Genomic DNA, 72,089 nt, shown 5'->3' on the forward strand with positions numbered 1-72,089 from the left:
TTCAAGTCGGACTAAGCAGGACTTCATTGAAGGCCTAGGTGTGAAATGCACGGACCGCCACTGACGCAAACACGTTCCCAGTTGGCGAATTAAGACTTTTCATGTCCTCTCTTTTTCTCAACAGGTGTGAGTGACGATAGATAGCTCAAATCCCCATTACCAAAACCTTTACTTTTGGTAATGAGTGATGGCTGCAACATCATTCCCCAAGAAGATTTGTGCCCACCAAGAAATGCAGATTCACTAACCACTATCATTTACTAACTAACAACTAACAATGATTTAGAGAGAATGCATTGCAGAGCCTTAAAGGACAACCGGCGTCACTTTTTTGTTATTAACTGACATCAGAAAAACATTTTATAGCATCTAAAATACCCAAAACACGCAGTATGATATTTTTATTCAAATGCAAAACACCAATAAAAATGACTTAAAGTGTCCAAAATCTGCAAAAAAAATGAGCTGCCAATTGGGCATTTTCAGAAAGTCCCGCCCCCAGTTCGTGACGTCACGCCAATACGTCTTGCATTGCTGGAGAATCAAAACAATGGCTTCAGATTCGGAGAATATGCTTTCTTGTTACACATCCAGTTATGAATATGATTCAAATCGTTCTGAAGAGGAAAGCATACATGTTTGCAATCGATTAAAGACTTTATTCCGTGTCATTTTGAGGCATCTGGACTGCAATGTAGGGTCCCTGAAAAGAGGCAGAAAAAATGGCGACCAGCTCCTGTGAGGTATAAATCAGCCCGTTTCCACAGGCTGATAAATTCCTTCCATGGAGCTTGAACGCCCTCTTCTGGCGGCTTTTGGGTGCAACACGAGGTTTTCAGACCAAACAAGTACAGCGAAATACATTGACGTGATGGATGCTACAATGTGTCTTTTTTTCTGTCAGGGGCGTTTTTAGTGACGTCACGTATGGACTCGTCGCCAACTCAAAAACAAGACTTCCTGAATATTAAGTGCGAGTCTTAAAACGTAAAATATAGCTATATGCGGTGTAATCTTATTAAAATACGCTCAGTAGAAGTCATTTGAAGCCATTTTACAAATTATGGACACAACTTGTCCGGAGACGTCGGTTGTCCTTTAACGATGAGACAGACTTGGATAGGGAAAGAAACACCCAGAAAATTTGTTGTGTAGAATGAAACCATCCTGTCGACATGGGACCTGGCACAAGTCTCCTTTTGGTTTCTTATATGGCGCTTGGCTGCCCTCTTTTGGCGGCTTTTGTTTAATGCAGTTCGGCGCAGGATCGGATATATCGATAGTCCCGGTTATATCGATATTTTTTCGGACTCCCTTGGGTATCGATATAACGAGACTTTACTGTATATATATATATATATATATATACTATATATATATATATATATATATATATATATATATATATATATATATATATATATATATATACAGTAAAGTCTCAGTAAACTGTATATATATACATATATATATATATATATATATATATATATATATATATATATATATATATATATATACAGTAAAGTCTCGTTATATCGATATTCTCGGGAGTTAGAAAAAAAAAAAATATATATATATATATATATAAATATAATATATATATATATATATATATATATATATATATATATATATATATATATCAGTGGTGGGCCGTCAGGGCCAGCAAGGCCTTCTCTGCTGGCCTAACATAATCAGACATCATTATGATAATTATAATAAAAGTCAATTTCATTAAAGTATTTTTTCTAAATATATATATAATTATTCTACATACTGTTTTCTTGATGTTATATTATATCCATTTGGTTATGCTCCTTTCAGTGTTGTAGTTTTAGGTCAGAGTTTTTAATCCAATCAGAATTCATCTAGTTTGTGTCGCCAGGCTGTATGAAATCTGACCGACGCCTTCAGAATCAACAGTGAGGGCGTCTATGCGCTGTACATGAACGGGCACATGTAGTTGATATACAGTTGCGATAGCCAATCAGATGACGAGTTGGCACAGTAAGGCCAGCTAGAGGGCCTCGCGTTGAACATGACGTACGTGTCCTGTGATTGGATACTCACTTTACCTCAGCCCGGAAACCCGGAAACTTTAGCAGAAAAACCAAGTATATCTACTCGCTTTTTTAACCCACAATGGCTGAAGCAGAGGACAACTCGCTGTCGCATGTAGGTAAGCCTATTCTCAAGAACAAATGAAAAAGATTTGTTTACTTTTATTTTCAACAAATAGTTCGTTTTGTGAACGTCTTGTTGTTTTTCTTATATTAAACTGACATTTTGTAATTTAGCGTAACATCTTGTTAAAGATTGCATATTCTTGGTGGACTTCATAAAACTTTGTGGACAAATGATTTGAAATTTCCTTTTATTTTTAAGTGTTTGCAGTATCACGTATAGTGACACGTTTTAATTGCTGATGCAGATTTATTGATGTGTAATTGCTCCGGAAAATAGCCTGTTGTAGACGATTAAGGTGATGCCACGCCCAGTACTGCGTGCGTGTGCTTTTGTAAATGATACCACCCACTTAGCCACTTAGCAGTTTTTTTTGACGACGATACTAGTGCAGCGTGTTCTACCGGAAACAAATTCCTTGTGTGCTCTACATACTTGGCAATAAAGATGATTCTGATTCTGATATCTCCAGCCGTTGTGTCATAAATTATGGTATTACGAGGGATATTTGTTCAAGTCGGACTAAGCAGGACTTCATTGAAGGCCTAGGTGTGAAATGCACGGACCGCCACTGACGCAAACACGTTCCCAGTTGGCGAATTAAGACTTTTCATGTCCTCTCTTTTTCTCAACAGGTGTGAGTGACGATAGATAGCTCAAATCCCCATTACCAAAACTTTTACTTTTGGTAATGAGTGATGGCTGCAACATCATTCCCCAAGAAGGTTTGTGCCCACCAAGAAATGCAGATTCACTAACCACTATCATTTACTAACTAACAACTAACAATGATTTAGAGAGAATGCATTGCAGAGCCTTAAAGGACAACCGGCGTCACTTTTTTGTTATTAACTGACATCAGAAAAACATTTTATAGCATCTAAAATACCCAAAACACGCAGTATGATATTTTTATTCAAATGCAAAACACCAATAAAAATGACTTAAAGTGTCCAAAATCTGCAAAAAAAATGAGCTGCCAATTGGGCATTTTCAGAAAGTCCCGCCCCCAGTTCGTGACGTCACGCCAATACGTCTTGCATTGCTGGAAAATCAAAACAATGGCTTCAGATTCGGAGAATATGCTTTCTTGTTACACATCCAGTTATGAATATGATTCAAATCGTTCTGAAGAGGAAAGCATACATGTTTGCAATCGATTAAAGACTTTATTCCGTGTCATTTTGAGGCATCTGGACTGCAATGTAGGGTCCCTGAAAAGAGGCAGAAAAAATGGCGACCAGCTCCTGTGAGGTATAAATCAGCCCGTTTCCACAGGCTGATAAATTCCTTCCATGGAGCTTGAACGCCCTCTTCTGGCGGCTTTTGGGTGCAACACGAGGTTTTCAGACCAAACAAGTACAGCGAAATACATTGACGTGATGGATGCTACAATGTGTCTTTTTTTCTGTCAGGGGCGTTTTTAGTGACGTCACGTATGGACTCGTCGCCAACTCAAAAACAAGACTTCCTGAATATTAAGTGCGAGTCTTAAAACGTAAAATATAGCTATATGCGGTGTAATCTTATTAAAATACGCTCAGTAGAAGTCATTTGAAGCCATTTTACAAATTATGGACACAACTTGTCCGGAGACGTCGGTTGTCCTTTAACGATGAGACAGACTTGGATAGGGAAAGAAACACCCAGAAAATTTGTTGTGTAGAATGAAACCATCCTGTCGACATGGGACCTGGCACAAGTCTCCTTTTGTTCTCCACAGGATGGAGCTGCGGTCTGAAGAGAATGACGTGGGCCACACCAACGTGGGATGGACCGGTTGCGGAGCTGCAGCCGTCTCAGCAGCAACAAGCTTCATGTGGAATCGCAAGGACATCGTTTGTCAAGGAGATTCCCGATGCACGTCACTGGAGCCGCGTCGACAGATCACACCCTTTTCCCAGTCATCTGCTCATCCATATCACACCTAGGGCCCTGCTCGCGATAAATGCTACAATTTAGTTCCCTCTCGTCGTCCTGGTGGTCACCATCCAGGATGCCATGAAGATTTGACTGTTGTAGCGAATGACATGACTTTAATTCGAGATTGTTTCCATTGTGATTGTTCTATTTTGTGATTTTCTTTTCTTTTTTCTTTCTTCTTTCTATTCACCTCCACCGATGTTAGATATGTTCATCAGGGGGGATATGTTGGGGTAATTCGCTATATGAACATTTTTACACATCTCTTTGCATCGTTTGTTTACGTTTTGGACTTCCTGATACTCATATCCTGTCTTCCTTTACATGATGTCACATCCTATTACGTCACATCCTATTATGTCCACCTTATAAATGCTCTTTTCTTTCTGTCCCTTCTCGGTCGGCCCCACGATGCCCCTGCTGTCTACAAGATTAAACTAACTTATTCTGTTCAACACCTGGCTTCCTGCTGATTTAACCATCCTCTGCTATCAACACCCTGAGAAGCCATGAACCAGGAACGATTGATCACTTTCAACCCATTAGTAATATTCTCACCTAACAGTGTGTACCCCTCAAGATCCAAAAAAAGTCAAAATGGCATCCCATTAAAATGACAAGCAAAACAAAACAAAAAAAGTGTACAATGGAGTTTGAAACTGCATTTTTTATAGCAGGGCTACACTAATCAATTCCATTGATGTTTTCTGTCATTTTAATGGAAGTTATTGAATGTCATGTGGTTATATTGCACCTCGATTGTCCAAGTTTTTGCATTTGCACCCCATTTCTCATCGAATTGGACAAAACAACAGTTTGTTGTATTTGTCAGTTTATTAAAACGATCCACAGTAGTTCTGTTCGGCACCAACCATTACAAAAAAAAAAAAACCCCAAAGTGTACGACCCTGAAATAACATTGAACAAAATGCCTGAATAAAAAAGGGATAAATAAAAAAAAAACAATGAAAAGCAAACAATTGAGAAATGAACATACATTTCAGCTCAAAATAACGGTGACATTGTCAAACGAAAAAAATTAACCTTTTCCTTTTTGGTTAGTCACCTTTGTGTTTTAAAGGACAACCGACGTCACGTTTTTTTTTTTTAACTGACACCAGAAAAACGTTTTATAGCATCTAAAATACCCAAAACATGCAGTATGATATTTTTAGTCAAATGCAAAACACCAATAAAAATGACTTAAAGTGTCCAAAATCTGCAAAAAAATTGAGCTGCGAATTGGGCATTTTCATAAAGTCCCGCCCCCTTTCGTGACGTCACGCCAAGACGTCTTGCATTGCTGGGGAAGCAATGGCTTCAGAATATGCTTTCTTGTTACACATCCAGTTATGAATATGATTCAAATAGTCCTGATGAGCAAAGCATACATGTTTGCAATCGATTAAAGAATTTATTTGGGCCATTTTGAGGCAAACGGGCGGGGGATGTCTCAAAAAGAGGCAGAAAAATGGCGACCTGCTCCGGTGAGGACTGAATCAGCTGTTTCCACAGCTCTGATACATTCTTTCCATGGAGTTTGCCTCCCTCTGCTGGCGGCTTTTGGATGTAGGACATGGTTTAAAAAAAACAGTACAGCAAAATACATTGACGTGATGGAAAGACGCTACAATGCGACTTTTTTACGGTGAGGAGGCTGTCCTTTTCTGACGTCACGTACGCGCTCGTCACCAACTCAAAAGCAAGACTTCCTGAATGTTCAGCGCGAGTCTTTAAATGTAAAATATAGATATATGCGGTGGAATCTTATTAAAATACTCCCAGTAGAAGTCATGTGAAGCCATTTTACAAATTATGGACACAACTTGTCCGGAGACGTCGGTTGTCCTTTAACTCGGCTTTGGAGGAAAATTGGAGGACATTCCGATCTCCTTCTTTACCAAGTTAACGGAGTGTTGTGGAAAACACAAAGGGAGACAAGCTAAACGTTGCGCCTTTAGGACTCAACGGAACGTTTTGGTGACGTGAAGCTATGAATACAAATATAGGAGAAAAAGACCTGGTTCAACAATACTGTGTCATCGTTCAATGCATTTTATCTACGTTTGTAAAATTGTGTGTCAAAAAGGATTCCAATGCAATAAAAAATGTCTTCTGTGACTGAAGAACCAGGATGAAAAAAAGTCATCTGGATCTTTTTAGAGAAAAAGAATAAAAATAAAATAGGCACCAAGGTTTGCTGGAAATCGTCTGAAGGCGCTAATGTGGTGAAGGCACGGTTGTGATAGAAACATCTTCTTTGAGCGATGAGAGGAAGATGTCCTTCTCAAAATGGTCACCGCGTTGAAGGGCGTCGAATTTCTTCATTTTGACATTCGCTACTTTGAGGGGCTTTGGGCATCTGCGAGCAGTTCGGGACTCAAACATTCGACTGGACACTGGATGTTCTGGAAAAGGAGAAGACATTTTTAAATGGAGAAATGTTATAAACACGTCACAAAAAAGTAACATGACCAAAACAATGTTATGTCCTCCATTTTGTCTAGCTAAAGTGCCATCGCCTCAAAAGTGAACTGCCATTGACAAATTCATTCGGGAATTGAAAACTCTGTGTCTTTGTGTTGTCATATTGTCTTTGTTTTGTCATATTATTTGTTATTTAGTTTCTATGTTCTTTTGACTTCAAGACGGCACCTTGTGCCTTTCCAGCAGCTCATATTTTGTTTTTCTACATTCATTCCTTTCATCACTTTGCTGCTGTGAAATGTAAATTTCACAGCAGCGAGACTAATACAGGCAAATCCAAATCCAAATCCAAAATATGACGTAAAGCACATTACAATTTTGTTCGGGTTTTGTTTTTGCATGCTTGGGTGCCGATAAAGGGCAGTCCATGCCCTCTGGCAATGGCTTTTTGGCAGCATTTCCCTTTTTTCCATGTTAGCGCTTTGTTCCAGCTTCAGCTGTTGTTAAAGCGCTATATAAACCAATGTTTTGTATTCAATATTGTATTGTATTTTGGACCCCTGCCCTCATTTCAAGCTCATATAACTTCAGATATATATAATTAGATCCATGTAATTTAGGAATTAACTTTTTTTCTGATGAAATAAAAGAGTCTAAGGTTTCTAACGAATGTTGAATGTTTATGTAGTCCTGAAACTCGATATTCTGTGGTTCCTGGAATTTAAGTGACAATGACAAAAACCCTGGCACTGGAGTGGACACCTTTTTGTACGTCTGGCAGTGAATTAGTAAAAAAAACTTCAGTGGTTTGAGTAGGCTTTTCCTGACATTTATTTGCTTAAAATAATAATAATAATAATAATAATAATAATACATTACATTATAAAATAATATAATAGTATAATAATAATACATTTGATTCGATAGCACCTTTCGAAACACTCAAAGTCTCTTTACAGTCACAGGGTGAAGTTTTTCTGTGGGTGAGCAGCGGCAGCCACACGCTATCTATTAGCTATTTATTAGCTATCTAGCTATCTAGCTGTTAGCTGTCTAGCTGGATGGCTGTTAGCTATCTGGCTATATATTACCTATTTATTAGCTATCTATGAGCTAGCTAGCTTTCGATCTATTTGAGTTACTTGAGGTTATAATGATGATCGTATTTTAATTCCGACCAGTTTGCGTCGAGCGTTTTCTCTGTAGCGATCGAAGACGTTGGAGTGGACGGGCTGGAGCAGGTCAGCGTCCACGTGGGTCTGCACCCCTGGCCTCCTGCAGTTTTCGCAACGCCAGCCCTGCGATCGAAAACGTGAAAAAGTCGACAATCATGCGGAGAATACGCATTTCATTTCAGTCTTATATGAAACTTGATCAAATGAGAAGCTTTTGTAGCCGCTCTCCCCCGACAGGGGTGAATTAGCCCCTCGGAAACCCACCTGTTGACCGCCGTAGCAGGTGCAGGTGCAAATGGCTCCCAGGTATTCTTTCTGCCACTGGTTTCCGACACGATACATTTTGCCGTCATCGTAACACGTGGAATCGTCTGCTTGTTAAAAAAAAGTTTTGGGTTTAATACAATTTCCAAAAACAAACATTGAGCTCGTATTCTGAGTTGACGCCTTCTGTGTACACACTCACGGGGTTCGCATTTAAATTCTCCTTTGCCGTTGCCAAGGCAGGTGCAGCTCATCATGTGACCGTTGTCGGAGTGGCGATCCCATTTTTCGCCGATGCGGTAATTGTTGCCGCTGTCGTGGCACCACTCTGAAGGAGAGAGAGAGCATGCGGCGAGGGGGAATAAAAATAAATAAGGACACAATTGGAGCTGTGTGATTTAAAAATATATATATAATAAATGCAGACATGAATTTTCAATGTGGGGAATACGGTGACAGGTTTTGCTGGTTTCAGTTGGTTTGAGGATATCATTCTAGCTGTTTGGATAATACAGACAACTGAAGCTAGGTTGTGGCTGCGTTAGCCTAGCATAGCCTCGCCTAAACTAGATTTGCTGTCTGCTCTCTTTTGTATAAAAATATCATTTTTACACACAGAGTCAGTGCAGATGTCAACATGGGCAGACAGACGTAATTGTGAAAATATTTCAATTCGGGGGGAGTCAAGTTTGAAGCCCCCCACTGCTTCAATTGTGTATGATTTGTCCACTGATATTGCCCATGCTAAGAGCTCAAACCCGCAGCACATAGAATTGCGGAATTTTATGGCTTTGTTGAAAGACAGCTTTTTATGAATTTATAAGACACGCTTGGAAAATTCTCTCCTCTGAAGATTTTGTCTGACGGAACAAAGAACGTGATCCTCAGGGAAAGATCAATGAGAATAAATAAATTGGATCACATTTTTTTCCTTATAAATTCCTCATCAATTAAATCACATAGAATTTTTTAATTCCATGGCGTGCTTCCTGTTAGCAAAGCACGCAAGGCTAAGTGTTAATAAGCCACTCACTGGATGAATCACACCTAAAATGGCCGCTGCCCAGGCCTAAACAGCGACACCACAGCTTGAAGCCCGTCTCGGACATGCGTTCCCATTCCGAGCCCACCTCGTGGTAGGTGTGCGTGAATGTGTCGTAGCACACGTCGCGGTGGTTGGAAACGGGGATGTCACCTGGAACTAAGAGGAAACCATGAACCACACATGACATGTACTTCATGGACTCCTGTGGAATCATCCGTCAAGGGGAAATTCAATGGCCGAAGAGATATCTGGACTGTACCTGCGTTGCCTACGGTCACAACTTCCTCCAGAACCTTCTCTTTAGCCCCGCCCCTCATGGCTTTCACAACCACATTATAGGAAGCTCTAGAGGTCAGTCCAATCAGAGTGGCACTGTTGGAGGTGCCGGGAAGACGCATCTAATGGGGAAGGTGCAATCAGTCAACCCTGCCTCATAGACCATCTCTTTCACTCACTGATTCCCTCTTTATCCCTGTCTCTCTCACATATTCTCTCTGACATTCTCTCCCTTTCCCTCCAACATTCTCGCTCTCTCTCACATTCTCTCGCTCCCTCCCTCCACCTCTCTCATTCTCTCTCTCCACTTCTCCCCCTCAGTCTCTCCCCTTCTCTCTCTCCCTCTCTGTCTCTGTCACATTTTCTCTCTGACATTCTCTCCCTTTCCCTCTCTATGTCCCTCGCAATCTCTTTCTTTGTCTCTCTCTCTCTCTCTCTCTCTCTCTCTCTCTCTCTCTCTCTCTCTCTCTCTCTCTCTCTCTCTCTCTCTCTCTCTCTCTCTCTCTCTCTCTCTCATTCTCTTTCTCTGTGTCTCTCACATTCTCTCTCTGTCTCTCTCATTCATTCTCTCTCTCACTTTCTCTTATTCTCTCTGTGTCTCACACATTCTCTGTCTCTCTCGCATTGGCTCTCTCTCTCCCTCTCCCTGGCTGTCTCTCGCACATCCTCTCTCACACTCACTCTCTCTCTCACAGTCTCTCATTTTCTCTGTCTCCCTCACAGTCTCTCTCTGTCTTGCTCACACATTCTCTCTCTCGCATTGGCTCTCTCTCTCCCCCTGTCTCTCTCTCTCACATCCTCTCTCACACGCAATCGCTCTCTCACATTCTCTCTCATTCTTTCTGTCTCTCTTACATTCTAGCTCGCTCTCACATTCTCTCTCTCTCCCACATTCTATCTCTCTCTCTGTCTCTCTCACATTTGTAGAAATGTTCAGAACTGATCAGAACTTTAGAGAAAGAAAATGGCAAAGGCTGACGAGCTAACTCAAAACTACAACAGAATTTGGTTGAGTTTTGTGTTTTGCTACCAGATTCGGCCCCAAAGTTAAGAGTTTTTTTCTCATTTCCTTGACCAGTTTTTTGACTCACACTTCTCACTTCAATCGTTCAACCCGGATGGGCCGACTTTGTTTACCAGTTTCCTGGATTGGATACCTGAAAGCCTCTTTCCTCCATGTGTGTAATTGGATTACACGACACCTCATACTCTGAGGTGTGCGGAATGGGCTGCCAGGAGATGGTGGTGACGGTCTGCGCTTCTTGGGGCAATTCAGTCTCATTGTCGGGGAAACCAAACCCAAAACCCGGCAGAGGTGTTTCATTCACCTGCCCGATGAAAGGAAAACGGCGATTGAGGTCACAGGTTGTGGACTCCAGAACGAAACATAGCTGTTTTGCCGTGTGAATAACACACCTTGACCAAGGGCACTCGGTTTCCATCGGGGCCCGCCACGGGAATGTAGACAAGAGGTTCTCTGAGAATCTGTCTCTGGCCTTCTTTGGGTCCTTCTCGGGGGCCGTGAAGTCCATTGTTGGGACCAAGGTTCTGATACTCTGTGTAGATGTGCTGGCCCTGCTGTCCTGGTCTGCTCTGGCCACTTGTTCCAGCCAAGTGAACATGGTTGGAGTCAAAGCTGAATGCATTAAAAAAGGGGGCGGTGCTTAAGAAAGCAGAGGAGCAGCTTGTTATTCGACGATGTTGTGTGTGATTCTCAGTGTTCGTACATCTTGTCACTGAAGGCCTCTGGAACATCCAATATATCAGTGGTGGGTCGGTGAGAAACAGGAAGCTGAGGCAGCTCAGGGACCAGGATTGAATGTCTCAAAGCTGGCTCTGGTTGAGCAAAAGAAAAGAAAAGAAATCAAGTCAACAGAACAAACAAAAATATAAATCGTGAATCCAACTCAGTTGTATTGCAGGCAGGGTTTGCGCAATTGTCCGAGCCAAACAGTGGGAAAAATAACACGGCGACCGGCAGACATCAACAACATATTTTGTCATCTTTTGAGGCAGGAACCTGTTAATGGAAATTCTTTGCTTCTAGTTGCATACTTTCATACGAAACTAAAAACAATGTGAAATGATGTGGTAGTAGTGCCGCGGGTTAGCCTTGTATGTTTAATGTTGCGGCGGTATTAAGAGTTTGCGTCCTTCGTGGCAGAGTACTTACGCGTTCTGGCTTTGCCAATGAGAGGTACGCTTCTCAAAGTATTTTGCAGGGCGACGATCTTAATGACATATTCCGTTTCTGGTTTCAGACCTGCGAGCAGACGTTTGCGATCATATTCATCCTCCATCCTAGAATCTTTTGTGTGGAGTCCCTCTCCAACCCTGACTCACCGTTGATGACGGCGTCGGTCTGGCTGGAGTGAGGCCTGGGGATGACTTCTTGCGGTAAACCACTGGCCTGCTCATAGGTGACGAAATAGCCGCTAAGGCCCGGGCTGCGGGATCGCTCCCACGAGAAGGAAATGCTGGTGGGTTTGAGCGAAGTGAACTGGATATTGGAGGGAGGGCTGACCACCGGTTTGGCTGCAGAAGATCATGAACAAGCCATCTCACTCGCACTTTATTTTCAAGTTACAGAAAATAGCAGTGAAGCTACAGAATGAGGAGTGCTGCTTACCCGTGGACGCGGTGAGCGTAAGAGGCGCACTGCGGCCATTTCCTTTCAGCGTGTAGATGTTAATCTTATAAGTGGTACCAGGCTCCAGCCCTGTAGGGTGGAGATCACCGTATGAAGAACCCATTTGTGTACTTATAAAAGCGACACGGTGGATCAGAGGTCAGGATTACTCTCCGATGCTCTACACACACATCTAACAACCGACATCAGCGCACCTGTGATGGTATATGAGCGTGACTCGCCGCCGATGGTCCTCTGAATGGGCGTGAAGGTCGTCGAGGTAGTTGGAGTGGCCTCGACCAGGAAGCCAGATATAGAATCCGTCTTGGAGCGCCAAGTCAGCGTAATGGTGGAGTCGTTGACATCTGTGATGCGCACGCGACGAGGGGGGCTGATGTCTTGAATGCCAGGGAAGAAATACGTTCAGAGGGATCAACACAAGAATGTGTTTGAGGTTTTGAAAAGTGTGTTTTGGATAAGGTTTGGATAAAACTCACTCTCCAGTGTGGTAACCACTCCTTGGATAGGCCGACTGGTCAGGGAGTTTTTCAAAGCGTACACATGAACATCATAAGTGGTTGCAACCTTGGAGGAACGAGAAGTCGTGACAATAAAGTCAGATTTGACACTGTCATGAATGGAATGTCACTACAGCTTTGAACGTTAGCGCATGTGCAAAGTTAACTTGACCTCTACTTTTGACATAGTTAAAACCGTTTTTCTATCAAGGGGATGATAACAATCCTTAGTCGGTATTAACAGCCTGAGACATTTATTCAATGAAAGTTCTCCATTCCCAATGTGTTCCTTTGAGTAGACATTTACCATGAGTCCAGTGACGTGGGCCTTTGCCGTGTCCGGGGCGAGATTCATCTCCTTGGTGGGTCCACTTTTGTTTTTAGGGTTCACAACAACGCGGTAGCCCGTGAGGCTTGTCTGGCCCGTTACTCTGTTTTCTTGACCTGGGGCGGCCCAGTGCATGGTGAAAGATGTGGGGCCAACCTGGGAGAACTTGAGGTTGGTGGGGGGTGTGAGCCCTGTGTCGAAAGAGTGGCAAAATTGTGTCAGCTAGAGAGACGCCGAAGACTGTTTCGGTGTGAATCATGGTAGGTGGTATTAAATTTCATTCTAATACGGCTCAACAAAACAACTGAACCACCACCCTCCCTCTCAAAAGGGACACGGCGGACCAGAAGTTTCACACGCATACTTGAAACCGAAACCCCTCTGTATATTTAACCTCTAAACACATTCCATTGCTTCCGAATGCAAACAATGAAAGTCTCCCAACCTGTAGCTTGCGTTCCAACTAATGCTGTGCTGGCTGTGTCGTCGTGCAGGGCGATAACCTTGACGGTGTATTCAGTGCCAGGTTGCAGGCCATAGATGACTGCGGACTCGGCGTCTCCTCGAGGGGAGGGGCGCAGCTCTCTTTCACCTTCCTCAGAACTGGAATACAAGACTTGGTATGCCGTAACAATTCCATCGGGACTGTCCCAGCTAATCCGTAAAGACGTGGAGTCGATGTCTGAGAAGGTCAAGTCCTTGGGACGGTCTACATCTAAAAATGAGGCGAGGGGAGGAAAGTGTTCAAATACTGACACATGCTGGAAAATAGCCAAAAAATAGCAATTCTTTGGTGGCCTTACTTGTGAGAGCATTCACCACGAGTGGAGAACTTTCTCCATCTTGTCCCAGAGCATAAACACTAAACGTGTACTCCACTGTTGGCATCAGGCCAGAGAAAGTCATTTCCGTTTGGTCTGGATGAGCAAAAGCCGAACGGAAACGGCAACATTATGCAAAGCGAGTCGACTTGACCACAAAACTCAAAAAAGGAAGGTGCCATTACCCGGAGCCACGACTTCCGTGAACGATGAACCCTGTCCGTTTCTAGGGACTCCGGTTACCCTGTAGCCTCTGATCGGGCCCTGAGCGGGGCTCCACCTCACGGTGACACTGTTGTCATTCACATCCATCACCTTCATGTCGGAAGGGGAGTCGACTCCTGAAACGACGACGAAGGTAAGTGTGATGACCCCTTAGTTAGTTGGTACCAGCAACCTAGAACTGTACAAATCTGCGTGCCTGTACCTGTCCTGTGTGTGACATATATGGGAGTGCTGGATGCAGGGCTGTCTCCTCGGCCGGTGACGGCATACACGGTGATCGTGTAGTCCGTACCAGGTTGCAAGTTAGAGATTGTTGTCGTGGACTGAGAACCCGAAACGGTGAACTCCTTTGGATTACCGTGGCCTCCTGAATACGTTGACAGAAATAGAGATGAAAAGATCCGACATGATTTTCATTGTTGATCATTTTCATATATCTCCGTTCGGTTTATAAAGCCAGTGTCAATTGACCTGTCTCGCCATGAGTGATCCTGTAGTAGCGCACGGTGACGGGAGGGGAATCCCATCGGATGGTGATGCTGGTGGGAGTGGAGTCGAGAACTTCCAGGTCTGTTGGAGCATCGGAAACTGGAGAGGAAAAAACAGCTCGAGTCAAATGATCAAATACAATCTCGGTGCTACATGATGAGAACGACAAAATTACATACGGGTCTTCTGAGTGCCACTAAGCGGCAGGCTCTCCTGCGTCCCGCTGACGGCGTAAACGTTAACCAGGTAATCGGTATCGGGCGCCAGTCCTGTCAGGGTAAAGTGGTTTCTGGAAGGAGGTAGCCTCTCGTCTTTGGTTCTTCCGCCGCTAGTCATATGGTAACGAATGCGGTAGCCTGTGATTTTGCTCTGCGGGCCAAGCCAGTGAATGGTGAAGGAGGTGGTGAAGATCTCAGAGAAGCGCAGAGCAACCGGTGAATCCAGAGCTGAGGAATGTTGGGGAGACAAAAGACGGTGTTACCGCTTCATTTCCAAGAACTTGTTTGTCAGTGTGAAGCGGTGTTATGACAGAATGAAACAAAAACTCACTGGTTTTATGGGTACCGACAAGGGGTGAGCTCTCTCTCTGCTCATAAACACACACCACGCTGACCAGATACTCTGTGTTTGGTAGCAAATCTGTCCATAGAGGAAAACAATGTTGAAGGAAAAAAATACTTTCCATTGTTTGGTTTCCAGATGCTTGATTCATAATTATTGCTTTGACTCCAACGTACTTCTCAAGACAACATTGTTCATTGTGCCCTCGACACTGGTTTCTGTCAGCTCTTCATCGTTGTCAATGGGATGGTACCTACAGGCAAGAGAGAAGACCATCAATGACATGTTGAGGACATACTGGGACAATGTGAAGTGTATTTAATGTTCAAACCTAATGAGAAAGTTGTTGATGTCAGCCCTATCTGGGACACGCGGTGATACCCATGTGACCTCCATAATGTCCGGTCCTACCTGACCAAAGCCCAGATCAGTGGGAGCTGGCACAGCTACGGAAAACGGAAACAAAGCAGATCTTGTATTGGTTCTCATTAAATTGACTGAAAGCCATAAAAGTGTTCTGGATGCTCTTGCTTACAAGTCTGCTGTGTGACCATGGTGGGTTCGCTCTCTCCGTTAGCTGTCACGGTAATCACGCTAATGTCATAGTCGATACCGGGTTCCAAGCCGTAAACCGTATAATGGCCGGCCATCGGCATAACTGTATCTTGGAAGATGGGCAGGCTTTCGCCCGCCGCCGTCACCGTAATTCTGTAACCAGTGATGGCTGTGGTGTTGAGTGGCGACCAGCGGAGACTGATCGTGGTGTCGCTAACGTCGTCAAAGCTGAGGTCCGTTAACTGTGGGACCTCTGTGATCGGATGGTTGAAGGTGCAGGGGACGAGGGATGGGACGATAACAATAAACCACAAAGAGAACACCAGACAAACAGAAGATAGAGTTCAGAAAAGAGGAAATGGTTAATCATGAGGGCCAGAAAGTGGGTGAGTCAAAGAATGAAAAGACAAAAAGAGGCGGTGGTCAAGGAGAGAGCCAAGAACGATCAACTTCCAGTATAGCTAGATATGTATTCACCATATTGCACCAATGCAAGGTATTTATTACTGCTCTTTGAATAATATGAAGTGCTTCAATTTATTAAACCACCTTAAATATCAAATAGACATAGGCCGGTATCCGATTCTGCTTGAAGAGGCGTTGAGCAAAAATACTGCCATTTCACGGTACTGCCCCAACCCCTCGAAATGTTTTATCTTGAAACCCCGCCAAAATAATAGCACTCTATAGTATATATATATATATATATATATATATATATATATATATATATATATATATAGTATAAATAAATACACCAAAAATACACAAATACATAAATAAACAGATACATAGGTAGACTTATTTATAAATAAACAAATACATAAATACACTAGTAAACACAAATAAATACATAAATGAATAAATAAATAAATCAATCAATCAAAGTTCTGCCCGCTTCTGCTTTGGGAAGTGGAAAGGAACTGATGTTAGCCATGCTCTTTAGCTTGTGAGCTAGTTATCCGTTTCTGTCATTGATTGTAAACATGAACTTCAAGATAGTTGTTTTAATGTTAGCTTGCATCTGTCACAGAGCAATGGGAGGTCTTCTTGTGGATCAGATATTCTGTTTCTAATATTTCTCCTTGAAACCACCACTTGTCATGTGCCTATTTTGCCATACTGTATGTTTCCTTGACCAAGCTAAGGAACACCCAAGTCACAAAACCTATAATTTTTAAAATTGTCGTACACCTTGAAACCTGTAGCCTATGCCTAATTAAGACTATCTGGCTTCATGTCGTTTTTAAGTCAAATTATTTAAATTTCTGCGCATAGAATCATTAAAACCCAGTGGTTGGTTGTTGAATAAATTTCTGAATCAGTCACTTGTCCACAGGAAATCCTTCATTCACCATGAGGATTTGTGTCACAGTTGGCGGCGCGTGAACACCCAGCGGCTCCCCTCTCCCGCCAAATTGGTGTTTTCATGTTTATTATGTTTGTTAAAGTCATTATAAGTGCCTTGCATGCTGGGTCCGAGAGGACAGTAATTTCATCTGTGCTGTATGTCATGCATATTAGCATATTTGACAATAAAGCTGACTTTGACTTGACTTTGAGTTGAGTTAGTTTAGAATAGCATTATAGCTATATATGTTAATTATTGAAATGTAATACCAAACGTATTACCTTTCAATTTCATTCTATAAAAGCTTTGCTCGACACAATGAGATTAATATGAGGACCCATGATTCGCAATGAAAACATGTACAAACCAAAGTTGTGCTTCACCAGACCTCCACGTTGAATGCTAGTCTCCATTGCGACTATGACTCACCGGGAGTGATGGTTGTTGATATTGGAACACTCTCCATGTTGTCCTTCACGGTAAAGACGCTGATGTTGTACTCCACTCCTGGACTGAGGTTCTCAAGGGTGCAGGAGTTCTCACCGGCCTTTACAAACTCCTCCACGCTGTTGCCTTGCTGCCCTTTGGTGGGGGTGCATGTGACTCGATAGCCAGTGATGTCTTGGAGTTGAGAAAGAGGGAGTGGTTGAATACAATTTTTTTTGAAGGTTAATTATTTTTTATTCACGCCCCAATTTTTGTACCTGGTGTATTTGCTCCATTCCACTGCACTGTAATATCTCCGGTGCCAGAGTTGGAGTCCAGGTGCAGCTCAGTGGGAGGCGACAGAGCTGTTTAGAAAAGTTCCATCCATCATAAAGTAAAGAAAGAACGGAAAATGCAATATTCAGTGACTTCCACTCACGTGTGGTAACACGCCGCATAATGGGACTTCCTTGTTCTTGGCCGTTAAACACTGGTTGCACACTGTAGGTGTATTCCACTCCGGGAGTCAAACCGGATACGTAAATACTCCCTGAATCGGAGGTCACGTCTCGAGGGGCTTCTCCGCCCTGACTGGGGTGAACTGTCAACTGAGATATATGAACGTACGGTCAGCGCGGCAGAGAAAAACCACAGACGTTGCGTTGGTGGACAGGAGGCAAAGGTCAGAGGCCAATGTTTTCCCAAGAATACGGGACGGACTGCAGAGCATTTCTCATCACTTGTGTGACATATTTGGACCAATCTGATCATTCCCAGAGGTCTGAATTTCCAGTGTCACTAAAGGGACATCTTGCTCCAACAGACTTCTACTTAGCCGCCATCGGCAATGTGATTTCTGCAGGTTTCTGCGCGAAATGAGGCTAATATGCATACCTTGTAGCTGACGCGTGGCATGGGAGTCCAAGAGATAATAATAGAGGTGTCGGTAACATCGGTGCTGAAGTGGGGAGCGTTACCCATCGGTGGGTCTACAAAGACAAAAAGCACACATGGGAGTCATTCTCCCATTCACTCACACATTTTGACCTAAGAAATGCACTTTGGGATCGTAATCAAAGTACTCACTAGTGGTAAAGACGGCCCTTTCCCCTTCACTCAGTGTGTTGTCTTGTTCAGAGTGTAGTGTAGCCGTGTAGACCGTATCTGGTTTCAGATTGAGGAGGGCGTACTGGGTGAGCCGGGCCGGCAGGCGTAGCTGCTTAGGGTTGGAGCCCTCGACATTGAGGAAGAGACGGTATCCACTAATTTTGGCTTGCGGGGCGAACCACAGAATCATAGCACTGTCCTCGGTCACGTTGGCGAAATGGATATCTGTCGGAGCATCTGGTTCTGCAAGGAGGGGTGTAAAGGCCCTTAAGGTTTTGAGGATTATTCTTTAGATTTGTCAACTGAGATCCGAAGCTACTTAGATGCCTTAGTTCCTTTCTCCCGTCGTCTGAACAAGACATTTTGGACAATTATATCATTCAAGGTTCTGTTTTCAACAGACCCTAGTGCCCAAAAGTGGGTCCAAAAAGATTTGATTGGATCTATGTGGAAGTAGTTAAATACCACATTTGCTTTTCCGGCTTTCTGCTGGAACGCCTCCTTGTCCCAATACCTACGTCCATCCAGTGTTTCAAAAGTGTTCTTTGAGCAAAAAGTGTCCTACTCACTTGTGGTGTGTTCCCCAATAAGTGGGATGCTCTCCTCTCCGTCGTGAATCGTGTACACGTTAAAGCGGTACAGGGTTCCGGGCTGGAGGTGGGTCACTTCCATGTAAGAGTTTTGGTTGACAGGTAGAGTCATTTCTCTCTGAGGAGATCCAGACTTGTCCATTGGGACAACGGTGACCCGGTAACCTGAGACGTTGCCGGGTGGCCCGGACCAGGTCAGAACAATTTTCTTATCTGATACCTCGTAAAACTGCAAGTCTGTTGGGGATGCGACTTCCTCTGGGGACAAGGAAAAGACACATGGTGTTAGGTTTGCAGTCTTTAGGAAGACAGAATCAAAAGGAACCTTATAAAATGAACCTAATATTCTTCACTGTTGAAATCAAATTAGATGAAGGCAAAGGATTGGCTCTAAACAATCAACAAATGTAACAAAAATGGCATCACCAATTTTCCACTATGCCTTCGAGCATCTGTAATAACAAATTGAGATCCTAAACATAGCGCAGCACACGCAACTAGGTCCAAATATTTTTTATTCCATCGCACAGGTTATGCAAACACACTCGCCCATATGCATTTCTAGCATCTGCTCGACCGGGCCAACCACATGTTGGATTTGGCGTTGTGGAAATTCGGTCATACTTCTTGTCAATCGGAAAAAAGTCCACTGGCTGCGATGTCACTTTTCCATAGCAAAAAAAAAAAAGCTTTCAAATGTACGCTAGGTCAAGGAAACATAAATAATAAAGGTGCCTGAAAGCTTTCCAAACTCAGACATAAATAGGTCACACGATCCACTGGTGTGCTGGATTATTTGAAGTCTGGCCAAAACAGACTTCAACTCTGACTTTATAAGGCTTTAAAATCACCAAGCCAAAAGCTGATTGTACACCACGGCACCCGTTCAGTTACCTGATAGTGGATCTCCAGCAGTGTTGACCTGTACAAAAATGGGCTCGCTCTCCAAGCTGTCCTCCACTGCGTAGATGCTAATATTGTACAACTTCCCTGGCCGCAGGTCACTCAGAGTCACGGAGGTTGCAGTATCTGGGAGGGTCAGCTCAGTGCTTTCGCCTTCTATGGATGGCGTGTAGACGACTCTATAGCCTGCGTCAAAGGAGAAATTGGGACATGTGTGGGTGTCGTCCAAAGACGGAGATCGTGCACAATGGATCGCTCGCGACTACCAATCGCGTCAGTTACCATACCGGTGATGGGAGCGAGTGGTTTATCCCAGCTAATCACAATTGCGGTTTCTTTAATATCCTCTACTTTATGCTCAGCGGGGGCATCAGGAACTGGAAGAAATGTTGCATAAGATGTTTTCTTTGGCTTTCAGGAACCTTCAATACCGCAATTACTCCAAAAAGACGCCTCAGAGGAGGTCACATTTCCGAGGACTGTCGGTTACAGTATGCGCTCACCAGTGGTTTGCGAAGTGGAAAGAATGAGGTTGTCTTCTCCAGCATCGGTCACCTCGTAGACGTTGACCGTGTACTTCCTTCCAGGTAGCAGCTCATTAATATTGACCGATGTAGCCGTGCGTGGGAGCTCTATGCGCAATGGTCCGAAACACGTTACTTCAAAGTCTACCAGTCGTCAATCGTTTTAAGACCTTTGGTGTCATCGACTTACCTAGAACCACTGGCTCGGTAGTGCTCTGTCCCTGCTCGTTAAGTTCATACTCGACTCTAAAACCAGAGATTGTGTCGGAGGCAGAGACCCAAGAGATGACAAAGCTACTGGAGGTGATTTCCGTGACCGACTCGGAGGTGTCCACCACGGGTGGGGGTTGTGTGGTCTCGCCTTGCGATGTAGCCACTGAGAGAGGGACATGTGAATAACGGTCTTATGGCGATTTTGGTTGATCTCACACGGTGACCTAGACTCTCTCAACTCACGTGATCCATAATGTGTGGTAAAGTCAAAGCGTGTGATCTCCTCCCGTCCAAAGCGCAACACGCTGATGAGCTGGCCTTCGTAGGTGATGCCCGGTTTCAGTCCGGAGATGGTGTAGGAGTTAAGATGACCGGGGATCATCACCTCCATCCATCCACTGTTACTATTTTTCTTTCCAAAGGAAAAAAACAAAGAAGTCCTCCTAATGTTTGCACCACGGCGGTCACGTTAGAGATCCTATCCGAATGTCAGACTAACCACTCTCCATTTCAGGATGTACTGTATGATGTGAGCGGAGGGTGGGGCGTTCCATTGAATGGGGTGGGAGTTAGGTTGGTTGCCAGATTCTGTTATGATCACCTGGACAGGACGCTGACCGCCTGGCGGGAACACAAACGTACAGGAAAACGAGCCTTGTCATCATTTGATAGATAACGTGACAGAAATTCAAAGGGTGAGAGATTGGATTAGATTGGATTTGCCTAAATTCGTCTCGCAGTGGAGAAATTTACACATTTATTTTTTAAGATCGGACAGTCAAATATCCAATTACTTGTTAACTGAACTCATGTGCAATAAGGTATGCAGTGAGAATTTCTTGCAGGGAAAAAATATAAAAATAAATCTCATCTCATTTTCCGTACCGCTTATTCCTCATTAGGGTTGTGGGGGTTACTGGAGCCTATCTCAGCTGTCTTCGGGCACAAGGCGGGGGACACCCTGAATTGGTTGCCAGCCAATCGCAGGGCACACAAAGACATACAACAGTCACTCTCACACTCACACCTAGGTACAATTTGGAGTGGTCAATCTGTCTGCCATGCATGCTTTTGGAGTGTGGGAGGAAACCGGAGGACCCGGAGAAAACCCACGCGGGTCCGGGGAGAACATGCAAACTCCACATAGGGAGGCCGGACCGGGACGCGAACCGGCGACCTCTGCACTGTGAAGCCGGTGTGCTAACCACTCGACTACCAGGCCGCCCTATAAAAATAAATAAATAAATAAAATGGCACAGAAGTGTCAGATTCCAACCTGGACCTCAGCGGCCATAGTGGAGATACCTCAACAGTCTTGCTCTGCTATTTACGCACTTCTAACGTCGACTCAATGACCAGGAATAGAAAAAAAAAATGCTGCAGTAAAATCTACTGATTTTTTTTACCTCTCAGTGGCAATTCAAATTAACTTATTCACTTCCAGATAAGTACAAAAAATGTGTCCACTATCGTGCCCGGGTTTTTGTCATTGTCACTCGAATTCTAGGACCCACAGAATATTGAGTTTTAGGACTACATAAACAGTCAATGCAGCGTAAGAAACCTTGGATAAAATAGTTAATTCCTATATTATATAGATCTGGAGTTGTCTGAGCTTGAAATGCGTTGCATTGGTCAAATTAGACTAAAAACGGTCCAAACAGCGGCTGAGAATGAATTCCACATTATAATGGCCACGAGCAAATAAGTATTTATCTCTTGGTTGTTGAAAAGGGCACGCCCATCACAAGTATGTCAAAGTGCACCGACACCAAACACTTTCAACCCCTCTGAGGTTAGCTGAAAAAAAAACATTCCGCATCTGCCCCCCATCTGTGCAAACATTTTTCCCGATTGCCTTGGAAAACCTTAAAGTATGATCGTTTTCTCGGTGGCTGACGGCAGTTCCGATTTTGAAAGGCTATTATGTCATCGGTGTCAAAGATGCATTCGTGATTTACTGTACTGTTCAAAAAGCAGAAGTCGTCATGGAAGAAGCCTAACAAGATTCCTGTTTTGGGGAAACTCAAAGAAGAAAAGTTAGCGACTCATCTTACAACATAAACCATGTGGCGCGCAGACCCGACATAAGCTCCGTTGATCTCAACGTGTCGCTTCTAGAAAGAACTTTTACAAAACGGACGACCTGTAATCAAGGTTTTCTCAATAAGTGGCTCGGTTAACCAGACATTGCTAGCAGATACCTCAAAAACAATCTGGGACCAATGAAATGCTATATCGCTCAGTCGCACGCCAAAATGACGAGGACAGGAGGGCGGATTCCCAAACATCACGTTAGTCAACGCGCTTTGCAATCGGATGTCATGTTGATACGATACAGACGCTCCCCAACTTACGAACATTCGAGTTGTGAATAATGGTACATACGAACGAACATTTGTGCCCCAACTTACGAACAAAATATGTTCCGAAGGGCCGTTCTTAAGGTGAATTAGTTCGTAAATTGTTCCAGTGCTATATTATGCATGGAATGGTATGTTGTTTCTATCCTTTCACCCCCCCCCCGCCACACATCATCCCCTTTCAAATTGCTGCTGTGGACTGCAAATTTCCACGTTGTGGGACAAATAAAGTTTTTCTGATTCTGAATGTATGTTTAAGGTTGATTTAAGTATGTTTAAAGGACAACCGACACATTTTTTTTGTTTCCTAACTGACATCATAAAAATGTTTTATAGCATCTAAAATACCCAAAAACGCAGGCTGATATTTTTAGTAAAATGAAAAACACCCATAAAAATGACTTAAAGTGTGCCAAAACTGCCACAAATGAGCTAGAAACTGGTGAGATTCAGAAAGTCCTGCCCCCGTGTTCGTGACGTCACGTCAGGATACTCCTTCACAAACTGCCTTGCTCCAGAATCAAAACAATGGCTTCAGAGATTTCAGATTCTGAGAAGATGCTTTCTTGTTACTCATCCAGTTATGAATATGATTCAAATAGTTCTGAAGAGGAAAGCATAAATGTTTGCAATCGATTAAAGAAGTCCTTCCGGATCAATTCGAGCCGTCTGCAAGCGATGAAACCGGTGAAGATCTGGACCCCGATGTAGTGCCCAGAAAACGCACAAGATGGTGCACAAGATGGTGCTCAAGCTGCGTTTCGTCCAGTATATAAAGGCACTTATCAGAGCCGTAAAGCCGCCCATGATTGGTTAAAATCCGCGGTAGAAGATACACACACAAAGGAGACCGCCATACGAACATCAGATGTTGAGATGAGAAAGAGCGCCTCTTTCGACAGCGCTCCAGAGTAAAACATGACACGGTGGAAAGTGGATGTTTGTCCAATTGCTTTGCACCACTAATATGGCGATTGCTCTCTTTCACCATGTGAGCTCACAGTTAGCATGCAGTGTGACTAAATGAGTAAACATGCATCAAACTTCCGCTATCCAAGCGCTGAATCGCTAATTCTGGTTAGCTTCCTCGTTCACCTCCGCTGGTGCCCGACTGCTCTGCTCCGTTGGAAATGGGCTGATTTGTCCGCTGGAAATTTATGTAAACGTACACCTTCTTTAAGCGTGTTACCGCAATTGGCTGCGACACAACAATTCACCATTGCATTATTTACATAGTTGTCCTTCTAATTTTGCCATCAACACTGTGTTTTCAGATGAATAAACACCCAAAAGGCATTGTGTGTCGCTTTCTCGGTCAGGGGGGTTCCGAATGTGACGTCACTTTGGGCATCGTCATCAACTCGAAAACAAGACTTCATGAATATTCAGCGCGAGTCTGAAAACGTAAAATATAGCTATATGCGGTGGAATCTTTGTAAAATGCGCTCAGTAGAAGTCATTTGAGGTGATTTTACACATTATGGACGCAATTTGTTCGGAGGTGTCGGTTGTCCTTTAAGGCTTGTATAAGTAACCTGTGTAGGTTTGTACTGATAAATAAACATTTAATAAAATATATGCTATATAAAGATATATACATCTACAACTGGAGAGAATACTACACATGACAACAAAAACGTTCATATGAACCGTTGTTCCTAACTTGAATGTTTATAAGTAGGGGAGCGTCTGTACAGTATGTCGAAAAAACTTCGGACAGAGATGTTTTAAGTTAGATTTTGTATTATGCATCTTTTTCTAGCCGAGCTCGCTTGCGATTAGCTTCGCGCACACAGACACATCTGAGGTTTCAAGGGCTGGATGTTTCCGCGACGGAAGGTTGACCAATCAGCGCCCCGGCTACGCTGAAGTGTTGCCAATGAGTTCAGGCCCCGAACTGCCGAGCTCGCTTACGATTGGCTGTGTAGAGTATGTGGGCGGGGAGGAAATCCCTCTTCCCAGTTGACGTGCCAGGAAGATGCGATGCATAACCAAAAGTAATGGCTGTTCGCACGTAATTACTGAATTAGAATAATAGCTTACTGAAGACCCAAGGATATACAGTAAAGTCTCGTTATATCGATATTCTCGGGAGTCGGAAAAAATATCGATATAACCGGACTATCGATATATCCGATCCTGCGGCATGTACATTTTCTCCTTGCGTTCATAGAAATAGTATCGTAATAAGCAGTACTATCGATATAACCGATACCGATATAACGAGACTTTACTGTACTATGTCGTCATACTAAAATAGGTGTGAATTTATTTTACGATTGTTAGAGCGTCTGTGTTTTATACTTTCCCGTTCAGTGTTTGACTAAAACATATATTCCATACAAAATATAGCACTGAAGCTGAACTTACGAACAAATTCACCTTACAAATATCTAGTTCATCAGGTGTACACGCAAATAGCACATATGTAATTGCACCTGTATGCTTCATCTTTTTTTTGTAGTCCAGCAAGGATATTTCATTTATGTATAATAAGATATTTAATGAGCTAGTAAAAAAAAACCCAAAGAGTGAGTTCCATTCCAGTTAAGGGCGCAACTGAAGCAAAACAACCCTTTTCAAGGATATTATCATCACATAGCTGAGTTAGCGTTCCCGATTGGGCTTTTTCCCCCCTTCTTTATTTATTTTTCCCTTTTATGGTTATACTCCGACTTGGACCTCAGACTTCACTCTCACTTTTGAAATCTAGCCATGTTGTACGACTCATACACATACACACTACAGCTGCTTGCCATTACGGCCAGTTACAGCTGAAATGTGCCTTACTGTATTTATTTATTTTATTTTTAAATCCCTCATCAACCTGCTTAAAAACTGAGTAAATACTCCTTAAAGTATACACATAAAATGTTATGATTTTTAATGCTAACGCTCATGATTAATAAATGAGTAGTAGTTCACATTTGCGGCAAACGGAGTGTGATAAAGTGCTGCTTAAAACCAAAGTCATATTTTTTTCATGTTCGTTTACATTGGAAATAATGAAGAAAGTCTGTGCATGTGAAATCGTCTTTGAGGGATGTAAATTTTGTGGCGTGTGTGCGTGTGTGTGTGAAAGACACACTTGCATGTTGTGCAGCTGTGGTAACGACAAGGGGAAGTGCCACATGCTCGCTGGAACAAAGGCTCCAAATGTGTGTGTATTGGCAGTGGTGGGGGGTTAGGGGGGGTTGCATTGGAGTAACTCAAACGCCAACAATCTCATTCCGTCACACATCAAAGTAAACCCCCCACCCTCCTTTTAAATATAATTTATGACACTTCTCACTTCCAATGTGAGTATGCCGTGAATAACGCCTTTATAAAAATATAAGACACAGTTTTGATTGACAGTCGGAGAGGAAAAGGTTTCTTCAGGTGTTATCTGTACTTCTTTGAAGTTTAATTTAGACCGTGCTTACAACAGGCTTCTTAAGCCGATACCACCTAGGCTTAGTCATGCTAATGCATGAAACCAGTGCCAGGGATAGACCAATAGGGGTTATCAGATTGGCTAATGAGGTGAATCCAGTGCCAGGGATAGAACTATAGAGGTCATCAGAGTGGAGAGTTAATCAAATTGGCTAATGAGGTGAAATTAGAGCCAGGGATAGAACTATAGAGGTTATCAGATTGGCTAATGATGTGAATCCAGAGCCAGGCATAGTGCTATAGAGGTGATCAGCGTGGAGGGGTAATCAAATTTGCTAATGAGGTGAAATCAGGGCCAGGGATAGTACAATAGGGGTAATCAGATTGGGCTTCAGGGAGTGCTCCACTGCTCCCCCAACCTTAGAGCAGGGACCTATCAGGGCAGTGGTCCGGCACAGCCAATTCTGTCCATGAGGGATATACAGTATAAAGCGCCTGACGGAGCTCTTCGGATGAGGAGCGAAACGGCCTACACTTTCAAAGAATTAGATGACGGCTGAAGAAACCTTTTCCTCGATGGACCACTCCTGTAAGACTGAGAACCGACACAGGCGTGACAGTTGGAGAGTTATTTCCTTATTGATGCGGAGACGGGGTCTAGCTAGCACCATTTAACTCCACGAGGAGCTAAATAAACACATCTCAGGATAATGTGCTGCGGTTTTAGCCAAGTGTTGGACAACACCCGCAACGTTGAAACATTTTCTTTAAAATTTTAAATTATCACCATTCTTGACAGCAAATGCTACTAATTAGCATCTTACCAGGATACGACTGTTGGGGCTCGCAGCTGAGCTCTCCGATGCCATTACCGTAGCAATAGCACTTGTACATGATTCCATGGATGACTTTGTCCCAAGACTCGCCAATCTGGTAGAAGGCTCTCGTCTCTGGTTCCTGGCACTGGTCTGCAGGGAGGCAAACCGGTGTTGTCATCATGATTACATGTTCCTCTTATACATTTTTTCATTCCTTAAAATTTCACGAAAGAACATGAGCCCACCAATAGCGTCACACTTCCAGCGGCCACGCCCTTGTCCAAAACAGGTGCAGTTCATCGTGTAGCCTTCTTCATGCTGCTTGGTGAAGGTCTGGTTCACCTCATAGGTCAGAGTATCCACGATACACTGGTCTGAGACGAAAAATACTAAATGATATCGTGCGGTATTGATATCGTGTGATATCAATATCGCTATCCGGTATCCCGACACACGGACAGGCCTTATTTCCAACCGCACCGCTGCATACCTTTAAGTTGTGAGTAGGCGCTGCAGCTCCATTCCCCTCGACCGTTGCCCACACAGGTACAGCGCATCATGTGACCCAAAACATCATGGCGTTTGTCCCATTGGTCCCCCATGCGGTACATGACGCCTTCGCTGGTCGTGCACACTTCTTCATGGGCTGAAAGGCACAAGTGGAAATCGGGACGTTAGTGAAGTTAGGTTGTAATGACCAGATAAATAAATAATAAATAAATAATACAGTAAAGTCTCGTTATATCGATATTCAAGGGAGTCCGAAAAAATATCGATATAACCGGGACTATCGATATATCCGATCCTGCGCCGAACTGCATTAAACAAAAGCCGCCAAAAGAGGGCAGCCAAGCGCCATATAAGAAATGGAGCTGGCCATTAGCTCCCTTTTTTTTGGAAGATTGGATTGGATTGGATATGCCTTTATTAGTCTCACAGTGGAGAAATTTACATTTCACAGCAGCAAAGTGATGAAAGGAATGAAAGATGTTCCCCCAATGTTGCCTCAAAATGGCACATATAATTCTTTAATGATTGTAAACATGTATGCTTTAATCTTCAGAACTACAGTGTATTTGAAACATATTCATAACTGGATGTGTGACAAGAAAGCATATTATCCAAATCTGAAGCCATTGTTTGGATTCACAAGCAATGCAAGACGTCTTGGCGTGAAGTCATTTTTATTTGCATTTGAATAAAAAGTGACATCGGCTGTCCTTTAATACACAGTATGGAATGTTAATAATTTTCAAAATCATCGCGCTTCAGCAGACAAAACAAGAAACATTGTTGCAAAAAACGATTGCATTCATATACAGTACAGTGGGCATGTACATAACACAACAGGGAAACTGCAACGCTTACATCTTACTGTATTATGTATACAATTTAAAAAAGTCATCAATCTTCTTCTGCTTCCCATTTTTACCTTTTAACACAAACACTTCAATCTCGTCTGCTACACACGAGCTAGCGTCTGAAAATGAAAATGGCTCTGCTACACGGGTGCTGGGCACGTAACCAAGTCACCTGACCAAGTCGACCAATGGCGCGACTGATGGCGTGACACGTAACCAAGACACGTGACCAAGTTGACCAATGGCGCGACCGATGGCGTGTCACGTGACAGTCACACGGCCAAGTCGACCAATAGCGCGACCGATGGCGGCTCATGTGACCAAGTCGACCAATGGCGCGACCGATGGCGGCTCACGTAACAAGACACGTGACCAAGTTGACCAATGGCGCGACGGATATATCGATATAAACAACAAAAATGGCCGGCGGGGGATGAAAAGGAGCACCGTAATAACCGGATTATCGTCATAACCGGGTATCGTACTAAACGGTACTAATTATACATAAAAAGACTAGAAATGTGCAAGGGAAATGAAAATAGTATCGTAATAAGCGGTACTATCGATATAACCGATATCGATATAACGAGACTTTACTGTATATTAGATTGTTAACTCATTTGCTGCCGTTCCCGAATTTATTCTGGAATTGAAAATTGTGACCTGGAGCGCCATTCTCGAATTTGTTCGGGTTTTTTTTTTCATGCTTGTGTGCCGATAAAGCACTGGTCACACCTCTGGTAATGTTTTTCCCTTCCACAAGGAGGCAGCATTAACCTTTTGTCAATGTTAGCGCTTTGCTCCAGCTTTAGCTGTTGTTAAAGCGTTATATAAATCAATATGTATTGTATTTTGTACAGCAGCCCCCATTTCAAGCTCAGATAACTCCAGACCCATATAACTTGGGAATTAACTCATTTTTTTTCTGATGAAAGAAGAGAGTCTAAGCTTTCTTACGCTGAATTGAATGTTTACGTCGTCCTAAGGCTCAATATTTTGTGAGTCCTGCAATTTGAGTGAAAATGACACAAACCCTGGCTCTGGAGTGGAGACATTTTTGTGCATCGTCTGCCCGTGAATGAGTTAATAATAATGAATAAATTATAAATGATTACTGATTATTATTACAAATAAATAAACAATCAAAAAATAATAACTAATAAATAAATCAATAGATAATAAAATATGAAGGAATAAATGAATAGGCAAATAAATAAATAGGCAAATAAATAAATGGGCAAAAAATAGACTAAATAGACTAATTAAAAAACCCAGAAACATCTGTCCTGTATGCCTATTTTGATGATCTATGATGGTGCCCTACGAGACAGTTGAGTCGTGTTCAAGCATACATCGGCTTAAGTGCAGCGTGCTATCTAAAAATCCGACCGTGGAAGGAGTTGCGCCGGAATTGTTTGCTTCAGTCTAAACAAGCAACACTACGCTATCATGTCAGCGGGGATGAGATTGTACATCTGCTGCCTTGGAATGCAGCCATGAGATAGACCTGAAATGAATCCAGACCACCTGAGCTATAAAAGGGGTTTTGTTTTTTTGTTGAAATTGCTTCTATTGGAAAAGTGTGCACCAACGCACCACTTTTGGTTTAAATTGAATGATACAAAGCACATCACTGTACAATTTCTATGTGCTAAAAATGGCTGTGACTGGACGGTTATGTTTAAATACGTGTAAGTATTCAGATAAACCCTTAAGTAAGGTTCAAAGTCCAGGTTTTTAACTCATTCACTGCCAGACGATGTGCAAAAATTTGTCCACTCCAGGCCAGAGTTTTTGTCTTTGTCACTCGAATTCCAAGACCCACATAATAAGGAATTAACTCTTCTTTTTCTGATGATAGAAGAGTGTCTAAGGTTTGTAATGCTGTATTAAAGGACAACCGACATCACTTTTTTGTTTCCTAACTGACATCAGAAAAAACATTTTACAGCATCTAAAATACCCAAAACACGCAGGCAGATATTTTTAGTCAAATGCAAAACATCAATAAAAATTGCAATAACTTGAGCTGCGTATTGGGCATTTTCAGAAAGTCCCGGCCCCAGTTCGTGACGTCACGCCAAGACGTCTTGCGTTGCTCGAGAATCAAAACAATGGCTTCAGATTCGGAGAATATGCTTTCTTGTTACACATCCAGTTATGAATATGATTCAAATAGTTCTGAAGAGGAAAGTATACATGTTTGCAATCGATTAAAGAAGGTCTTCCGGGTCATTTTGAGGGATCAAGACTGATCTGTAGCGACCAAGAAAATGCAGAAGATGGCGCCAGAGCTTCGCTGGAAATTTGTTTATTTTTCAGCTTGGAATTGTTGTCACCGAATATCAAAGAGTTGTCTCGGTGTGACATACAACGATTCACCATTGCGTTATTTATGTGTTTTCCTTCTAATTCCACCATCAACACGGATCAACACAAAGTTTTCAGACCAAACAAGGTACCGCAAAATGCATTGAGGTGATGCAAGGTTTCTTTTTTCTCGGTCAAGGGTGTTCCTTCAGTGACCAACTCAAAAACAAGACTTCCGGAATATTCAGCGCAAGTCTTAAAACGTAAAATATAGCTATATGCGGTGGAATCTGTAAAATACGCTCAGTAGAAGTCATTTGAAGCGATTTTACAAATTATGGACACAACTTGTCCAGAGACGTCAGTTGTCCTTTAATGACAGCTGAAGCTGGAACAAAGTGCTAACTTGGAAAAAATGGAAATGCTGCCCCCTTGTGGAAAAAAACATTGCCAGCGCCTAATGCCAGCGCTTTATTGGAACCCAAGCAGGAAAAAACTAATTCGGGAATGGCGCTATACGTCATATTTTCATTTCCCCCAAAAATTTGTGAATGGCAGTGAATGAGTTAAATACATGCAAGTATTCAGATAAACTCCTAAGTCAGATTTACAGTCCAGGTTTTTTAAATCAAAGATATGCACATTATTCATCACGGTCCTGATTTTTTCAGTACAGTCGAACCGAAAGAGCGTTTGAGGCAAATTGTTCCTGATGCCTACAAACGGTTTCCAAAAGACCACATGGTTGACACAGCGTTAACCTTTTCAACAAGTGCCGCAGACCCCCCCCCCCCAAAAAAAAAAAAAAGCGGGGGTGTCGAAAATCTTTTAAAACCATCCGCCATTAACATCTCAATTACAATGTTTATTTGTTGTTAAGTCAGTAAAGTCTGAATCAAAGGCCCCCATGGTGCGTAAAAGCAGACCCCTACCCACTCCATGCCCCTCTTAAAACCTCGACTGGCTGTTTTCTTAACAACTGGCTGCTGCCAAAAACTCAAGCCCCGAGATTTATTAGTAAGAAAAATAAAACCCCAAATTGAAAGATCATCTGATCCAATACGTCTGTGTAAGCTCTCAGTCGTACAGGAGTGGTCCATCGATGAGAAGGTTTCTTCAGCCGTCATCTGTACTTTTTTGAAGGTGTCGGACGTACAAATGACGGCTGAAAAAACCTTCTCATCCATCTGATCCAATGGAGATGAGGGTAATGTTGACTTTCTGCATCATTAACTCATTTACTGCCATTCACAAATTTATTCTGGAATTGAAAATATGACGTAATTGTTGACCCGAATTTGTTCGGGTTTTGTTTTTTCATGCTCGGATGCCGATAAAGCGCTGGAAATGGCTTCTGGCAATGTTTTTTCTCTTCCACAAGGGGGCAGCATTTCCCCTTTGTCCATGTTAGTGCTTTGTTCCAGTTTCAGCTATTTTTATTGCACTATATAAACCAATAATAATAATAATAAATAACAATAATAATAATACATTTAATTTCTAAGCGCCTTTAAAAACTCTCACGGTCACTTTATAGTCAGAGGATAAGTTTTTCTGTGGGTGAGCAGCCACATGCACCAGCGTTCGCTCAACCCCGAATTACTCAAAAATATAGAAAGCTAGCTCGCTAGCTAATAGATAGCTAGACAGCTAATAGATAGCAAGCTAGCTAGCTAGATAGCTTATATGTTTCGTGACTCAAATAGCTAGGTAGCTAGCTATATAGCTAATAGATAGCAAGCTAGAGAGATAGATAGCTAATAGATAGCTAGATAGCTAATATGTTTCCTGACTTGACTTGTATATAGTGTTGTATTTTGGACGGCTGCCCTCATGTCAAGCTCATATAACTCCAGACCCACATAATTTAGGAATTGACTCTTTTTTGACGAAAGAAGAGAGTGTAATGTTTCTAACGCTGTACTGAATGTTTATGTAACCCTAAAACTCAATATTCTGTTGGTCCTGGAATTTGAGTGACAATGACAAAAACCCAGGCATTGGAGTGGACACATTTTTGCATGTCTGGCAGTGAATTAGTTAAAAACCTGGACTAAAAACCTGTCAAATATGTTTTTATTTTTTATATCTGCCGCGTACTTCCGCTGGTTGAAATCCAAAATCTAAAGCACTAACTAACGCATGCAATGTTTTTACCTCTCATGAGGGGGCAGCATTTGCCTTTTGTACAGCTGCCCCCATTTCAAACTCATACAACTCCAGACGCATATAATTTAGAAATTAACTTTTTTCTGATCAAAGAAAATAGTGTAAGGTTTCTAACGCTGAATTGAATGTTTATGTAGTCCCAACACTAAGTACTCTGTGGGTCCTGGAATTTGAGTGAAAATGACAAAAACCCTGGCACACACGTTCGGCAGTGAATGAGTAAATTTTTTTTTGAAGGTTTTACATAACACAAAGTATTCCACAATATTACCTCACTGTTGCGGATGTTTCCAGCGTCCCCCTTTTCAGATTTTTATGGTCTGCTCCCTAGACTATCTCTCATCTGCCAACTTTTGAAGTCCAAGATGCTTTTTGATGCGGGCTAGTTCTCCAAAGATTTGTTTGGAGGATAGCACTCAAAAGATTTGTTTGGGATTCACTCTCCTTCGCTATCAGTGGATATCGTTTCACCCTTATAAAACGTATTTAGTCATTGGACTGGAGTGAATCATAATGTACCATTCAGTGACGTGCGGTGAGGTTCATGGCTGGTGAGGCACTGATGTCATTACACAGTCAGATTTACAGACATAGCTTATTCACCATTTGAGTTCGTTTAAAATATCATGTCAGCATTCTTTATATAAACTGTGAAAAAAAAACATTATTATCGTGTTACCTTTACTTATAAATGAAGTCCATGCGCCGCTCCTTCTGAAGAAGGGCATCTATATCTTCTTTGTAGAAGCCTTCCTTATCTTTCTTCAATTTTAAAAGTGTCTCTATTTCTTTCAATTTAGATATGTAATCTTCCATTCTGAAAATAAGGCCAAGCAACACGAAAATATGACTGTATGGTTGCACTTGCTAACTGTTTACTGTAGCTTGCTCTCACTAATTCTATTATTCTGCAGCCGAGGAGGCGCAAGAAGAATATCTGTAATGACCAACGCCCCCTGTCATGAGGCAAGAGAACTGTGTGCCTCACCTATGCACACAGTTTTGATAACAATAAAATAAAATAAGTGTAGTACAGTGTTTATAATGTAAAGTGACTCTACATTATATACACCAGCTAAACTGTAGAAATTTAGTTCATATACTCAAAGTGTTTGAACACTTCAATAGCGATATGCAGAGGGACAGCACTGCGGTCTCACTGCAGAGCAGGCCAGCACAGTTAGCATAGTCATTGCGCAATCCATGGTGAGGCTCAGCCGGCTGCTGCCTTGCCGTTCGTCTCTACTTAGTATTTGAACGGTAAATGTGAAAATTTAGCGATTTTGAAAAGAAATGGTGAAGTTAAATGGAAATGAAATTTCAAGTACAAATCACTAAATAAATATAATTGTTTAATTTATTTTTTCATTTGATATTTCCATGATGACAGGTGAGGCACGGCCTCACCTTCCTCCCCTGACTGCACGTCACTGGTACCATTTCATGAGGACTTCACAGACGTTAGTGTCAATAACCCCCCTGGTGTTTCACTACTTTCGGCACCTCTTGTTGCCTGCAGAGGTCTAACTGGCACCAATTCAACAAAACAACACTTCCCTTACAGGCCAAATGACTTCAATTTGCCTGGGTGGGGGGAGGCGAGGTGTCGGGAGCTGAAAGCAAGATTCAACCAATTCCTTTTAACTTCACTCCGTTACGAGCTTACAAGCTAATTGAGTTAGCCGTCTCCTTTTTTTCAGACGGGGAGGAGAAATATGGAGCGTCTGGGAGCGTGATTGGGAATTACAGTAAAAACCTGGGTTTTCGACCATAATCTGTTCCAGAAACCTGTTTGAAAACCAATTTGTTCGAAAACCGAAACATTTCCCATTATAATCAATGTCTGCTTTTTGATTGTGATTGAACAATACAAACGCGTCGACTCACGCTATCCAAGAATGACATTCAATTAGCGGATATCTTAATCAACTGCTTTTTATTAACCTTTATTGAACAGTATAATACACCTCTATTGAATGGAACGCTATACAAGGATAACGTCCGATTGGCAGAGATCTCAGCCAAACACGTTTGCTTTTTAACTCATTCACTGCCATTCCCAAATTTATTTCCGGAATTGAAAATATGACGTGGAGTGCCATTCCCGAATTTGTTCTTTTTTTTTTTTTGTTTTGTTTTGGGTGCCGATAAAGCCAGTGTCTTATTGTGCCGGTCCCAAGCCCGGATAAATACAGAGGGTTGTGTCAGGAAGGGCATTCGACGTTAAAAAATTTGCCAAAACAAATATGCGAATCAAACCTATGAATCCCATACCGGATCGGTCGAGGCCCGGGTTAACAACGGCCGCCATTGGTACTGTTGACCTTCAGGGTGCCAGTGAAAAATGGACTACTGTTGGTCGAAGAAGGAGAGGAGGGAGGTGTGCCCGGAGGAAAAGAGAGAAATGGAACGCCAAGAGTATACAACTAAGAGTAGGAACTTTGAATGTAGGAACAATGACAGGTAAAGGTCGAGAGCTGGTTGACATGATGCAGAGAAGGAAGGTAGACATACTGTGTGTCCAGGAGACCAGGTGGAAAGGGAGCAAGGCTAGAAGCTTAGGGTCAGGGTTTAAGTTGTTCTATCATGGTGAAGACAGAAAGAGAAATGTAGGTGGGGTTATTTTAAAAGAGGAGTTTGTTAGGAATGTCTTAGAAGTAAAAAGCGTATCAGATAGAATAATGAGTCTGAAGCTAGAAATTGAAGGTGTGATGTTCAATGCTGTTTGTGGGTATGCCCCACAAGTAGGATGCGAGTTGGCGGAGAAGGAGAAATTTTGGTTGGACTTTGATGAAGTCATACATAAGTCATACAGAAGTGAGAGGATTGTAATTGGTGGAGACTTCAATGGACATGTTGGCGCAGGAAACAAAGATGATGAGGAGGTGATGGGCAGGTTTGGACTCCAGATGAGGAACGCTGAAGGCCAGATGGTGGTTGACTTTGCTGAGAGAATGGAAATGGCTATTGTGAATACTTTCTTTCAGAAGAGACAGGAACATAGGATGACTTATAAGAGTGGAGGCAGAAGTACACAGGTAGACTACATTTTGTGTCAACGGCGCCACCTAAAGGAAATCAGTGACTGCAAAGTAGTGGTTGGTGAGAGTGTAGCCAGACAGCATAGGTTGGTGGTGTGTAGGATGACGCTGGCAGTGAGGAAGATGAAGAAACCAAAGGCTGAAGTGAGGCCAAAATGGTGGAAGTTGAAAAAGGAATAATGTTGCATGACATTTAGGAAGGAGGTAAGAGAAGCACTGGGTGGGCAAGAGGTCCTTCCAGATGACTGGCAAACTACAGCGAACATAATCAGAGACACAGGTCGGAAAGTACTTGGTGTATCAAGTGGTAGAAAGGTAGATAAGGAGACTTGGTGGTGGAATGGGGAGGTGCAGGAGTGTATACAGAGAAAGAGGTTAGCAAAGAACAAGTGGGACACTGAGAGGACGGACGAGAGTAGACAGCAGTACAAGGAGATGCAGCGCACGGTTAAAGTAAAGGTGGAAAAGGCCAAACAAGAGGCCTGTGATGACTTGTATGCTCGGCTAGACAGCAAGGAACGTGAGACTGATCTTTACAGGCTGGCGAGACAGAGAAACAAAGATGGTAAGGACCTCCAGCAGGTTCGGGTGATTAAGGATAGAGATGGCAATGTATTAACAGGGGCCAGTAGTGTGATGGCAAGATGGAAAGAGTACTTTGAAGAATTGATGAATGAGAAAATGAGAAGGAATAAAGAGTAGAAGACGTGACTGTTGTGGACCAAGACGTAGCAAACATTAGCAAGGATGAAGTGAGGAGGGCGCTGAAGAGGATCTTCTTTTCCTTTCCACAGCAAATCAGTGTCCTCCATCTTGAGAGGTTTGATCCGCATGTTTGTTTTGGCCAAGCTTTTACGTCGGATGCACTTCCTGACACAACCCGCTGTATTTATCCGAGCTTGGGACCGGCACAAGAAGACATATGTCCCTTTGTGGCTACAGAACAAGCAACTCGCTCAGTAAAAGGCTATGATGTATGCTCAAAATATTAATATATAAGTGTAATATTATGTTTATCCCTTTGAAAAATATTACTTTAATCGGTTACAACCTTATGTCTTTAAAAAAACTTTATTCTAGAAAAAAAATATGTGATCTCATCAAACAACTATTGGATGAAGGGGGGAAAGGCACTCGGGCCTGATGATTTACCAATCGAGGTATGGAAGTGTCTTGGGGAGGTGGCGGTGGTGTTCCTGACTGGGTTATTCAACAAGATCTTAGATGGTGAACAGATGCCTGAAGAGTGTAGACGAAGTGTACTTGTGCCCATTTTTAAGAATAAAGGAGATGTGCAGAGTTGTACTAATTACAGAGTAATAAAGTTGATGAGCCATACAATGAAACTCTGGGAAAGAGTAGTTGAAGCTAGACTAAGAGCAGAAGTGAACATTTCTGAGCCACAGTATGGCTTCATGCCAAAAAAAAGAGTACGATAGATGCAGTGTTTGCTTTAAGAATGCTGGTAGAGAAGTACATAGAAGGTCAGAAGGAATTGCATTGTGTCTTTGTAGATCTGGAGAAAGCGTATGACAGGTTGCCCAGAGAAGAGCTGTGGCATTGCATGAGGAAGTCTGGAGTGACGGAAAAGTATATCGGAGTGGTGAAAGACATGTATCATGACTGTAAGACAGTTGTGAGGTGTGCTGTCGGTATGACTGAGGAATTCAAGGTGGAGGTGGGACTCCACCAGGGGTCAGCTCTGAGCGGAGCGGCTGGAGAAAAATGTCAGGTGTGATGTGTGATAGAAGGGTTTCAGCTAGGATGAAAGGAAAAGTGTATAAAACCGTGGTCAGACCAGCCATGATGTTTGGACTGGAGACGGTGCCACTGAAGAAAAGACAGGAAGCAGAGCTTGAGGTAGCAGAGCTGAAGATGTTGAGGTTTTCTTTGGGAGTGACCAGTTGGATAGGATCAGGAATGTGTACATTAGAGGCACAACTCATATTAGAGGCTTTGGAGAGAAAGTCAGAGAGGTCAGACTGAGATGGTTTGGGCATGATCAGAGGAGAGAGAGTGACTATATAGGGAGAAGGATGCTGAGCCTTTAACTGCCAGGCAGGAGACCGAGAGGAAGACCGAAGAGGAGGAATATGGATGTGGTCAAAGAGGGCATGAAGATAGCTGGTGTGAGGGAAGAGGATGCACAAAACCGGGATAGATGAAGGACATTGATTCGCTGTGGCGACCCCTGAGGGGAAAAGCCGAAAGGAAAAGGAGGAGTTTTGGGTGCCGATAAAGCACTGGCCATGGCCTCTGGCAATGTTTTTCCCCTTCTACAAGGGGGCAGCATTTGTCTGTTGTCCATGTTAGTGCTTTGTTCCAGCTTCAGATGTTGTTCAAGGGTTATATAAAACAATATGTATGTATTGTATTTTGTACACATTGTACACATTGTGCTACACCCATTTCAAGCTCAGACAACTCTGGAACTATGTAATTTAAGAATTAACATACTTTACAACTTAAAAACTTTTTTTCTGATGAAAGAATAGAGTTTACGGCTTGTTACGCTGAATTGAATGTTTATGTCATCCTAAAACTCAATAATCTATGGGTCCTGCAATTTGCGTGAAAATGACAAAAACCCTGGCACTGGAGTGGACACATTTTTGTATACAAATACATCTTGGCGAATCCAACTGGACTAGTTTCTCTAGCAGGTTGCACTTCCCTACTTACCAGCCATGGGGCAGAATCCAAAGCGCTGTTCCCCGTCGTAATCCGTTGTCGTGCCGCACCATTTCATACCATCTCGGCGTCCGTCTGCCGTGCAGTCGGTGTAATTCCGACCGTTGTACAAGTAGGGGAATTGGCACAGAGCGCCATTTGAATTGCCGCCCCTAGTTGCCATGATGACTGATAAAGGAGATCGTAAAAATGAGTTGCCATTTTTCCAGTTGCTCAAAAATACTGATGACTCACCGTTCTTTTCTGTACAGAACGAATACTTTTGCTCAGTCTCAAAGTCAGACGAGATGGAACACCACAGCTGTCCATCAGCGCGTCCATCGGAGGTACAAGCGTGGTAAGTCTTCCCCTTGTAGACAAACGGGAATACGCAAGGCTGGCCTCCTGAATTGCCGCCGTACACCGGCGCTGGGCCGTCTGGATGAAAACACAAGCATGTCACGTCGTTTGGGTGAATTCCCACTTTTGTTGATGGCTCGCGAAAAACTTTTTGTTCATGATTATTAACTCATTCACTGCCATTCACGAATTGATTTTGGAATTTAAAATATGACATAGAGCGCCATTCACGAATTTGTTAGATTTTTGTTTTTTCATGCTTGGGTGCAGATAAAGTGCTGGCCATGGCCTTTGTACAGCTGCCCCCATTTCAAGCTCATATAACTCCAGACCCATATAACTTAAGAATTAACTCTTTTCCTGATGAAAGAAGGGAGTCTAACGTTTCTAAAGTTGCATTGAAGGTTCATGTAGTCCTAAAACTCAATATTCTGTGGGTCCTGGAATTCGAGTGACAATGACAAAAACCCTGGCACTGGAGTGGACAAATGTTTTTGCACATGTCTGGCAGTGAATGAGTTGACCCTCATTTTTGATACGAGGTGATTTTTGCGGTGTGTCAAATTTACAGTTTGACATGACAGGGACTTAAAAGTCTAATTTAGAAAATGACAGCTTGATTGATACCACAAAAACCTACCCCACTGTACACAGCTGACGCCATTAACCAAACAGGTACACATCATCTGTTTGGTTCCTTGACTCCGAAGCCAACGCTGGCCAACGAAATAGGACAATCCAGAATCGGTGCGACAGGGTCCTTCTTGCGGAAGCTCAGGCATGGGGGCAGGTTGGTAGACGGCAGGCTGGATATTAGTGATCACGCGAGAGCCCGTGCCTGAGATGGGACGTGGGAATTAGGTCAAGGGGGATGGAAATCGTGTTAGTGCTGTGCTTGATTAACTTAAAATGGATTTTGGAGGCAACACGACACTTTTGTTTCAATATCTTGACCCATTTTTATTTGGAATTAATTTTTGCCTGACTTTATTTATATTTTTTATCTTCTGTTCAATGTCTATCCTCCCTATGAAGTCATAATCATAAGCAGTGACGTGCGGTGAGGTTCATGGCTGGTGAGGCACTGACATCATCACAGTCAGATTTACAAACATATGAACTCCACAGAGTAGCTTATTCACCATTTGATTGGCAACAGTTAACGTGCTTTGTTTAAAATGTCAAGTTTAAAATGTTCAGCATTCTTTATATACTGTATACAATCTGTAGCATAGAAAAAAATAATTAAAAAACCATTATTATCGTGTTACCTTTACTTATAAATGAAGTCCAAGTCTCTCTGTCACAATGGAGATGACTGCCAGTGAAAAAAGTCGTCCTTGATCAGTACTGTTCCGACTATATGTTTTCAGTCTTTTGTGCTGAGAATGACCGCTCCACTGATGCTGGAGTAGTTGGAACAGTGAGCACGAGCTGGAGCAACTTTGTCACTTCAGGAATAGTTTCAATGAGATACTTCTTGGCCAAAAAGCTGAGAAGCTGTCCAGGACATTTACATTCATCCCTCACCGTTTGTGAGCTATACAGTCCGATGTTGGTCTTCGTTTAATTATTATCTCCAGTTTCGAAAATTATTTCAATTTAGATGTGTAATCCACCATTCTGAAAATAAGGCCAAGCAACACGAAAAAATGACTGGATGGTTGCACTTAACTTGCTAACTGTTTACTGTAGCTTGCTGTCACTAATTCTATTATTTTGCAGCTGAGGAGTCGCAAGAAGAATCTCTAATCACCAGCACCCCCTGTCATGAGGCAGGAGAACTGTGTGCCCCACCTATGCACACAGTTTTGATAAAAATAAAATAAAATAGACACTGTAGTACAGTGTTTATAATGTACAGTTACTCTACATTATATACACCAGCTAAACTGTAGAAATTTAGTTCATATACTAAAAGCTTTTGAACACTTTAATAGCGATATGCAGAGGGACAGCAATGCGGTCTCACTGCAGAGCAAGCCAGCACAGTTAGCATAGTGATTGCGCAATCCATGGTGAGGCTCAGCCGGCTGGTGCCTCATCGCTCGTCTCCACTTAGTATTTTAACGGTAAATGTGAAAATTCCGCGATTTTTTAAAAAAAATCCACAAATGGTGAAGTTAAATTGAAAAGAATGTTAAAGTAAAAATCACTAAATAAATATAACTGTTTAATGTATTTTGTCATTTGATATTTCCATGATGACAGGTGAGGCACAGCCTCACCTGCCTCCCCTGACTGCACGTCACTGATCATAAGTTAGAAAACTTGACTTTCTCACGTCAACGCTTGGCTATTCCCTCCACCCGCCTTCAACACGTCTGTGTCTGTTATACATTAGAGGGGTGAAAAAAGTAAACACACAAGGATATCATCAGTTCTCACCCAGGCCACTTGTGTGAAGTGACGCATGTCTTTCACACTTCCACTCCCCTCGACCGTTCCCGGTGCACAGACACTGGAGCAGGTTACCTCTAGCGTCCGTTTTAGTCCATGTGTCGCCGATGCGATAGGAGCTCAGGGTGTCCTGGTCGTTACAACGATCTTGAAAAAAGATGTGAAAAGGTCATCACAATCCTGAAGGACAAATGTCTATGTGCAGTAAAGTCTTGTTATATCGATATTCTTGGAAGTCGGAAAAAATATCGATATAACCGGACTATCCATATATCCGATCCTGCGGCATGTACATTTTCTCCTTGCGTTCATCGAAATAGTATCGTAATAAGCAGTACTATCGATATAACCGATATCGATATAACGAGACTTTACTGTATATTCTTAAATTGAATATTAATAATAATAATAATAATAATAATAATAATAATACATTTCATTTCTAAGCGCCTTTTAAAACTCTCAAGGTCACTTTAGTTTACAGTAACAGGATCAGTTTTTTCTGCGGGTGAGCAGCGGCAGCCACATGCGCCAGCGTTCACTCAACCCGGAATAACTCAGATAGAAAGTTATCTAGCTAGATAATAGATAGCAAATAGATAGCTAGCTAGGTAGCCAGCGAGCTAGTTAGATAGCGAATAGATAACAACTAGATAGCAAATAGCTAGCTAGCTAGGTAGCCCGCTAGCTAGTTATATAGCAAATAGATAGCTAGCTAGGTAGCCAGCTACATAGATGGAATTCAAATAATATTGTACAGACGCTCCCTAACTTACGAACGAGATACGTTCCGAACGGTCGTTCGTAAGGTGAATTTGTTCATAAATTGCTTCAGTCCTATATTCTGTATGGAATATATGTTTAAGGCTTATATAAGTATGTTTAAGCCTTGCATAAGTAACCTGTATTGGTTTGTACTGAAAAATAAACATTGAATAAAAATATATGCTATATACAGATATGTACATGAACAACTGGAGAGAATACTACGTATGTTACTACAAAAATGTTCGAATGTACCGTTGTTCTTATCTCGAATGTTCGTAAGTAGTACACAATTGCCTGTTTTGATTTAGAGCGCCTCAAATTGAGCAAAACTTTAAGCAGAATAGATACAGATGCTCCCAATTTACGAACGAGATATGCTCCGAACGGTCGTTCGTAAGGTGAATTTGTTCGTAAGTTGCTTCCGTGCTATATTTTGTATGGAATGTATGGTTAAGGCTTATAGTATGTTTAAAGGACAACCGACATCACTTTTTTGTTTCCTAACTGACATCAGAAAAACGTTTTATAGCATCTAAAATACCCAAAACAGGCAGTATGATATTTTTAGTCAAATGCAAAACACCAATAAAAATGACTTAAAGTGTCCAAAATCTGCAAAAAATTGAGCTGTGAATTGGGCATTTTCAGAAAGTCCCGCCCCCAGTTCATGACGTCACGCCAAGACGTCTTGCATTGCTCGAGAATCAAAACAATGGCTTCAGATTCGGAGAATATGCTTTCTTTTTACACATCCAATTTATGAATATGATTCAAATAGTTCTGAAGAGGAAAGCATACATGTCTGCAATCGATTAAATAATTTATTCCGTGCCATTTTGAGGCAACATTGAGGGGAAATGTATCACCAAAAAAGTGGCAGAAAATGGCGACCAAGATCCATGTGAGGAATTAATCAGCCCGTTTCCACAGACTAATAAATTCCTTATATGGAGCTTGGACCCCCTCTTCTGGCTGTTTCTGGTGCAACACGAGGTTTTCAGACCAAACAAGCATTGACGTGATGGAAGGACTGCTACAATGTATCCTTTTTTCGGTCAGGGGCATTCCTTCAGTGACGTAGGGTGAGGACTTGTCACCAACTCAAAAACAAGACTTCCAGAATATACAGCGCAAGTCTTAAAACGTAAAATATAGCTATATGCGGTGGAATCTTTGTAAAATACGCTCAGTAGAAGTCATTCGAAGCCATTTTACAAATTATGGACACAACTTGTCCGGAGATGTCGGTTGTCCTTTAAGGTTTATATAAGTGTGTTTAAGACTTGTATAAGTAACTCACATTGGTTTGTACTGAAAAATAACCATTGCATAAAATATATGTTCTATAAAGATATGTACAACTGGAGCGAATACTACATGTTACTACAAAAATGTTTGTATGTACCGTTGTTCGTAACTCGAATGTTTGTAAGTGGGGGAGGCTTCTGTATTCACTTTGGAATGATGGGGAAAAGTTTTGTGTGCATTCTGAAATGTGGCTTTAGGGCTAGCTTTAGCATCAGTTTTGGCGCTCGCTTTGGCGCTAGCTTTAACGCAGGGGTCGAGAACCTATGGCTCGCGAGCCATATATGGCTCTTTTGATGATTGCATATGGCTCGCCGATAAATATTACATATTATAATACATATTGTCGCTTTTTTCGTCGTTCATTTCCCGTTGGGGCTGCAGTTGGCGGAAAGCGCAATTTTGATTGGATGACACTGACCTAGAATGGCCGAAAGCGCCATGTTGATTGGATGATAGTGGCCGTCATGTTGAAATAGGTAAACGCCCCTTTAAATGAGCCCAACTTGTGCACTTCAGCGTGAATGCACCGGAGCATTAGATGAGAGAAAATGTTCTGATTCTAATTTGCAATGAAACAATACCATCGATGAAACAGTCGAATGTCAGTGACATTTTAACAAGCCCCATGTTAACGTTAGCATCGACATACTTCTGCGAGAAGTAGATTGCAGATAGCAAGTGTGGAAGCTTATGAGCCGTGTGCAGGCTAGCAGGCTAGCGAGCAGTAACTTCGCCTCTGGACCGGCAAATTGAATTTCATTCCGATCGTTTTCCTGGATTTTTACCAAAAACGAGGAACGGAAAACCATCCATGTTAACGGTGAGTACTATCACAAAGTTATTTTAAATAATACATTCTGATATTTTGTTGAAAAGTAGCCGCGCGTGCGCGTGTGTGTGTGCGCGCACACGCGAGCGTTTGTATGTGCGCGCGCGCGTGTGCGTGTGGCTCTCGCTGAAAAACATTTCTAAATATTTTACTTTTATGGCTCTCTTAGTCAAAAAGGTTTCCGACCCCTGCTTTAACGCTAGTCTTAGCGCTAGTTTTATCGCGAGTTTTAGCGCCAGTTGCCCCAGGACAAAATTTGGTCGCAGACATATTTGAAAAGCGTCAGTGTGACCGTTTTGGTTGATGTCAAGCCGACTTAATCGACCTTTTGTTGTTTCAAATGACATTCAAGTAAAATGTGTGTGATTTTTAAAATATTCAATCCACTGAGTGTCAGAGAGCGCTTCGATACATGTGGCGAGTGTAAAAATAACCAGCACTAATTTGATTTTTTTTTGCGCAGCTTGTTTGACGCACATTCAGGCAATTGTTAATAAGTTCCCGATGAAAGTGGGGAATGTCACATGACGCCACAAAAGAGTATGTGTACACGCCGTATCAAAATAAAGAAAAGACAAAAGACAGAGACCAGTTTCAGTCTAAATAGAAATTAAAAGTGGGCGAGTTCTCAGAGTGTCACAAGCGAATTAACTTGTGAACAAAAGTAAAACAAAAAATAAAAAATGAAGTGAGATCACTCTTTCAATAGGGGACAAGGGTCAAGGGTCTCATACTTCTCGAAGTGCATGTTATACGTCCACTTCCTTCTCCCAGACAAGTGCAGTCCACAACCATCCACCCCTGGTAGGGCTTCTCCCACGTTTCCCCGACGACATAGGATGTCCCCGCCGCGTTGTCATAGCAACGCTCAGCTATACAATACAAAAAAACACTAACTCAGTATACATCATACAATATCAATAAACAGGTAACATCCGACTTACGACCTTGTTCCGTTCCAACCAAACAGTCGTAAGTCAAAATGGTCGTAAGTCGAAATCCATTCAAAATGTTGAATAGAGACTCGGGAGGCTAAATGACTCGCAAACTCCCCCCTCTGGTGCCATCACAGGGTCGATTGCTGTCTGAGATGAGATGCTGGCCAAAATTGTCGAACACGTTGCCGGCGCGTTGCAGTGCCCGGCGTAGAAGTAATTTTTTTTAAATGGAGGTTGTGGTCGTAAGTACAGGTGGTCGTAAGTCGAGCTGGCCGTAAGTCGGATGTTAACTGTACTTTTTTTTTCATAACACTAAGGTAGGTAGGAACGCTCTAATGTATCATACAGTCAGTCACAGCCAGTGCGTGTCTGTGTGTGTTCATGTTGACTCACCGACAGGCTTGCAGGTCCATTCTCCTTTACCGTTACCCAGACAGACGCATTCCAGCATGTAACCTCCCATCTCGTGAGGTCTCTTCCAGGTGTCTCCAATCTTATACGAGGCTCCGTCTTCATGACAGCGATCTAGTTAGGACAGGGGGGGGGGGGGTAAAGGATGCATGTGTGTGTGTGTGTCATTTCCACCCAAAAAAAAGCGATATTTCTGCCATCTTTTTACCATACGGTTAAATGTAAGCATCTGGACGACAGCACACTAAATTTTTAAGTTATTTTAGTTTGCACTTCATTGCCTTTCACTCCTTTCAAATTGATAAATGCACGTTAAAAATAAAGTTGACTTAGTCGCTTGAGTATACCAGACAATATAGAAGAATGAGTTGATTATGTGACATTGACTTTATTTATTTATTCATTTGTGTGTTTATTTTTAATTAATGTATTCATTTTTATTTATTTAATGTGTTTTGTTTATTTATTTATCTATTTCTTTTTTTATTTGTTTACTCTAAATGTATTTCTTTCTAATTAATTTATTCATTTGTTTATGTTTAATTGTATTAATTTATTGTCTTTTTGTTTGTTTATTTATTTTAAATGTGTTTATTTTTAATTACATTATTAATTTGTATTTGTTTAATGTTATTCATTTTTTATTTTAAATGTTTTTAATTTTAATTCATCTATTTTTTTATTTGTTTAATTTTATTATTTATTTATTTTTATTAATTTATTTCTTTGACATGTGTTTATTTTTAATTAATTCATTTGTAGTTGTTTAATTTGATGTATGTTTTTATTATAAATGTGTTTATTTTTAATTGCTTAACTCTTTCTTATTTTTTTAATTTTATTGATGTATTTATTTTTATTTGTTGATTTATTTATTTGAAATGTGTTTATTTTTAATTAATGTATTACATTTATTTGTTTAATGTTATTTATTTATGTGTTTATTTGTGTATTTATTGAAAGTCATGCTATGTGGGGTACCTAGCAATTTCAAAACTGGTTAAGATGTTAAAAAGCGCCGTGTCCGTTCTGTGTGCTTCCGCAGTGTGAGCGATAATGGCGGCACATCCTGTCGGAAGGGTCCCAACTTACTGGCAATGGTACAGCTAATTTTCCCCCTGCCAGATCCGATGCAAGTACAATCCCAAATCATGCCATCCTTGGGTCTCTCATAAGTTTCTCCCACAGTGTAGTGCTGCTGGTTGATCTTATCATAGCATCTTTCTTCAGCTGAAAAGTGGGTGCGGGGGAGAATAAGGTGTGTTTGTTTTGTCTCAGGCAGCCAGATAAATAAAGACAGACTTGCTGATAAAATAACACAGCAGGCATCCACATGCTGACTGACCCACCTTCGGGTTTGCTGATACATTTAATCCCGGCGACTCCGTTGCAAGTGCACACCAGTGTGCTGCCCAAGTATTGTCGCTCCCACTGGTCGTTAATGTTGTAGAAATGACCGTTCTCTAAGCAGCCATCTGGCAGGGCACAAGGAGAAAAAAAAGCAGGTAAAAAAAAAAATATATACTGGGTGGCCGCTACAAGCTGGAAGCAATAAGGAGACACGTGAAAAAAGGGGAGAAAAAAAGTCCCATATGTTGAAAATGTGAGAGGGGAAAAAGCACTCGACTCAGATGGAATGGCAAACGGCCGACCTGATGCTGTGGGAAGAAACTCCTGCAAATTTGACAACAAAAACTTTTGGGATAACGAAAACCTGCAATCCGTTTATTTGAGACAAAAATCTTTAAGCCTCCTCGTCAGTGAATGTCACCCCAAATATGTTCATGAATCATTTGTACCAATAATATTTCTGCAGTCAAATGTAAAACATTTTTATGGTTATAAAGGAATCTCTGTTGTTTGTGAAGTTGACCCGAGATGTGCAAACGTGACATAAGGACCCTCAGACACTTTTAACGCATTCACTGCCGTTCCTGAATTCATTCGGGAATTGAAAATATGACGTGGAGCGCCATTCCCGAATTTGTTCGGGTTTTGGTTTTTGGGTGCTGATAAAGCACCGGTCAGACCTCTAACATTGTTTTTCCTTTGGGAGGAAGCTTTTGCCTTTTGTCCATGTTCGCGCTTTGTTACAGCATCAGCTGTTGTTAAAGCACTATATACACCAATATGTATGTATTGTATTGTATTTTGTACATCCACCCCCATTTTGAGCTCGGATAACTCCAGTCCATAACTTTATTAACTTGTTTTTCTGATGAAAAAAAGGAGTCTAAGGTTTCTAACGCTGCATTGAATGTTTATCAGAATCAGAATCATCTTTATTGCCAAGTATGTAGAACACACAAGGAATTTGTCTCCGGTAGAACACGCTGCAAAAAAAATTGAGGAAAATTGAGGCACTACAGTTCTATTTGGGTTACTGTTGAGAGAGTTAATGGATTGGGGGAAAAAGCTGTTTAAACTTCTGCTGGATTTGCTGCGCATGGATCAGTAGAGCCTGCCTGAGGGGAGTAGTTGGAAAAGGTGGTGGGCAGGGTGCAGAGGGTCCAGTTGGATTTTCCGCGCCCTTGTTTGGATTCTTGTCCTAAAACTTAAGATTCTGTGGGTCCTGCAATTTGAGTGAAAATGACAAAAACCCTGGCACTGGAGTAGACACATTTTTGCACATCGTCTGGCTGTGAAAGAGTTAATAAATCATTTGTAGATATTTTTCACTTTTACTCCCCTCTGTCCTCTGATGCTGACTTTTTGATCACAATAACTATCATTCATTCACACCTCAAGCTCTCTTGAATATTCCACATGACTATTTTTTTTTCCCGCTAGACCACATCAGAAAGCCTTTTATCGTCCCACAATGGGGACATTTTCCAAATCTAATTTGCAAATATCTACATTAGCATGATTCTGATATTCAAGTTAAGTTCTCTGGTCGGTTAAAATGTCACGTGGAGGTAAAATCACTCAATTTAGATAGAAGAATCTTAAACTTACCCTGGGACACCGAGGGGACGTGATGCTGGTGTGCCTGTCTTCGACCCTTGTGGTTCCCTTTGGGCATGCAGTGCACCGCCGTCCCGATGCACAGAGCAAGCAGTACCCCGGCGGCGATGTTTTTCCCACACATGCTTTGTCAGATGTTAGATTTCAATGTCACCACAGCACAAAAATGGGCTGCCGATGTCATAGAGTTGAGGGATTACGATCTGGACCTCTCCGGTGCTTGGCCCCAGTGTGCAGGTTTGCAACGAGTGGGAGTGATTTATTTAACTGGCCATGGCTGTGTCGCAGGCGGGGGAAGGAGGAAGTGCAGTGTGTGTGTGTGTGTGTGTGTGGGGGGGGGCACTAAGAGACAGACAACCCACGCATGTTCGGGGGGAAGGTTTCCATTGTGGGTGACAACAAATTATTTTTATTAACTCGATTTTAGTTTCGAAACCGTGTTACTCTTTTTCGTCGTGGAACTGAGAATTAATTCAAGTTTGGATAAAAAAAAGGTTCTTTACATACCTGAAAAGCGTTTTTAAAATAAATTTTTAGTTGTGGAATCAACACAAATCCACTTTATGATGTAAACTGACTTCCCCGGAAAGCAATTTTACTCACGGGCGAATTTATCGGCTAATAGGGGTTATTTCTGGTCACGTGACATATTTGTTGCTAGGTAGAAATTTGACAACGAATGAACCCCAAAGCCGATGTTTTTTTTTTTAATATATTTTTAAAAAAGAGAGAGTAAGCGACTTTAAATGGCAAATAAATGGGATTAGGTATAAACGATGAACAGAAATATTGAACAAAATATTTCTTAATTACATTAATACACATCCCTACATTTTTTTAGCCGCTTTTGACCATTTGACGAACATTGACGACATTGAAGGAATCTTGGCAAACACCGAACGTAATATTTACTGTCCTTGAAAAAGCTCACCGGACTCCCAGAGCAGTACTTTGTTGTTGCTGTTTTTTGTTTCAGGTTTCTCCATCCATCCATTTTCCGTACCGCTTATTCCTCATTAGGGTCGCGGGGGGTGCTGGAGCCTATCTCAGCTGTCTTCGGGCATGCGGTGGGGGACACCCTGAATTGGTTGCCAGCCAATCGCAGGGCACACAAAGACAAACAACAGTCACTCTCACACTCACACCTAGGGACAAATTGGAGTGGCCAATCTGCCTGCCATGCATGTTTTTGGAGTGTGGGAGGCAACCAAAGGACCCGGAGAAAACCCACGCGGGTACGGGGAGAGCATGCAAACTCCACACAGAGAGGCCGGACCGGGACTCGATCCGCTAACTTCTGCACTGTGAAGCCGGTGTGCTAACCACTCGACTACCGGGCCGCCGTCTTGGGTTTCTTCTATTTTAATAATCTGTTTCAATAATTTCTTTTAAACAATGGTATGTGTGTCCCCCCCATTTAACTCATTCGCTGCCATTCATGAATTTATTCTGTAATTGAAAAGTGTGACGTGGAGCGGCATTCCCGAATTTGTTCAGGTTTTGTTTTTTCTTGTCGGGGTGCCAATAAAGTGCTGGTCAGACCTCTGGCAACGTTTTTTTCCCTTCCACGAGAAAAAAACATTTTTTGGGGGGCCAAATGAATCACCATTTTTGATGCCTCAACAATTCAGTAAACATTCTTCTGTTTTTGTTCAGGCGTGTGTCATGGTGAAAATGTATTTTAAAGCTCAAAAATAGCAATAGTTGAAAAGGCTTTTCAACTGTCACTTTGGTTCTACTTTGAATTTGGAACTGCAGGAAGAGTGATTTGAAATAATTTTAGACTGTCACTGGTGCATCATTCTCGGTCAATCCCGAAACGTTTTTAGCTATGCCATCATTTGCTCATGCTTGGCCTAAACCATCCAGCCGTGTTTACATCTATTAAACCGTTACACATTTGCTTTTCTGAAAAGCCATTAAGGTTAAAACCCAGTTTGAAGTCATATTCTCCAGAAATTGCGTTGCTTAATATGAAGATGAAAATGCATTCTTGTGTTTAAAACGGGCCTTTTCTTTGAATCACATTGGATCATGTTGTCTGGAACAACAGTGGAAATAACAGCCAGGGAAATATCATCCCAGGATTTCGACATTGCCGCAATTGCGGCCTTATTTTGATATCCGTTGTCCTCCGAAAACCATTGGGCCTGGAGTTCAGTGTGTCAAAATGGAGTCTCCTGAAATGGCAACTGGTTTGTTTTCCAACAGAAAAAGAAATGAACTTTTATATGTTTCTCTGTCGAGTCAAACCTGGGTTTTTGACCATAATCTGTTACAGACGGCTGTTCGAAAACCGATTTGGTTGAAAACTGAAACATTTCCCATGATAATCAATGTCACTGTCTGCTTTTTTTTAAAATCAATATTTATATATAACTTGTATATTGTATATAACAATACAGACATATGGACTCACAATGGAACGTGACATGATGCTAATGCGTCGGTCACAATGAGACGTGACACAAGGAAGTGATGGATAAGGAAGTGGAGAGGAATCGAGTGGTGCATTCAGGTGCGCTCAGTTTGGTCGAGAACTGATTTTCAGTTGTAAACCAAGGCATTAAAAAACCCGAAATTTTTGTTAAAAAACTGAATTGGTCGTGAACCGAGACCTTTGAAAACCTAGGTTTGACTATATACAATCCCTGAAATAATGTTGGCCCAGATGCCCGGGGCATGCAACTTTTACGTTGGGCGTACAACTTACAAAACGTCTCCGCCCGGGTGGCTGACAACTTTTTTTGAAAGGCACTTAGACTTGTTTTGAAAGGCACTTAGAAATTAAATGTATCATTATTTTTATTAAAAGCATCGTGGAAAGAAGAGGTCACGTGGCTTGGAGCCGACGACGCAAAATTGCATTGGACAACTGGAGCAAAATCATCAGCAAGGGAGCAAGGGATATTTACCATAAATTAAGCAAGGGAGCATTATTATTATTATTATTATTATTATTATTATTATTATTATTATTATTATTATTATTATTATCAATGTAATCAATACAGTGATTACAACTCAACTAACAAACTTAATTGGTTCCCAGACAGAGTGTGTAAGGCGAAAAGTGTGTATCTAAAAAAAAAATTCCCATAGGAAACCGTTAAAATGGGAATAATCTGTTCCCGGGTTTCCATAAAATATACTTTTCAACTAAATAAGCCTTAAAACTACACACAACATACCTTATTCTACGTATAATAAATGTGCTATTGTATTGTAATGAAAGAAATACACTGCATTGTATCATTAAGTCACTTTATTTACATTTGTGATGGTCATTGATGGCTTGATGGAATGGCGCTTGGAGGTCGAAGGTCAAAGGGAATTGCTGTTTGGAAAGAGAGGCACATTACATGAGGACTGTAATTAAAGAAATAAACTGTCCTGTAAAATAAAGTTTTATTTACCTTTTTGATGGTCGTTGATGGCTTATGGAAGGAGAGTCACCTTCCATAAGGACTGTTGGTAACTTAACCTCTGGTGTGGCTTCTCTTCTTTTTTCTTTGGAGACTCCTCATCATTTTTGCTGATTAAAAATGTCTTAATTGAAACCTGTTGCTTTCTGACTCGTAAGGTCTTACGAAGCTGAGGCATCACATTATCGTTCATCATGTTGATGATTGTGATAGCCAGTCTTTTCTGGATGGAACTGTTTTATAAAAGCCTGCACATCATTCCACTTTGCAAACATTGCCTTCATGAGCTCACTTGATGCTGCAGCCATCTATTCCTGCGCTCAGATGTTCTCGAACCATCCGTTACTGGCTTTAAAATCCTCAATAAGCGCCGAACTTCCAGGTTGGCGCATGGCGATATCGACGTGAATTAGCCGTGCTATCTCGCATAAAATAGCTTTGCTCACGCTATCGCCGGATATCTGCTTTTCGTTAATCCAAATTAACTGAAGTTTTTCAACTTCTTCGATTGCCCGAGACCGTCGCTTTGAGAGCACGGAAACACCTTTGGCAACAAACGCACCTTTGATGGCTTCCCTGTTCCGGAGAATGGTAGCAATGGTTGACTTAGCATAGCCGTACTCGGCCACTAAATCACACAAACGCACACCTCGTTCGTGTTTTTCAATTATATCCTTCTTCTCAGCGACGGTGATGTTATTTTGTGAACACGAGCCTGTGGTGTTTTTTTTTGGTCCATCATAGTAAAATTATCAGCAAAAAGCTCCAAGTAGGCGATCGACGTGTGCATTCAGTGAGAGGAGGTGTGGAAAGTAGCGCCGGCTGGAGCGCTGTTCGGTCGTGTGCTTCCGCCGAAGATCACTCCGCCAGATCCGAAGGTCGTGTGCTTTGGTGTTCTTCCGCCGAAGATCACTCCACCAGCCGTGGTGTGTCTGTATTATGAAAATAGTGCTTATTATAAGGTTTCGTTTTCATTAATTTGATGTTTGTAAGACAAAAAGTTCGTAAGATAAAGTGTTCGTAAGTTGAGGCCTCACTGTACTTGCTTTTTCATTGATATTGAAGAATACAAGCACGTCAATTCATCATGGAACATTACAGGAGGCTAATGCGTCGGTCATAATGAGACGCGGCACAAAAAAAATGTAACGATTTGCAAGGTGGTGGAGGGAGCAGGAGGTTGTATTTGATCAAATATATTAAAATAAAGTCAGCAGGAACAAAATCTAAAATATCAAAATCATCTGAACAAAAAAAATACAAAGTATCAAAAGAAAACCAAGATTAAAAGTCCGCCAAGATTAAACAAACACATGCACTGCACACAATGCATACAATTGCATACAACAGCATACAATGACATTTAACAATTATCCGACACAGAATGGTCGTGCCGGGGGTCATTTTGAGTGTCACTGATTGGAAACGACCAGCAACTGCGCAGGTGCAGGCGGGGCCTACAGCGCCCCCAGTTGGTCGCCAACCAGATCATGACAAAAAAAGTGACGTATGTATAAGGAAGCAGAGGGGAGTCATGTGGTGCATTCAGGTGCGCTCAGTTTGTTCGGGGACCCATTTTTGGTTGTAAATCACGGCATTAAAAAAACAGAAATTGTTGTCCAAAAACTGAATTGGTCGAGAACCAACACGTTCGAAAACCTAGGTTTGACTATATACAGTCAAACTTTGGTTTTCAACCATAATCCGTTCCAGAAAGCCGTTTAAAAACTGATTTGTTCGAAAACCCAAACAATTCATACAATAATCAGTGTAATCAATACCTGCTTTTTCGGCGATACTGAATGCTCAGTTTCTTTCTTTCGTTGTAAACCACGGCATTAAAAAAAAATGTTCAAAAACTGAATTGGTCGAGAACCGAGACGTTCAAAAATCGAGGTTTTACTGTATTATCAATGAAAAGGTTTCTTCAGCCGTCATCTGTACCTCTTTGAAGGTGTTGGACGTTTCACTTCTTATCCAAGAAACTTCGTCGGCAAACTAAAGTCTTACTGGTCCCTACTATATATATATATATATATATATATATATATATATATATATATATATATATATATATATATATATATATATATATATATATATATATATATAGGAGCCTAAACTACCAGTAAGACTTTAGTTTGCTGACGAAGTTTCTTGGATAAGAAGCGAAACGTCCGACATCTTCAAAGAAGTACGATGACGGCTGAAGAAACCTTTTCATCGATGGATCACTCCTCTAGGACTGAGAGCTTAGACGTGTTACTGTATTTTGCGACATTTTTACAATAACAATAACATTTTTACACAAAGTTAATTAACATAATCTAGCGTAAATGGTTGAGAAATTAGGGCGAAGCCGATAACGTTAGATGCTGACATGGAGAAAAATCATAAACTGTGCGGATTACACAACATGCACAAAAAAGTCATCCTGAGAAGGCGGAGACGCGGGCCACCGAGGGGTCACAGCTGCAAAAATCTGTCGACTTTTGGAACACTTCTTTGTTCGAAAAACGTCTCAGCAACGCCCCCCCACCCCTCACTTCAAATTCTCTCAATCTGCTGTAACATAGGGTCGTCATTTGCCAGAACTTGACTTGTTATTTTGTCTTCCCAAGAGGTTCCTTGCTAGCTTGCTTTTTTTAAACTTACATAATACAACTTTCCAATCTTGTGTTAAAGATAGAAAACAGAAGGAGGAGGGGGCGAGTTTTTTACGCATTATAACCATGTTCATGATTTCAAGATGACATGTTGATTTTTTTTCGATTGGTATTTTTTCACTGCCATTCAAAAATTGATTCGGGAATTGAAAATATGACGTTAAGAGCCATTCCCAAATTTGTTCTGCTTTTTTTTCGTGCTTGGGTGCCGATAAAGCGCTGGCCATGGCCTCTGGCAATGTTTTTTCTTTTCTTCAAGGGGGAAGCATTTCTCTTTTTTCCATGTTAGCGCTTTGTTCCAGCTTTCGTTGTTGTTAAAGCGCGATAGAAACCAATATGAATGTATTGCATTGTATTTTGGACAGATGCCCCCATTTCAAGCTCTATATGTGCTTGAAATTGAACTCCAGACCCATATAACTTCAGAACGAACACTTTTTTTTCTGATGAAAGAAGACAGTCTAAGGTTTCTCATGCTGAATTGAATGTTTATGTCATCCTATACCTCAGTATTGTCAATACATACATAAGACATGTGTACACATGTATTGTGTTGTATTGTATTATGGACAGCTGCCCTCATTTCAATCTCACATAACTCCAGACTCATATAATTTAGGAATTAACTATTTTTTTCTGATGAAAGAAGAGAGTCTCAGGTTTTTTACGCTGCATTGAATGTTTATGTAGTCCTAAAACTCAATATGCTTATGAATCTATTGTATTGTATTGTGGACAACTGCCCTCATTTCAATCTCGGATAGCCCCAGACCCATATGACTTCGGAATTAACTATTTTTTTTCGCATGAAAGAAGAGAATCTAAGATTTCTTACGCTGCATTGAATGTTTGTCATCCTAAAACTCAATATTCTGTGGGTCCTGGAATTCGAGTGACAATGACAAAAACCCTGGCACTGTAGTGGACACATTTTTGCATATCGCCTGGCACTGAATGAGTTAAGAATTCTGGGGATAAAAAAAACTGTGATGTTTCGTTTGATATTTCCGATGTTCCAACGTGACGCGTTTTCGCAGAACTTGAGTCAAGTATTCTGAGTCGTTTTCAGGCGAGAGTCGATGAGGAAAGAACTGAGCCACGTTCGTCATTGCTTAGTTGGAGGCCAGTCATACAGACCATTTGGAGGAACTGAAAGAGGGAGAAGGAGGCAGAGTCCTCGGCGGGTGTAGCTTCAATCGTTGTTTCGTCATTATTGGAGAAGCAGTCAGCGTTTACAATTTATACTGCCTGGCACGTTGTTGTCATGGTTGCCCCCTTTTTTCCACTTAGCCAAAATGTCCAAGTCATCAATTAAATCCGCTCCCTGAAACACTGAACGACTCGTCCGTATTACTATTATTTGAACGAAAACGTTTTGCTTCAAAGCGATTCATCAATGACAGAAAAAAATGGCCAAACCCAAACCATATGAGGCCCGTTTGCAGACCAAAACAAACGAAACCATATGCGCACATCTGAGGCTTCAAAGAATAATACACACACGTAAGACGCGTTTAATTGAGAAAGGCTGCGGAGACTAAGCATTGGCGTTCTCTAAGCAAACATTTTCAATTGTGGACAGCAAAAAAATAAACAAAAAAACAAAATGGCTTCAGTTTGGTGATTTAAAAAAATGAATCAGCACTTGTCTCCATTTTGTTCACTCCCACCCAAATTTTAATCCCTCGCGCTTCCGTAAATAAACACACTGATGATGTCATCACCACCGCATTTTGCTCTGACGAAAGGCCGTGAATGCCCTCGACTATTGGGGGGGGGGATATCAAAAGGGAACCCGTGTTTAGCACAATAAACGGAGTGTTTTTCGTTGGGAAACATCTGTCCCGCAGTTGGATTGCAAAATCGGTGAGTTTGTGACGCCGGTTTTCATGGCAACTGTGTTGTTGTTGTTATTGTTTGGGGAAACTCGGTGGTCATTAGATTGGTCACACTTTTCAAAGTTCTTTTGGTGGTATTAACTCATTCACTACCAGACGATGTGCAAAAATGTGTCCATCCCAGTGAAAGTGTTTTTGTTATCGACACTTGAATTCCAGGAACCAAAAAATATTGAGTTTTAGGACTACATCAATATTCTATGCAGCGTAAGAAACCCTCGACTCTCTTCTTTCATCAGAAAACATTGTGAATACCTAAATGATATGGGTCTGGAGTTATATGAACTTGAAATAAACGGCGCCGCGAGAGTGGCTGCCTTTCCAGCAGCTCATGTATTTTGTTTTTCTACTTCCATTCCGTTCATCACTTTGCTGCTGTGAAATGTAAATTTCTCCACTGTGAGACTAATAAAGGCATATCCAATCCAATCCAATCCAATCCAATCCAATCCAATAGGGGCAGATGTGCAAAAGGCAATAAAAACCAAAACCCGAACAAATTCGGGAATGGCGCTCCACATCATGCTTTTCAATTCCAAAATAAATTTGGGAATGGCAGTGAATGATTTAATCAACAAACTAACAGTTAATTCCTAAATTATATGGGTCCGGAGTTATCTAAACTTGAAATGGGGGCGGCTTTTCCAAAATACAATGCAATACATACATATTGATTTATATTGTGCTTTAATAATAACTGAAGTAGGAACAAATCACTAATATGAAAAAATAGGAAGTGCTGCCCCTTGTGGCAGGGGAAAAATATTGCCCGAGGTCTGACCAGCACTTTATCGGCACAGCAAGGAAAAAAACGCAACAAATTCGGAATTGGCGCTCTACGTCATATTTTCAATTCCCAAATAAATTTGGGAATGGCAGTGAATGAGATAATCAACTAACCAAGAGTTATTTCCTTGGATTTCCTTGGAACTCCTTGGTTTAGAGTTATATTAGCTTTAAATGAGGGTGGCTTTCCAAAATACAATGAAATACACACATATTGGTTTATATAGCGCTTTAACTACAGCTGAAGCTGGAACATAGCACTAACATGAAAGGCAAATTCTGCCTCCTTGTGGAAGGGCAAAAACTTTGCCAGAGGAGGTCTAACCAGCGCTTTATCGGCAGCCCCGCCAAGAATAATCAAAACCCGGAAAATTTTGGGAATGGCGCTTCACGTCATATTCTCAATTTTTGAGTAAATTCAGGAATGGCAGTGAATGAGTTAATCAATTGATAAATTTACAACTTAATTTATTAAAAAAAAAGATTGGAGACACGGAAGCTTTTCACCCAATTTCACAAATCAGAAAGAAAAGTCTTCAAGATTTTTTTTTGACGTTGCCTCATTCGCGCACACACGTGCAGATGAGTATGATGAATTACTCGCGAGTCACAGAGCACAGGCCCGCCGCGAGCGTCATTGTCTGGCTCACGCATCCCTTTGCGATTCACAATTGCACTTAGTTCATTGAGCTGTCAACGCACATTTTTTTCAACCTGCCAAAAAGGGTGCGCCCTCAGTCGCTTTTTTCCCTTTGTTTACAATCGCCGTTTCCTTGATTCACAACAATAAAGAAGCAAAAAAGACATCATCTCTGTGTATAGTTCAGACAGCGATTTACATTCCTATTCACCGGGCCTGCAAGGCCTTCTCTGCTGGCCTAAAAATATCGGATGAACGATGAGAGTAAGGTTTCTTATATTGCATTTAATGATTATGTAGTCCTCAGACTCAATTGTCTGTGGGTTCCTGCAATTTCAGTGAAAATGACAAAAACCCTGGCACTGAAGTGGTCACATTTTTGCATATTTTCTGGCAGTGAATGACTTAACTACTTTTTTACTATTTCTGTATTTCTGTATTTATTTATTTATTTATTCATCTGTATACCTATTTATTTATTTGTGTAATAATTTATTTGTAATAATAATTGGATTGGATTTGGAATGGATTTGCCTTCATTAGTCTCGCAGTGGAGAAATTTACATTTCACAGGAGCAAAGTTATGAAAGGAATGAAAGTAGAAAAAATAAATACAGGAGCTGCTGGAACGGCAGCAGCTCCAGTATTTATTTATTTATTTATTTGAATGTACAGACACTCCCCTACTGACGAACATTCGAGTTACGAACAACGGTACATATGAAGATTTTTGTCGTATATTATTCTCCCCAGTTGTACAAGTACATATCTTTATAGAGCCTATATTTTATTCAATGTTTATTTTTCAGTACAAACCAGCAAGGTTACTTACACAAGCCTTAAACATACTTATATAAACCTTAAACCTACTTCTATTAGCCTTAAAGGACAACCGACGTCCCTGGACAAGTTGTGTCCATAATTTGTAAAATGGCTTCAAATGACTTCTACTGAGCGTATTTTACAAAGATTCCAAATATAGCTATATTTTACGTTTTAAGACTCGTGCTGAATATTCCGGAAGTGTTGTTTTTCCAGTTGGTGACGAGGCCATCAACAGCAACAGCTTCAGTGACGTGACGTCACTGAAGGAACGCCCCTGACCGAAAAAAAAAAAGGACACATTGTAGCAGTCCTTCCATCACGTCAATGCTTGTTTGGTCTGAAAACCTCGTGTTGCACCAGAAATAGCGAGAAGAAGGCGTCCAAGGTCCATACAAGGAATTTATTAACCTGTGGAAACGGGCTGATTAATTCCTCACAGGAGGTCGGTTGGCCATAGTCTGCCTCTTTTTGGGTGAGTCAATTCCCCCCAATGTTGCCTCAAAATGACACGGAATAAATTCTTTAATCAATTGCAAACATGTATGCTTTCCTCTTCAGAACTATTTGAATCATATTCATAACTGGATGTGTAACAAGAAAGCCTATTCTCGGAATCTGAAGCCATTGTTTTGATTCTCGAGCAATGCAAGACGTATTGGCGTGACATCACGAATTGGGGGCGGACTTTCTGAAAATGCCCAATTCGCAGCTCAATTTTTAAAGGACAACCGACATCACTTTTTGGTTTCCTCACTGATATCAGAAAAATGTTTTATAGCATCTAAAATACCCAAAACACGCAGGCTGATATTTTTAGTCAAATGCAAAACAGCAATAAAAATGACTTAAAGTGTCCAAAATCTGCAAAAAATTGAGCTGCGAAGTGTGCATTTTCAGAAAGACCCGCCCCCAGTTCGTGACGTCACGCCAAGACGTCTTGCATTGCTCGAGAATCAAAACAATGGCTTCAGATTCTGAGAATATGCTTTCTTGTTACGCATCCAGTTATGAATATGATTCAAATAGTTCTGAAGAGGAAAGTATAAATGTTTGCAATCGATTAAAGAAGGTCTTTCCGTGTCATTTGAGGGATCAAGACTGATGTGTAGCGTCAAAGAAAATCCAGAGCTCCATTGGAAATGGGAAATTTTTCAACTTGCGATTTTTGTCAGCGAACGTCAAAGAGTTGTCTCAGTGTAACATACAACAATTCACCATTGCGTTATTTATGTGTTTTCCTTCTAATTTCGCCATCAACACGGATCAACACGAAGCTTTCAGACCAAACAAAGTACGGCAAAATGCATTGAGGTGATGCATGGTATGTCCTTTCTCGCTCAGGGGCCTTCCTTCAGTGACGTGACGTGAGGACTTGTCACCAACTCGAAAACAAGACATCCGGAATATTCAGCGCGAGTCTTAAAGTTTTAAAACTCACATATTCATGAAGTGACGTTGCTTCAGGAACACTGACGGAGAAAGTGACACACAGTGCATTTTGGGTAATTTGTTTCGACTGAAAATACTGTGTTGATTGCGAAATTAGAAGGAAAACTACATAAATAACGCAATGGTGAATCGTTGTGTGGCAGCCAATTGCGGTAACACGCATAAAGAAGGTGTAAGTTTATACAAATTCCCAGCGGACAAAGCAGCCATTTCAAATGGACCAGAGCAGTATAGCGCCAGCCACGAGCTCCTCGGAGTGCGCGAATCTCCTCTTGAATAACAGCTGTCATCTCCTCAGCCTGACAATGGGTAGAAAGTTGCTTCCACTGGTGAAAGAGAGTAATTGTCATAATAGTGAAGCAAACCTATCGGACAAACATTCAGCTGCTGGAACGAGGAGCTAACCGGAGTTAGCGATGGATAACCGCTGTCATTCATACGCAAGCTCGTAACTCTTTATCTTGAAAGTTTAAAGAACATTTTGCATGCCCAACCATTAAACAATCTGCATTGATGTTGACATCTTGTAGCTTATTATTTGTTATTCATGTCCTGATATGAATCAGAATCAGACTCATCTTTATTGCCAAGTATGTAGAACACACAAGGAAGTTGTTTCCGGTAGAACACGCTGCACTAGTGTCATCATGAGAAAATTGCAAAAAGGCACTATACAGTTCTATATGGGTTATTGTTAAAAGAGTTAATGGCTTGGGGGAAGAAGCTGTTTAAATGTCTGCTGGATTTGGTGCGCATGGATAGGTTGCGCCTGCCTGAGGGGAGTAGCTGGAAAAGGTGGTGGGCAGGGTTCGGAGGGTCCAGTAGGATTTTTTCCGCACCCTTGTTTGGATTCTTGCAGTGTGCAAGTCCTCGAGAGTGGTTAGGGCGGTGCCAATGATTTTTTCCGCCATACTAACTTTCCGTTGAAGTCAGATTTAGTCAATTGTGGTGGCCCCGAACCAAACGGTGATGGAAGAACACAGGATGGATTCGATGATAGCCATGTAGAAATGTTGTAGCACCTCCTGTGGCAGGCCAGGGTTCTTTAGTAGCCTTAGGAAGTACATCCTCTGTTGGGCCTTTCTCAGGATGGCGTTGGTGTTGACCTCCCACTTCATGTCCTCAATGCGTTGAGGTGCAGACGTTTGTGTAGAGAGAGAAGACCAATGGAGAGAGGCTGCATCCCTGCGGGGCTCCAGTGCTCGTGTTTCGTGTTGAGGATGATATTTTTCCCAGTCTGACCTGTTGTGTCCGTCCTGTCAGGAAGCTGAGGATCCACCGGCAGATCGTAGGGGACACAGCAAGCTGGAGAATTTGGGGATGAAGAGTTCTGGGATGATGGTATTGAACGCAGAGCTGTTGTCCACAAACAGGATCCTTGCGTATTTGCGTATTAATTTCCTGTGTCAGTCGGTTTCGGGCGTGTTTGTAAAGTGCTCGATCTCCGCTTCTCAATTAAGATGCCTTAATTTGGGAGTGAACCATTCCTTTTTGTTGTTGAAGGAGCGGAAAGACTTCGTTGGTACACACATGTCCTCACAGAAACTAATGTATGACGCTCCAATCAGTGCAGTATGAGCATTCTTGGAGAGCTAACTTTGCTTCATCTGTCCATTTCTTGACTACCGGTTTTACACATTTGAGTTTCTGTCTGTATGTCGGAATAAAGTGAAGTAAATAGTGGTCAGAAAGACCCAATGCTGCATGCACCATTCTTCGTTGATGTAGAAGCTTATTCCACCGCCTTTGGATTTCCCCGATTGCTCCGTGGCGCGGTCAGCTCTGAGGAGACGGAAGCCGGGTAGGTGTAGCGCGGAATCCGGGTGGCGGTTACTGAGCCAGGTCTCAGTGAAGCAGAGCGCAACAGAACGTGTAAATGTTTTATGGGTTTTTGTGAGGAGAAGAAGTTTGTCCATCTTGTTTGGTAGTGAGCGTAGATTAGCGAGATGGAATGATGGCCTTCGAAATCCACGCTGCCGTAACTTGACGGTTATCCAGTTATGAATATGATTCAAATAGTTCTGAAGAGGAAAGGATACGTGTTTGTGACTCACTTTCTCCTCCTCCGCCGGCGTCACAAAGCTCCGTAAAGAGCTGCTGCGCCGTCCGCGAGCAGCCCCGAAAAACCTTGTGGATTTTTTGTATTGTTGAAAAATAAAACTAAGCCGCGTAGGGTCGCAAAAAACAAATGAAAATGACAAAACCAGGAACAATACTAGGGAGCGTGTGACCGAGGCTCCCATTTGCGGCGCTACATATCACCCAAGTTGATACTATATTGTTAAGTCACTGAGCTTGATATATGCTTCATATGTCGAGTCCTTCACCAGTTTTGTCGTTTGCTTACACGGCTCGAATTGATACGGAAGGACTTCTTTAATATATCACAAACACGTATCCTTTCCTCTTCAGAACTATTTGAATCATATTCATAACTGGATGAGTAGCAAGAAAGGATCTTTTTCCGAATCTGAACTCTCTGAAGCCATTGTTTTGATCCTGGAGCAAGGCAGTTTGTGAAGGAGTATCCTGACGAGACGCCACGAACTGGGGGTAGGACTTTCTGAATCTCTCCTTTTTGAGCTCATTAGTGGCAGTTTTGGGCAATTTTAAGTCATTTTTATTGGAGTTTTGCGTTTGACTAAAAATATTAGCCTGCGTGTTGTGGGTATTTTAGATGCTGTAAAACGTTTTTCTAATGTCAGTTAGGAAATAAAAAATGGTGTAGGTTGTCCTTTAAACATACATTCCATACAAAATATAGCACTGAAGCAACTTGGATTGGATTGGATTTGCCTTTATTAGTCTCGCAGTGGAGAAATGTACATTTCACAGCAGCAAAGTTATGAAAGAAATGAAAGTAGAAAAGCAAAACACAGGAGCTGCTAGAAAGGCAGCCACTCTCGCGGTGCCGTCTTGAAGTCAAAAGAACAAAAAAAAACAACTTATGAACAAATTCAACTTTCGAATGAATTCAATTTATGAACAATCGTTCGGAACATCTTGTGTGTAAATTGGGGACCGTCTGTATTTCAGATATGGGGGAGAAAATCCCAAAAGGAAGAACGAAAATCTCCTGAAAAGTTTTGAGGAGATGGAAATTTGTCATTGAACGTGATGAACCGCTTAGATTCCAAAGCGCTTAAGTCTTTGTTTAGGGGGGTTACGTTTCCTGCCCTATGACACTAATGACGCCAAGAAAGAGGTCAAGAAAGGGTCTTTGTTTGGATTTTTGAGGAGGCGGCGGGACAAGGGGGTGGCTACAAGATTAGAAGCTACCTGGCTACTGACCCAACACTGATAAATCAGGCCAATTCTTTTGATGCGGTGCAGCCACCGTCCCCCTCCCCGCCAAATATCTTTTCGACTTCCAGCGCTTTCCACTCAAAGCCCCCAAACGCCTCCTGACCAAGCCGCCCCGCCTAATATACGAGCAGAAAGATGACGGGATGAATGTCTCATCAGAAAGGGGGCGTCGCCGGAGGTTCACGCTTAGATCACTGACGTCCAATCTTCATTTTTACCACGGGGACAAAAAAGTTTCTGTTGATTCTCCAAAGTTTTTATTCATCCAAGTGCAGGTTCCCTTCACAGCCCGAGACCAACACGAAGAGGTCCAAAATCCAGGGCTTGGGTTTTCATGTTAGCAATGACCCAATTGAGGAAAACAATGATTCACCACTTTGTAACATGTTCCTTGAGACCTCTCCGATTTTCCCACCATAGATGGAGATTGTCCCTGTGCACCGTCCAGTCTTGGAGTGTGACTCTTGCCCCCCCGTCTGCCTCCTCTTGGCTCCGCCAAAATCAAATTGTTTTGAGAAATAACATGAATCCACAAAATGTGCCTCTTTCCACACAATCACGATGCTAGCTCTCTCTCTCTCTCTGTCTCTCTGTCTCTCTCTCTCTCTCTCTCTCTCTCTCTCTCTCTCTCTCTCTCTCTCTCTCTCTCTCTCTCTCTCTCGCTCTCTCTCTCTCTCACTCTCACTCACTCTGTCATTCACCTCATTAACTCTAATTCCCTCTTAGTCTCACTCTCATACTCTCATACACACTGGTCCACTGTAAAATGAGCTTCATTCCACACAACCAGTATGCTAGCTCTTTCTCTGTCACTCACACTATCTCACTCACATTCTCTCTCTCTCTCTCTCTCTCTCTCTCTCTCTCTCTCTCTCTCTCTCTCTCTCTCTCTCTCTCTCTCTCTCTCTCTCTCTCTCTCTCTCTCTCTCTCTCTCTCTCTCTCACCCTCACTCTCTCACACAAAGAAACACTGGTCCACTGAAAAATGAGCTTCATTCCACACAACTGCTATGCTAGCTCTCTCGCTTTCTCTCTTTCTCACTCATTCTCCTGTTCACTCTCTCACTCTCATACACACAGACACACTGGTCCACAGTAAAATGAGCCTCATTCCACACAACCGATACGCTAGCTCTCTCTCTCTCTCTCTCTCTCTCTCTCTCTCTCTCTCTCTCTCTCTCTCTCTCTCTCTCTCTCTCTCTCTCTCTCTCTCTCTCTCTCTCTCTCTCTCTCTCTCTCACCCTCACTCTCTCACACAAAGAAACACTGGTCCACTGAAAAATGAGCTTCATTCCACACAACTGCTATGCTAGCTCTCTCGCTTTCTCTCTTTCTCACTCATTCTCCTGTTCACTCTCTCACTCTCATACACACAGACACACTGGTCCACAGTAAAATGAGCCTCATTCCACACAACCGATACGCTAGCTCTCTCTCTCTCTCTCTCTCTCTCTCTCTCTCTCTCTCTCTCTCTCTCTCTCTCTCTCTCTCTCTCTCTCTCTCTCTCTCTCTCTCTCTCTCTCTCTCTCTCTCTCTCTCTCTCTCTCTCTCTCTCTCTCTCTCTCTCTCTCTCTCTCTCTCTCTCTCTCTCTCTCCCTCCCTCTCTCTCTCTTACTCTCACTCTTTCTCACTAATTCTCTCATTCACTCTCTAACTCTCTCACTTTCTCACGCTCATACTTTCACTCTCATACACAGACACACTGATCCACTGTAAAATGAGCCACATTCCACACGACTGCTATGCTAGCTCTTTCTCTCTCTTTCTTACTCATTTTCTCATTCACTCTCTCACACTCTCACTGATCCTCTCTTTCCCTTTCTCTCTCACTTTTAAACTCCATAATAACTCCCAGTTTTGCCTTTTAATATGCGCATCTGACACTTCCTCAATTCTAATCTAACCTGGTACAGCCCGTTTTTTTCATGTATTTTTTTATCCACTTTTCAAAAATCAATACAGCCCCATTTTTTGAAAAGGAGGATTTCCTCGGTGTATGCCGTAAACTAGCTCAATTGAAAACGCATTGCCCACTTGTCTTTGTTTCTCTTCAGGTTCCCGCCAACTGTCTTTATTCCTTCTTTTATCTTCTTTGCAATCATTCTGCCCGTTTCCCGGATGACCGAGGTCGACGTGACAGGACTTGTTTTCAATAGTTCCGCCACCTTCTAATGAAGACGGACGCTTAATAGCTACGTGACCTTAATCCACACGCTTGGAAAAAAGGGGATTTTTGTCTCCTTCGGTAAAATCAACTTCAAGTCGCGGCAGGCTTAATTTGGCATGCCCTTATCTGGCTTTTTGAATCGGCACCGTTTTCCAGGCTCAGCTTTTTGCCCCCTTCTCTCGCTCACTATCTCTCATGTAAACAAGCAGAATGAAATATTTCCCATGAATACATGTTTTTACTTTTGATATATTGTCGCTTTTCATGAGGGAAGTAGAAGAAGGCACATGCTTTGGTATCGACAAACTCATAGCGGTTTGTTCCTGACATTATTTCAACATTGTCATACAAACTTATCACCAAAGAGGCTTTTATAAAATAAAATTAAATAAAATAAAATAAACACACATATAAATAAATAAATAAATAAAATAAAAAATATATAAGTGAACAAAAAAATAATCAAGTAAATAAATATATTAATAAATACAGGAATAAGGAGATGAATAAATGAATAAATAAATGCACTATATACAATAAATGAATGCAATATATACAATAAATAAATAAATAAATAAATAAATAAATAAATGCAATGTATACAACAAAAATATATAAGTAAACAAAAAACAATCAAACAAATAAATAGATAAATACATAAATATACAGTACAAGTGAACAAATAAACAAATAAGTAAACACAAATATAAATAAATACATATATATATATATCAATAAATAAATAAATACATTAATAAATAGATAAATAGATATATGAAGAAGTAGATGAATAAATAAATGAATAAATACACGAATAAATACATGAATAAATACATGAATGAATAAATGAATATATAAATGAATAAATACTGAATAACACATGAATACATTTCCCCGTTGTGGGACGAATAAAGGTTTTCTGATTCAGATTCTGAAATACATGAATAAATACATGAATAAATGCATGGATAAATACCTCTCTAAATACCTGAATAAATAAACAAATGAATAAATGAATATATGCAATATATACAATAAATAAATATTTAAGTGAACAAAAAAAACAAAAAATAAATAAATACATAAATACATACATAACAGTGACGTGCAGTCAGTGGAGGCAGGGGAGGCAGTGCCTCACCTGTCATCATGGAAAGCTCTCATGGAAATATCAAATGAAAAAATAAATTAAACAGTTATATGTATTTAGTGATTTGTAATTTAAAGTTCTTGTCCATTTAACTTCACCGTTTTAGGATTTTTTTCAAAATCGCTGAATTTTCACATTTACGTTCAAATACTAAGTAGAGACGAGCAGTGAGGCACCAGCCGGCTGATCCTCACCATGGATTGCGCAATCACTATGCTTACTGTGCTAGCTTGCTCTGCAATGAGACCGCATTGCTGTCCTTCTGCATATCGCTATTAAAGCGTTCAAACACTTTTAGTATATGAACTAAATTTCTACAGTTTAGCTGGTGTATATAATGTAGAGTCATTGTACATTATAAACACTGTACTACAGTGTTTATTTTGTTTTATTTTTATCAAAACGCTGTGCGTAGGTGAGGCACACAGTTCTCCCGCCTCATGACAGGCAGGGGGCGCTTGTGATTCCAGAGATACTTCTTACTCCACGTCTGCAGAATAATAGAATTAGAGACAGAAAGCTACAGTAAACAGTTAGCAAGTAAAGTGGAACCCTGCAGTCATTTTTTCGTGTTGCTTGGCCTCACTTTCAGAATGGAGGATTACATATCTAAATTGAAAGAATTTTCTAAACTGGACTTTCAATCGAAACAGGAGCTAATAATTAAAGGAAGACCAACACCGGAGCTAAAAGGTTTGCTTCAGACAACGGGACACAATAATCGCTCTTTTCAGGTGGACTGGTACACACGAAAAGGCTGGCTGTGTGGATGTCCAGCAAGAAACCGCCTTTTCTGCTTTTCCTGCCTTCTGTTCTCAACTTGTGACAATGTCTGGACTCAAATGGGATATTGCGACCTGAAAAATTTACAACGGAGCCTCATCAAAAATGAGCGAAGACTCAACATCAGCATCCACAATGCTAAGGTAAAGGAGAACCGGGAGATTTTAAAAGATCTCATCAACGCCACCTGCTTCCTTGCCAAACAACAGCTGGCATTTCGTGAAATGATGAAAGTAAATGCTCTACTCATCGTGGCAACTATGTTGAACTATTACATGCTTTCGCTCAGAAAGATGACCGGCTAGCGAGTCATTTTGGGACATCCACTATATTTTCTAGCCTGTGAAACAGAATACAGAACGATTTAATTGAAGCAGTTGGTGAGAAATGACGTTAAAAAGGAGATCGGTGCAGCCCCATTTGTTGCTGTAGAAGTAGACGAGATTGTCATTCTCAGCACTGAAAACAGATAGCCGGAACAGGACTGATCAAGGACGACTTTCTTCACTGGCAGTGATCTCCGTTGAGACGGAGAGACTTTTAAAACTGAAGAAAGATAAGGAAGGCTTCTACAAAGAAGTTATCGATGCCTTTCTTCAGAAGGAGCGGCACATGGACTAAAGGTAACACGATAAAAACGTTTTTTTTTAAATTGTTTTTTTCTATGCTACAGTTTGTATATATAAAGAATGCTGACATGAAATTTTAAACAAAATACGTTAACTGTTGTCAATCAAATGGTGAATAAACTACTCTGTAGAGTTCATATGTTTGTAAATCTGACTATGATGACGTCAGTGCCTCACCGGCCATGAACCTCACCGCACGTCACTGATTCATAAATATACAAGTGAACAAATGAACAAGTAAGTAAGCAAATAGATGAATAAATAGATAAATAAATATATACATATATCAATAAATACATGAATAAATAAATAAATAGATATATGAATAAGGAGATGAGTGAATAAATGAATGAATGAATAAATACAAGAATAAATACAGGAAAAAATACATGAATAAAGACATGAATATATACATGAATACATAAATGGATATATAGATGGATGAATAAATACACAGAAAAATAAATTCACAAATAAATTGGTACATAGGTACATAGGTAAATAATTAAATAAATAAATGAATGAATTAATGGATAAATAAATAAATAAATAAATAAAACCTCTCCATGAGTCATCACCTGACCGTGGTGGAGGGGTTTGTGTGTCCCAATGATGATTGACTTTGTAGTTGTATCATCGGATTTGCGGCCTCATGTTTTGGACACTTGAGTGAAGAGCGGTGCTGTCAACTGATCACCACCTGGTGGTGAGTAGGCTCCGTTGGTGGGGGAAGATGCCAGTCCGACCTGGCAGACCCAAACGTGTTGTGAGGGTTTGTTGGGAACATCTGGCGGAATCCCCTGTCAGAAGGACACCACCCCCGGCAGAACTTTTCACAAGTCCCGGGGGAGGTGGGGGACATTGAGTCCGAATGGACCATGTTCCGTACCTCCCTTGCTAAGGCGACCGTAAGGTGGTTGGTGCCTGTCGTGGCGGCAACCCCCATACTTGCTGGTGGACATCAGTAGTAAGGGATGCTGTCAACCTGAAGAAGAAGTCCTATCGGGCCTATATGGCCTGTGGGACCCCTGAGACAGCTGACAGGTATCGATTAGCCAAGCGATTGCAGCCTTGATTCATGCAAAACTCGGGCATTGGAAGAGTTTGGTGAGGCCATGTAAGCCGAATTCCGGACCGATTCGAGGAAATTCTGGTCCACCTTCTGGCGTCTCAGGAGGGGAAAGCAGTGCACCACGAACACTGTGTACAGTGAGGATGGGGTGCTGCTGACCTCGACTCGGGACGTTGTGAACCGGTGGGCAGAGTACTTCGAAGACCTCCACCAACATGCTTTCCTTGGAGGAAGCAGTGTCTGGGGACTCTGACATGGGCTCTCCCATCTCTGTGGTTGAAGTCACCGATTAAAAAAGCTCCTCTGCGGCAAGGCCCCAGGGGTGGATGGGATCCGCCCGGAGTTCCTAAAGGCTCTGGATGTTGTGGGGCTGTCTTGGATGACACGCCTCTGCAACATTGCGTGGTCATCGGGGAGAATGCCTCTGGATTGGCAGACCAGGGTGGTGGTCCTCCTTTAAAAAGGGGGACCGGAGGGTGTGTTCCAACTACAGAGGGATCACACTCTTCAGCCTCTCTGGAAAGGTCTATTCAGGGGTTCTAGAGGGGTGGGTCCGTCGGGAAGTCGAGCCTCAGATTGAGGAGGAGCAGTGTGGTTTTCGTCCCGGCCGTGGAACAGTGGACCAGCTCTACGCACTTAGCAGGGTCCTCGAAGGTGCCTGGGAATTCGCCCAACCAGTCTAAATGTGCTTTGTGGACTTGGAGAAAGCGTTTATCCGTGTCCCTCGTGCAGTTCTGTGGAGGGTGCTTCGGGAGAATGGGGGACAGGACCGCCTGTTACAGGCTGTTCGGTCCCTATACGACCGCTGCCAGAGTGTTGTTTGCATTGCCGGCAGTAACTCTGAATCGTTTCCAGTGAGGGTTGGGCTCCGCCAAGTCCAACCTTTGTCAGCAATTCTGTTCATAAGCTTTATGGACAGAATTTCTAGGCACAGCCGAAGCGTGCGAGGGTGCCGTTTTGGTGGCCTCAGTATAGCATTATCTGATGTGGTACTGTTGGGGCCTTCAAGAGGAGCTCTCCAACTCTCTCTGGAACTTTTCACAGCTGAATGTGAAGCGGTTGGGATGAGAATCAGCACCTCCAAATCTGAGACAATGGTTCTCAGTCGGAAAAGGATGGAATGTCCTCTCCAGGTCATGGAGGAGATCTTGCCTTAAGTGGAGGAGTTTCAGTATCTGGGAGTCGTGTTCACGAATGAGAGAGTGAAGGAGCGATACCGATCTGTACCGATCTGTCGTGGTGAAGCAGGAACTAAGGCAAAAAGCAAACCTCTCAATTTACCGGTCGATCTACATCTCAACCCTCATCTATTGTCACGAGCTGTGGGTTGTGACCGAAAGAACGATACAAGCGGCCGAAATGAGCTTTCTCCGTAGGGTGTCTGGGCTCTCCCTTAAAGATAAGGCAAGAAGCTCGGTCATCCGGGAGGGGCTGAGCCCCTGCTCCTCCACATAGAGAGGAGCCAGATGAGGTGGCTCGGGCATCTGATTAGGATGCCCACTGGACGCCTCCCTGGTGAGGTGTTCTGAGCATGCCCCACTGGCAGGAGACCCCAGGGAGGACCCAGGACACGCTGGAGAGACTATGTCTCCCAGCTGCCCTGGGAACGCCTCAGGATCCGCCAGGACGAGCTAGAAGAAGTGGCTGGGGAGAGGGAAGTCTGGGCTTCCCTACTGAAGCTGCTGCCCCTGCGACCCAACCCCGGATAAGTGGCAGAAGATGGATGGATAACTAAATAAATAAATAAATAAATAAATAATTTTTGGTCAAAATATTGTCCATCAAATGCATATGAACCACAAAAACACCCAGGATGAAATGTATTCATTCTCATTTTAAACTAGTGAAAATTATAGCTAATGTACAGTAACTACTGTAGGAGGATTCAGCCAATTACTGTATTTGATTTTATAAAAATGACCAAAGTACTGACAACAATTTTATTTTACGCGATACTCCAGCATCACCAATTACTTCATGAGATAATTGAATTTGGACATTCACCATTCCACTGTGACGTCCCTGATCCACTGCTGAAAAGGATGCTTTAATCCTCTCCTCTTTCATCTAGAACTGCTTCGTCACAAAGATTTATTTACATTTTTGTGTTTTTTTTTTTACTTTAAGATGGCACAGCGAGAGTGGCTGCCTTTCCAGCAGCTCCTGAATCTGCTTTTTCTACTTCTTTCTTTCCTTTCCTCTTCCGTTCATAACTTTGCTGCTGTGTTACTTCCGGGTAGAGTGAACGCTGGCGCGAATGGCTGCCGCTAAAGGCTGCGAGTTTTTCAGAAACTCCTGCAATGTAAGGTACTGCTACTCCTCTCCTTTTTGGATCTTGAGAATTTTTGGTTTCATTCCTTAGGGAATGAAAAACTATAGTTTCTGCAAAACTACAAAGAGTCCTTTAGCAACACAAAATTTCTACTTATTTCAAACTGATAAACGCGTTAAGGCAAAAATTAATGCATCCAAAAGACAGGCTGCCAAATGAAAAACAAAGTAATGTAGTTTATTCAATACATTGTAAGAATGAAAATTGAAGGAGCAGTACATTGGGGAGACTCAACAAATTCTCAAAAAAAGACTTTATCAACATTGCAGCGATAATACGAGTGGGCCTCAATCGGCAGTACATTTGCACCTAAAAGCTAGCAACCACTCATTTGAC

At 41.9% G+C, this 72,089-nt stretch overlaps 1 protein-coding gene and 1 long non-coding RNA gene across 3 annotated transcripts in view; one reads left to right on the plus strand and one right to left on the minus strand.

The window, feature by feature from the left end:
* Window positions 1-5,870: 5,870 nt before the first annotated feature.
* On the minus strand, window positions 5,871-48,862 carry fn1a (fibronectin 1a). 2 transcript variants are annotated; one of them, XM_089002106.1, is made up of 49 exons: window positions 48,617-48,862; window positions 47,008-47,133; window positions 46,751-46,888; window positions 45,641-45,772; window positions 45,044-45,181; window positions 41,393-41,551; window positions 39,645-39,842; window positions 38,900-39,082; window positions 38,657-38,833; window positions 27,584-27,739; window positions 27,339-27,467; window positions 27,100-27,243; window positions 21,037-21,158; window positions 20,781-20,949; window positions 20,515-20,700; window positions 20,304-20,432; window positions 20,088-20,177; window positions 19,792-19,986; window positions 18,877-19,155; window positions 18,287-18,550; window positions 18,095-18,189; window positions 17,640-17,808; window positions 17,479-17,565; window positions 17,204-17,395; window positions 15,404-15,676; window positions 15,200-15,314; window positions 15,045-15,121; window positions 14,857-14,946; window positions 14,487-14,753; window positions 14,290-14,406; window positions 14,021-14,185; window positions 13,779-13,934; window positions 13,576-13,689; window positions 13,218-13,487; window positions 12,752-12,963; window positions 12,424-12,511; window positions 12,142-12,324; window positions 11,927-12,016; window positions 11,641-11,832; window positions 11,471-11,560; window positions 11,025-11,133; window positions 10,714-10,933; window positions 10,455-10,625; window positions 9,281-9,419; window positions 9,010-9,177; window positions 8,179-8,304; window positions 7,977-8,083; window positions 7,716-7,835; window positions 5,871-6,518 (listed from the first exon to the last, which is right to left on the minus strand). In XM_089002106.1, the coding sequence occupies exons 1-49, from the start codon at window positions 48,747-48,749 to the stop codon at window positions 6,450-6,452; spliced, it is 7,518 nt and encodes a 2,505-aa protein (XP_088858232.1). In that variant the 5' UTR covers window positions 48,750-48,862; the 3' UTR covers window positions 5,871-6,449. The 2 variants fall into 2 exon arrangements, with proteins under 2 accessions (XP_088858232.1, XP_088858231.1); XM_089002105.1 differs by having other exon boundaries at window positions 7,977-8,086.
* Window positions 48,863-68,212: 19,350 nt separating this feature from the next.
* LOC148894513 (uncharacterized) overlaps window positions 68,213-72,089 on the plus strand; it is an 8,009-nt gene continuing 4,132 nt past the window's right edge. Inside the window, exon 1 of the long non-coding RNA XR_016115791.1 lies at window positions 68,213-68,343. This is a non-coding gene — a long non-coding RNA (uncharacterized LOC148894513). The remainder of the gene's footprint in view (window positions 68,344-72,089) is intronic.

The sequence above is a fragment of the Hippocampus bargibanti genome, linkage group LG08 (assembly GCF_051943395.1).
Source record: "Hippocampus bargibanti isolate YZ-2025 linkage group LG08, ASM5194339v1, whole genome shotgun sequence".
Lineage (NCBI taxonomy): Eukaryota > Metazoa > Chordata > Actinopteri > Syngnathiformes > Syngnathidae > Hippocampus > Hippocampus bargibanti.

Excerpts from the sequence above, each read along its gene's own strand:
- fn1a (XM_089002105.1), bottom strand. The coding sequence starts at position 48,749 with ATGTGTGGGAAAAACATCGCCGCCGGGGTACTGCTTGCTCTGTGCATC. Across the intron at positions 17,566-17,639 it reads TATGCGGCGTGTTACCACAC|CTCTGTCGCCTCCCACTGAG; the intron begins GTGAGTGGAAGT and ends TTTTCTAAACAG. Across the intron at positions 15,677-17,203 it reads ATCAACAACCATCACTCCCG|AGGTCCCACAGTTAACGGAC; the intron begins GTGAGTCATAGT and ends ATCCGATCACAG.